This window comes from Gymnogyps californianus, chromosome 11 (genome assembly GCF_018139145.2).
Source record: "Gymnogyps californianus isolate 813 chromosome 11, ASM1813914v2, whole genome shotgun sequence".
Classification (NCBI taxonomy): Eukaryota; Metazoa; Chordata; class Aves; order Accipitriformes; family Cathartidae; genus Gymnogyps; species Gymnogyps californianus.
The window spans coordinates 20,085,365-20,157,453 of record NC_059481.1 but is presented as its reverse complement, the minus strand read 5'-3'; the positions used below and the strand labels follow the sequence as shown (position 1 = coordinate 20,157,453).

The 72,089-nt window shown below is 37.9% G+C and overlaps 1 protein-coding gene across 3 annotated transcripts; it reads right to left on the bottom strand.

Moving 5' to 3' along the window:
- Window positions 1-13,445: 13,445 nt before the first annotated feature.
- LRRC28 (leucine rich repeat containing 28) lies at window positions 13,446-65,074 on the bottom strand. Of its 3 annotated transcripts, XM_050903603.1 has the most exons (10): window positions 65,028-65,074; window positions 61,977-62,205; window positions 57,402-57,442; window positions 54,732-54,769; window positions 53,836-53,973; window positions 30,936-31,142; window positions 24,391-24,493; window positions 20,540-20,715; window positions 17,763-17,922; window positions 13,446-14,839 (listed from the first exon to the last, which is right to left on the bottom strand). In XM_050903603.1, exons 2-10 carry the CDS (start codon window positions 62,142-62,144, stop codon window positions 14,767-14,769), a joined length of 1,104 nt encoding a protein of 367 aa, XP_050759560.1. In that variant the 5' UTR covers window positions 62,145-62,205; window positions 65,028-65,074; the 3' UTR covers window positions 13,446-14,766. The 3 variants fall into 3 exon arrangements, with proteins under 3 accessions (XP_050759560.1, XP_050759558.1, XP_050759559.1); XM_050903601.1 differs by lacking the exons at window positions 17,763-17,922; window positions 65,028-65,074 and having other exon boundaries at window positions 61,977-62,181; XM_050903602.1 differs by lacking the exons at window positions 30,936-31,142; window positions 65,028-65,074 and having other exon boundaries at window positions 61,977-62,181.
- Between the last annotated feature and the right edge of the window lie 7,015 nt (window positions 65,075-72,089).

Genomic DNA, 72,089 nt, shown 5'->3' with positions numbered 1-72,089 from the left:
GCAATGACAGATAGACTGATGAAGTGTCTGCAAGCCTGGCGTCACTGAGTTGCCACTTCGCACACAGCTACGGTAATAGGAGCAGTAGCAGCAGATGGAGGAGGATTGTTCAAATGGCAGAGCTGGTCCTTCCTTCGGAGACATACGGCTCTAGCAACAGATGAAAACAACCAGTGAGGAGGTTTGAGGAGAGCAGTCCTGGAACACATGTGAGAAACAAATGCAACGCTGAGCAGTGGCTCTGTATCTTTTGTTGTTCCTGGCATGGCAGTATGTTGGATATACAGGTTCTTTTTCAAGTAGAACCAAGTTTAAACGAAACACCTGATGAGCAAATATTTCAAACTACATCCTCAAGCTAGAGGAGATAGCCAAAGACCTGGGTCCTACAGTCTCTAGCATGCTACAGGTCTCTGCCACAAAGTAAATGTCAAAAGGTGAAGATGCACCGAGTATGCACAAAGCTGCCAATCTAGATGTGCCCACACGTGCTGCTGTACTACAGAAAGATGCCAAGAGCAGAGCTTTTTGAGTTAGAAAGGCATGCAGGCAGGCAATGCAAGAACTTTAAATTTCTGCTAAGTTCCCTTAGCATATAAACTGTACATACTGTACATATATACACACACTATATACAAAATATAATTTATATAAATACATATATATATGTAAAAACATAGAAGAGTAAAGGCGCAAGGACCTGGACTCAGGAGCACTTGGCTCAGTTTATGTCCCTCCCATAGGCTTTCTGTAAAGGTTTAGAAAACCTAGCGCCCATCTCTTCCTTTGGATTGAGTTGTTATAGTTATAAAACAAAAATGGTAATTCTTCACCTGTTTCTGGTTAGAATCCACTTGCATCAGCATCTGTATCAATGGAGCAGTTCAGACCACTAATTTCTCTGTAAGCTAAATATTGCTACTAGCGCCGCTGGAGAAATGGCGAGGGGTTGCCATTCTACAATTAGTCTTTGATATCGTATTGGATTAGTGTGACTGGGGGAAAGAAGAGAAAATCATGCTGCAAATTCACAAGCTTAGGATACCATGCTCTGAAGCTGATCTGTGCAACTGGATGGATTGGAAAGCTTTGCTGTGGAGTTTGGAGATATGAGGCCAGAGTTTTCATTAGTCCCTCCTGCAGATGCTTTAACACAGCAGAAGATTGTTTCCAGTACCTCTGCCCACCAGCTTTTCCCAATTCAGCCCATTCCTTTTGGGAGATTTGTGCAAGAAGCCAATCTGCTATTCCAATGCAACTCAAAGCCAACTCCTTCAGCGGACAAAATACAGTCAGAGCAAATTTTGTATCTGCTTTCCCAAGGTCCCTTCTCTCAAACAAATAAACAAAAAAAAAAGTTTGTTTTTATAGAGCTTGGGTTAAAAAGCCAGTCTTGGAAATGTACTGAGTGGAGCAATCCTCCAGCACCACCCAAAACTAGCCAGCAAATGAAAGCTTGCCAAGGCTGTTAATTTGATGGCTGGGGGGGAAACGAAACCTATTGCTACCATCTGCACAAAGGAAACAGAGGCAAAGAAAAACCCTGCTGTGTGAGCAGAAAGAAAGGTTCAGCATAGAAGAGACAACACAAACCATATGAGACACTTGTTAAACCCCCTTCCTGCTTTTTTCTCTACCACTAAATGCTGCAGGACAATGATCAATCTATTCAATAGAAGCTTAAAACAAGACCCTCAGGACTGTCAGTGGTGCAGGTCTCTGTTTTCTTACAGATTCTGGCACATGAAGGCTCTGCTCCCTGGTAAATCTTTAAGACAACATGAATAGTTTGCATACTCTGAGCCCCACAGATGGTTTGGATCTAAAAGACCTTGTACAGACTGCAGTGGTCATGAAACCCATCCTCACAGCTAGAATTTGGGATGCATCACATTTTTACTGCTGTTTGTACTGCTCAGTTTGTGAACCAGAATAAACAAATGAGCTTTCAAAAAAGAAAGGCAGTTTGAAAAGAGCTTGATCTACTGTGAGCCCTTTATTCAGCTAATTTTACCCCAAAGGCAACCATCGCTATAGTGTGTGCTATTTCACAGGTGAAGAAAACATCTCTCAGTAATCCTCCTCCTATGGTGGGGGTTAATCTGCAATCAGCTTTATCTGCGGAGCTGGCCCCTACAGCTGCACCAACATCTCGGGCTGGAAAGCTGGCAAGAATACCTTGGTAGTGCACCAGGAGGCTCTGGGAATTTCATTACATTTTCCACTCGCCCAGCGTGTCTCCGGAAGGCCATCTACGGAAGAGAACAGAACTAGCATGTTGCCGCCCAACCCTCTGGAGTTTCTCCTTTCACACCCACTGCCAAAGCACAAACACCCTCACCCTAGGCCAGATTCTGATCTTCTTTATACCAGCAAAACCCAAAATCCAGTCATGTCAGCTACAGACTCTTGCTGCAACACCTACTGACCAGCAATCAGAGTGGGCAAGCCCTTCCTCCCACCTCCAGCAGTGCTGAGCACTGATTCTCCCTTGCCTCATTTTGAAGTTACAAGAAAAAAACCATCCCAGTGCTGTCCAGGGAGCAGCGTGGCTGGCATCCCCCCTCCCAGACTGGGCAGCAGCTCTGGTACATGTCTAGGCTTGTTGCAGCCTGTCTCTCAGCTGACACTTGCAATGGTGCTGTGGCAGTCCAGCACTTTTCACTTGAGCTTTGAAAGAAGTTGCAATTTGCAGAGCTGGCAGGGGCGAGGGATAAAGAATTTATCAGCTCTGCAGTTCATTTTAGAGAGGGCACACACAAAATGCAGCTCAGCTGGATTCACTCATCTCCTCATCTGAGCAGATGTGAGGATATCCGGTGACCTTGTTGAAAACAGATTCACCTGGAGAGATTCAGAGATTTGTCCCAAAACCAGAGTTCTTCCAAAGAGCAGTTTTCACTTGGTGATTGCAAAATTCTCCTTGCAAGCAAAAAATCCTTCTGCAAATAACAGACCACCAGTGGGGTCTCACACACAGAAAGACATCTCTGTGCTGAAAGAATACATAGGATTTCTGTAGGTGCCCAAAACAGGAAGAAAAGCTGTAAGACCCAGGAGTCCTGACTCCAATGCCTGATAAAAAACATTCCCTCATTACAGGAGGATATATGTCACCTTTTCAGTACGTTCACAAGACCTGTGGGAGCTGGGGGACAACCAGGCTGACATCCTGCCCCAGGCATCAAACCACCACTTTGCACACTAATGAGGGGATCAGAGTTTGGTGTAATACTGTACCCTACTTTAGACCTATTGTCCAGGAGAGAAGTGGCACTGAATCCCAGGGGTTGCCATTGCATGAGTAGTCACAGCAGTGTGCCCTGAGATGACAGACAGCTGTGGTGTAAGCAAACCTCTCTCGGCAGGACCGTCTAACTCCAACTTAAAATTGAGCTTCTGTTTCCAGTCAGATTTTCCCCTGATGTGCCTCATCCTGCTGCCCAGAGACAAAAATAGAGAAAGTGAGAAAACAGACCTTTATTACCAACTGCAATCCCCACTGCCCAGCAACCAGCTCTACACTCCATCTTAGCCTTGCATAAAGGGAAAATAATAAAACCCAACAACCCGCACTACCCACAAAATAAAATATAGACAGCATAAGCCTTTATGTAGCTCAGGCAGCAATCACCATTTGTCTCCAAACTGAGCAGAGGACAGCTGCAGTCCTTGTCCTAGACACTGTCTAACCTCTGCTCCTGCTCTGAATGTGCTTCAGCGGCGCTGATGCAGGAGGTGAGCACGCTGCGGTCTGAATCATGTCATTAGGTAAGCTGGGGCTGCAGGGTCAGGTCTCCTGTCTGTCCTGCTGAATAGGATGATCCCTTTCCAGGATTCCTCATTTCTCACCTATACATAGTAGACCATTTGTAATTTTTTTTTTTTTTCCTGCTGGAAAAGAAAACAAAAGGTAGTGGATACAGTGATGACTATAATGAAATGGTTACATCAGGATTAAATTGCCAGCCTGTGTGCAGTTGTGGTGGGGAACATGAGAAGGACTGCAGCCTACTGTTGGCATTGCCTACCATAATTAGCCCTAACCAAATCATGGTTACACCCTGTTCCGTACACCGCTTTGGATTTCCAGATTCAAACACATCTCAGACAGATACGGGGCCTGTTTCTGTCCCTCCTGATATCTGTAACGAGACTTCAAGGGTCCAAAGTCCACACAGGACTGCTTATGCAAACTTGGTATTTAACAAATGATTTGGATGAGCCAAGGTAAATAGGCAATGCAGACACCATGGAAAGCAAAGCAGCAGTTTTAACTGAAGGAGCACATTATGCCTTCACATTATTTTATGAGGAACACATTAGCCCTGAGGGAAAAGCGTGAGGAGAGAAATCTCGAGTCACTATAAAAAGGCCTGGTCTCTATTAAGAGATACACGAATACCTCCCCAGTCCACCAGAGATACCCACCTTCTCCCCCATCCACAGACTTCAATGAGGAAGGGCAAAAACATCTTTAACTGTCTCCCATCCCTTCTTATCTCCTATTTCTCTCTGCCCTGCAACAGCCCAGGGGGGCTGTTCCCCCTCCCAGGGCAGCACTACAGTCTCTGACCCTGCAGTTCCCTGGATGCAGCAGGGAAGCAAGTGAATAAACATGAGAGCAGCACTGCCCCCCTCACAGCAAGCCCCTTGGGACAGACCAGCACCCCACTGCTGGGCAGTCGCTGTGACACTGGAGCCCAAGAGTCTGGGCTCCGAGGAGCACGTTCAACCTCTGGCATATAACCCTGCAATACGATCTCCGTCATTTCCACGTGGGGCATCCCTTTCCGCCTCCGACGCTGCCTAGCAGGGGCACCAGCTTCACCCACCTGCTGTGAGCTGTTAGTTGGTCAAGTGTATTCCACTAACATGAAATTTATATGCCGTTTCTGGGATGCTAAGAGGCTGTCACAACCCAGCCTGCCTAGGGTAGGCAGGATTCGCGGGAAGAAAGCCTTCTGAAGCTGCTGCAATGACAGGCTGCAGTCTAGTCAAGCATTAACCCCCAGGACCACTCCCAAAAACGGCAGTAGCAATCCAGTTAGGAATTCGAAAGCCAGTGAGGATCTTCCCACAAACAGGCCAGCCCTTTGGCAGATGGGGGCAGGAGGGCCGGGGTGGCACACAAACACGAGCTCTCATAACGCCATAAAGAGCTTCTGTTTCCCGACACACTGCAACAGAGGGAAGGCGGAGGCAGAGAGAAAAGCAGCAGTCTCGGGCCACGTGGCAGGTCAAACCACCGCCCAGTTTGTTGGCATCCTCTAAAGTTTAAATATGCTTTGAGCCAGCAGTGAATCATCCCTGGCAGGTAAGAATGATGTTAATTTATGACATGCCAAATGCAAGCAGATCTTTTGGTGTCAGTCCAACGGTTTTAGTCTTATTAACACACGGTGATGGCTCAGGTTGCAGCTGTGCACATTAAACTCTGGCAAGTGGCATTTTAAACAATGACAAACTTTAGAACAATCACTCCACACATGGAGCCAGGCCAGGCAAAACTGAAGGGTGGCAGAATAAAGGTCAGGAGGGTAACCTGTTTGTCTGGGAGAGGAACAGGTGGCCCGCTTGGGTTGCTGCAGGGTCTTTAAACTGTCTGAAGGACACAGTCATGGATCATTTTAACCCATTAAGCTGCTTAAGCCTTCCCTTACGCTGGTTTGAACTTCAAGAGAGTATTAAATCTTAAAGAGCTTAGTAATACATCTTCAGGAAAGCTCTCCCCTGTGTTTATGCATTCACGGTGCACATGCTGCACTATGGAAGTGCACATCCTTCCTCTGACAGCAAGACCCCTCTGGCAGCTGAACCAGATCCATGCAGCTAAAAAGCAGTAAGCTTTAAACTACAGCATTGCACCAGAGCAGCAAGTCACATTGGAAAACAGACAACAAGGGGGAACGCATTACCGTCACCACCACGCTACTCAACAGGCCTGAGGACACTCTGCTTTTCAGAGCCAGAGGAGGAAGACAGGTCAGAGAGGAAAACACCCCCTCATCAGCTCCTCCCTTACCAACCTCACAAGGGACACAGAGCTAACAGCCGTTGCTGAGACCCCACGGCAGCCTTGGGTTGTGTCCAGGGAACTCAAACCACATCCAGCAAGGAGGGCTGCGTAAGAGAGTGACTTCTGAGTGCAGCTTCTTACCTTGACACCTGGGCAGAGCAAAGTCAGTCCAAACCATTCCTGCCAGTTGTGTTTTCATCAGAAAATGTGATGGTGGAGACATAAAAGACATTTTCACGGCAGAAAAGTTAAATATTCCAAGCCATATTTCAAAGCTGTATTTCTCAATTTGAAATATTATATCAAAATAAATTTTTTGAAGTGTCAAGACAGATGTTTCAGAATAAAACGGTAGAATAAGATCTGACACGTAACAATGTTTTCCAATGCAGTGCTTCCAAACCAATTGTTTTCAGATTTTTTATATTCCCCCGCAATCTTATCGTTCCAAGCGGAATTTTTATTTTCCAACCAGGTACTTCCCAAAAGAAAGAATTTTAAACAATAAATCAGGTCTTGTTAAATGAATACAAGGATTTAGCTACACGAGATCTGATCCAGAACAGAGCAGGGTGTAAATTCATAAAGAAATAGTTATCTCAGATTTAAATACCAGGTGTGTGGATGTACTTATTCCCAAATGAAATTACAGGAATTAAATTCTTTCATAACAAGGCACTTTTATTCTGGAATAGGGGCATCCACATATGAAATTAATCAAGAATAGTTAAAGCCACAGTAAGGTCTCAGGCTACTGACTGTAAATGAAAACAGTAAATTCATTCTCCCTCTTCCAGCTCCTTGCTACATAACACACTAGATCCCCCTGGATAAATGTTCCTGTAAGTAAAAGACTAGTCCCAGCATGTCTGTGAACGCCTCATGATAATACTTCAATGAGATGGACTCGAATCAATATTTTTCATCTTTGCAGCTTGGGGGCAGAGAGCAGCGAGTTGGGCAGGGATGTCAGACAGCGTGCCACCCGACACGGTAGGGAGGGGAACTGGCTCAGCACTGACCTGGAAAGAAACTTCTAGCTAGTAGGTATCAGTTCCCGCACCATCTGAGCTTCCTTGAGGGAGAAGGGAAAAAGGAGATAATTAAATAGAGGTCTTCAATTCAAACCTTCTCCCAAGTATCCTTATAGGAATCAGACATAACTTTGGCTACAGTTTAGATAGAGCTACTGGAGAAATTTGAGCCCCCATGTTTCATAATGGAGGCTTTAGAGCCAGGATTAGATACTGCTAGATGTAAAAATCTGATACGAAGTACTGATTTAATATAAATGAATCCATGAATTTAAGTTAGATATCCTCTATTCATCTGCAGCCAGAACAGAATGCATATTTGTGATCTAGATAATTTTACAGAAATGTGATTAGGTGCTTTTGCCCGATGAAGAACAAACCTGTGTCACTGCAGGTAACACGCTGCTTTAATATTAGTGAAAATGGACCACAGCAAGAGTTTGCGTACTGACTAGAGAATGGAGCATCATTTTCTAGTCAAGAGTGAGGACTGAGAGAGGAAAGAAGGGCTGTTATTTGCAACTATACAGGAAGAGAAACAAAAGAGGTATTACACTGTGAGAGTAATGAGTGTATCAGTAGAAGTATATAAAATAAATCTTAATTCTACAAAGATGTAAGATACAAACTAACTCCCTATCCTGGCAGTTACTCAGTTTTTAAAGAAGCAAAGCTATAGAACAGTAAGGTGTGAATATATAGAATAATTAATCCTGGTACTTTTAGACATGGGGTTCTCTACTGCCTCGACAACTCACTGTTTTTCATCCCACTTTAAAAGGAGCACTTACCTAGAATTCATATAGGAGACCTTGCCAGCCCTATTCCAAGCTAGGCTTTCTGAAGAAAGTTAAGGCTGTTTTTCTTGGTAATTCCTCTCTTCATGTATCATCTACATTGATTTGGCTTTTTGCAAAATGAAATTAGAGAGCCAACAGAGACATGGCAAAAGCAAAGGCAGCCAAATTCAAGGCCATGCTCAGACTGTTTTGAAACTTCAGTGCCAGCAAAGCAATCACAGTTATCACAAACCGACCCAAGAATATTCAGCTTGATTCTTCTAATTGCTTTAACAATAAAAATCAATGGTTAGAAATCCAAAGTATAAAGGAAATCTAATCAGATTGATATAATAGCTACAAGTGCAGAATTATAGGAGCCAGAAGGGGGATCAACAAAAGCAGAATGGGGCACATTTGATACCACCATTAGTTAATACTTGTCCCTAGAAGGAACATTGGTTATCTTTTTAAATATATTTTTTCATAAGATCTAGGCAATGTTGTCAGCATCTTCGGACTATATCTCTCCATTTTATCATGAATTATGTGCCCTAGCTGTTTCTCATTCTTCAACAAAATGTTAGCTTTCCAGTAGACCTTACCTGCACCAAAATGGAATTTAACAATGCATTTTTTTGCCTTCTTACTAGAATAGCTTGATTTGCTGTTATAATAGTGCACTTAGAGAACATTCATAGTACCAATCAATAAACAAACTCAGTAGTGCATTTTTCATTACAAGAAAGCTTTCTCAATTGATCTGAAGAAAAAAATTTAAACCTCGTAACTTCATGAGGTTCACAGAAAATGACAGCAGAACACCTTCAAGGCACTGGTCCTCATACTGCGGTCGTAGTCATATTTAGCAACAGAATAGGCATCCATGACTGAGCTTTCTTTGACAGAAAGAGCCAGTCAATATTTACATTCCTCATGAACATACAAAAGAGCATCAGGGTACTGGAGAAATTAGCTCTTGATTGCCACTTGGAAGGCATCATCAGAAAGTCAAATCACTTCAGCACCTCCAACAACAGAACTGCTTTCATTCTTGAGACTCAAGATCTCTCACAGATGCGTCAAGGTCTTTTGCCTGGGAGCGGGAGATGTCTGAAGGGCATAACTGGTGCTGAAAAAGCATGCTATGAGGGTTTTATTATTTAAAATGTCAAAAGATAAAACATTCAGTCAATTCTAGCTCTCTTTCTTGCTGAAGTAGCAGACAGAAACCTGATAGTTATAAATGGCCACTCCCAGGCTCCTGAGCCAGCGACAGGGAATACCAGCAGGATTCTTCAGTGCAGAATAGAGAGGGCTCTACTGTAATATTAAGTGATCGCTGAAGTTGGAAGTCGGAGATGCAGTGGTTCAATTCAGCTCTCAAGTTCCCAAAATGTCACCACATAGAACAGCCCTAAATCTTGGCTTAGAAGGCACAAAACATCCAGTGCCTTTCCAAGTGAGATCGCAGCTCCTCTCACTTCCTGCATACAATAGCATTATTCAGCCACTGAAGTTTCCACTTAGCTTGCATTTATGCCAAGTACTTTTAATTGCAAAGGAAAAGGATGTTAAGCTCTCCCATTTGTTTCTTTCTAATTCATAAGGGACACAGCAGTGGTTGGTAAAAGTTATAGGTTAAGGGTTGTTCTCCCCCCGCATCTCACTTAAGGGACTTGCATCCTCCTCCTGCTGCCTCGCAAACAGAGGTTACCTACATTGCAAGGGTAGGAAAATTTATGTTGTCATTTGTAAAATACTAAAAAGGCAAGTCATTGTAAACTTACTAGCGAACAAGCATCAGGGAAGTCTGAATGGTATCTAAACCCTTCAAGGCATCCATTATAACTGATGTTCAGAGTCACCTTGACCAACAGAGGTCTCATTTAAGAATGGATATGCTAGTATTCACCCAATACACGTACAATAATTCAGACAGCATCCAACTCCAAGAACTCATCAGAACAGATACAGAGTAGCAGCTTTGAAGGAAAATGCTGCACAGCCAGGAGTGAAATAACTGGAAAATCAGATGCTTAATTTCTACTTATTTTTGGCAACCTTGTTCCTATGATATGTTAGATGAGGGGAAAAAAGCTGCTGAATGCTGCTTAGTAAATAATACATGAACCACAGCCACATCTATGGACTATCAGGGTGGCACTTAATACAGCCCTATTGAAAGTTATTTTTCTTTTGATCAATCCATAGAAGGGTCTAAAGTAACGTTTCCATATGGGTTTTGGTCCTATTATGCAAGATCTGGTGAACTACATTGTCTGAGACAAAGGGATTAAGTGAATTGAAGTGGTGTTTTGGGCTTCGTAGTGTTTTAAGAAGTGTCTTCACCCCACGTCTTCAGCGTTGGGACAAGAGAATTATTAGCTAATTACTATGCAAATGAACTGAAATGTAAATTAAATGCTACATCCTAACATAGCTTAATAGCCCCAGGAGCAAGAATTTAGTTAACTTGAATGGACTGTAATTCTATCCAAAAATATAGTTTATTAACAAGCACATACAATAAATTGCACCACTAATTTTAAATAAAACATCTAGCAAGCTCACCTTCACACTAAGTGACATTTGGTTAATACAAAGCAAAAAAGCAATACACATATGCTTTCAACAGACATAGAAACAACTCAGTTGCAATCCAAGTTCAAGTTGTAGTCCAAAGAAGGGCACATAAAAGCAAAAGCAATGAAGACTTCACATGAACCTTGCCATTTCTTTCCACCAGACCTTTGGTCTCTTACAAAATAGGTCTGTAATACAAAAAGTAATAAAAACTCTGGATTCAATTTACTCAGCCTCTTCCATCACAAGTTAACTATAACATTTTGCAACAACGTGAGTAGTATTAAGAGGGAGGTAAGAGGCAAAGATAGTTACGTCTTGGAATTACATAAGTTCAGTTGCAGATAGAGAGGCTGCCTAGCAGCAGGCATGGACTTCAGTGTCATTGTCGCAGTTTTTGCAAGAAGTAAAAGATGGTAGAACACATTCTTCTCTCTCATCAATTAAAACTTGATCCATCCTCCACTGACATCAAGGCAAAAGTTTTTCTGTTATCAGTGGTACTCTGATGGGGCCGCAGTGGCCTTCAAAAAGAAGTCATCCTCTAGTGAAAGGTTTGTCACTCTCCAGTCTTCAACTTGGCTGTGGTGTCAGTAAAACCTGACACGCTGTTACCACACGGGCATTAGAACACTCTCATCCTCCCTTCATGCCAGAAAAAGGGATTCAGCAGAATTCGATATATAAGAATTGAAGCCAACTTGGCAATAAACAGCTCCGCTCTGCTCAGTGTAAGATCTTAACCTCACTGCAATGAAGTAAATTGAAGGTTTGTAATGAACTTCAATAAGAGCCCAAGAGAAGCATCAGGCCAAAACAGAAAAATATGCACTTCTTGATATTAGGCCTTGTTTTTCGCACAGGAAAGGACATTTGTATTTCTGATACGCCGGGGGAGTAACAGGAAGGTTCCCAAGAACAGTGCTCCAAATGTAACAGTGTCCACGGTAAAACTGCTCAAGTAGTATTTTTAAACAAAGCCAGAGATTCCTCTGTTTCCTTTGTGGCAGAACAAAAAGTTATCTCTATAAGCAGTAGTGTCCCAGTTTTAGTAACATGGTGCCTGTTATCACAACATAAACAAAAATTATGCCTGTGCTCCCTAATCACATTAGGAGTTAATCTTTACTCAGAAAATTTTTATAGCAATATCAATGGGTTAAAGACTTCCTCTCATTTCTCTCCTACATCTTTCTCTTTATAATACCTAGAAAAAAAAAAAACCAACCAAGAAACTTCTCCTGCTCCCACCCTAAACGAAGAGTTAAGATCTACTTTTATGACAAAAAACCCTTTAAAAATGGTCATTTTTTTCCACTGCTGGAACCAGACTTTTTGCAATACAAGGAAAAATTTATCTCAGTGTGTACTAACCTGACGAACAACAGCAAGCAATCAAAAATTACCTAGAAGTAAACGCATTAAAGAAAAGTCCAAGTATTGTGACACCTCGTATTGAAAAACAAGTGATGCACAGTTCAATCAGCAACAAGCTCCTTTTCCCCTCTGCAACTTGCATAGCTGGCTCTCATGTTAGCTAGTTATGAAATACTCTTACAGTAGAACAACTTTAGAAAAATTTGGACAAGTGAGAATGGAGTTATTTTAATCTAGAACAATATCACCCAAAGATACAGATGAATACAAACACTGTTCGTATCAAAAAACCATCAGAGAAACATGAATTTAAGCTTCATTTTCAGTCTATATATTGGCTTTCCTCTTCCTTGTTTTATAAAAATAGGGTATGACATTTCAGCTTCAATTGCGTGTTTAAGTCATTTATTCACTGAACATTCCATTCTTGAAATATCATCTATTAAAATGTTAGTTAAGATCCATCCTGCTTATAGAACAGACTAGAATTTCTTCTGAACTGCACTTGTAGACAATAATAAAGAGACTGACATGAACTCAATGAAAAATAATTAGATTATGGGAAGAAGAAAGAAAATAAATAATTAAAAAAAAAAAAAAAAAAAAGAGCTCCACTCTTACTATCTGACTCCTAATAAAACAAACGTCAATGCCTTTTAGCTGATCAAAAGATTTAACTCCAAAATAATATTTACAGACTGAATTCAGAAATAAACTGTGTTTTAAAGTCTATAAGTTGCTATAAAAAGAGGACAAATAAACTTCAAACAAAACTTCTCCTTCAAAGACAGGAAGCCACAGTAAAAATAATACTGAAAATTCCTGATCAGAGTATTGTATCAAAAATTAATATTTCTAACACTACCATGGTTCTCTTATAATCCATTTAAAAACACGGATTCTGTACTACACTTGCACATTTCTGATATAGGTATAATTGTACATGGGCAATTTACATCTCAACTGTGTAGTACTGAAGGAAAAGAAAAAAAAGATGAAGATTCATTTTGCTGTTTCAGCAGTAAACCCTGCTGGGTGGGAAGGCCTGTTGGGGATACCAACATTGAAACAAATCAGTGAAATGACAGAGTCAGAAATCCAATAGTACGAAGTCTGCTTGGACATGGCTCTTTCCCCTACTGCAAAGCAGATTTAATAAATGGGATTTATTTTAGAAAGTTTCACAATTCTTAAACAGTAGATGATACTTACATTCCTGGAGGATTAAGTTCTACATTTCTTAATGCTAATTCAACTCTCTATAACCAACCCAATAAAACCAGCAAAGCTTTTACAAGTAACAGGCACAACCTAAAAATTCCACCCTTGAAACTGCCTTTTTGGTACTCTTTTAAGCTCTTCAGATACTCTATTTATTGAAGAGATGCCAGGAAGCCTGCAGCGGGAACAAATGCTTCTTTGGCAAAAGGAAAACATTTTAATGTCTCCTCCCTTCAAAGTATGCACACCTCACCACAACATATGCTAATATACTACCAAATAAGTCTCTTTATCTTGCCATTTTTATAACAAACTGTTTCATTCATATCTATTTCAGCTTGTAACTACCTACTGCACAAAGTAGCACACTGTGCTAAATCAACAAGTAGTTTATACCTAAGAAATAGAAAGTAAAAAAGAACACATTATATTAAAAAAAATAATTCTATATTCCAAAACAAGTCAAGAGGGGCTAATTTTGTATAAACTGTTCCAGTATAAAATTAAAATTTTAAGTCATGCAGGCATTTTGGGCCTTTTTTCATCCTTTGTCCTTTATTTAAAATGAAAAAGATCTAACAAAAAAGGATTCCCACAAATATTACAGTGAGTGGAAATTTGCACTAAATCTGCCATTAATATACAAAAACAAATGTTACAGCCCTTCTGTGAAGATATCTATGTATGCATATATACCTATGCATGGAGATACACATACCTCCCCCCGGATTTCCAGCCTTCTCCGAGGCACACACTCCACTGACACACTTTCACAAATGAGCCAAATGCTGAATCTAGAAAAAGATGAAGACCAACTCTTTGCAGATCTACAGTCTGCAATTGTAAAAATATAATAAATATAGATAAATATTTACTATCATATTACTAGGTTTTTTTCAAGTGAAATTGATACTTAAAGTCATCTTCTTCCTGAAGAACTCAAAGAAGCAAAAGGGGAAGTGTTTTTAAAAATAAAAAACTTGAATGATGAAAATAAAGAAAACACACCTGCAAACAGGCTGGAGCAAGACCACTTAGTGTAGGCATCAGTACCAGCCTTCTTTACCGAAACAGGATCTTTAGTCTCTAGATATATCCTAGTTACTCCAATTAAATCAGTGTGGCTTCTAATGATATGAGAAAGAAAGTTCTGCTTTTAATATGTGGATTTAAATACCACAGTTAACTCTCAAAGACTTGGTATACAACTGGGATAACTCTGCAGGGGAAAATATTAAGATGAGGGGGAGAAAATAAAGCTAAATTCTAGGGGAAAGTCAATGGGATCCATCAAAGGTTTCTGTAGGCTTAGATCTACACACCTGAATTCAGCTGTAGGGGTGAAGGAGGGGGGGGAAGTAAGTGAAAACTTATTTGTCATAACTGAACCTTTTTTTTTTCCTGTTAGATGAATGAAAACTGCCTCAAATGATGCAATGGGTCAACCTGAAGACAGCCACATTTGAAAAATACTGGAAATCCTGAAGTCAGAGCTCGTGAATTTGTTTGGTTTGTATCTTGGAGGAGAGAGAAGTTAATACTTTTAAAAGCTTGGTATTTACACTTCCGGAAAGTTTCTGCAGTTCATCCAAATTTGATAGGGCAGGATTTAAGTGCCTCTTAGTGTTCCCGACTGGGCACTTCTGCTGCTTTGGCACATGCACACACACACAGTATTCCAGTACCAATGGGATACGACGTCTAATGCAGCTTTAAACTGGCAGCACTCCTGAGTAGTTTTAAATGTTTATCAACTCAGTAGGTCAAAAGTCTGCAGACACTGGGTGGAGCAGCAGTATGCCACAAAACTAACAGTTGTCCTCCTAGAAAAAAAAAGGGGGGGGGGGAACAGTTGTCAGTGAAGATTAAAGCTCCTGGCCCCATTCCACAGCAGACAATATGCTGGTTTGTAAAATACAGGATTAGCCGATCTCAAAACTTCAGAAAAAGAAGGTTCATTTGCTCTGTATAAGTGCCTGATACAAAGGCAGGGAAACACTGCAGGGGTTCTCAAAAACCTTCCTGGTTTCTTACGTATTCAGTTTGAAGAAGCAGCATGTGGTTTTCCTTTCTGTGGAGGGTGTGGCTGAGTATTATAGCCAGTAGGTTTAACAGCTAAAAGAAAAAATAGCTGGGTAATTCTTTGCTTCAGCTTTGCTCATGTGTTTCTTAAATTACTGCTTGTAGGCATGAAATAACTGAAGTCCAGTGTCGTCCTCTGGTTCAGCCGAGTGAACAAACTGGGCCCAGATCTTCAGAAAGGACGATCGACAGGCAGTGCTGTCACATTGTGCCAGCTACTACAGCAGGGGTGGCAACATGAATAGTGTGTGACTGTGACCCTCCTCCTGCCCCATCCTGGCAGGGACCTAGATACCTGCTTTAAAAATGTTAAGATCTGTTTTTCACTAACCCAGAAATCACAGTTTACCCAGTGCTCATGTTATCTGTGCTTTTTCAGATACAGAAATCCAGTTCAACACTTACCTATCCTTTCCTATAAGAGGATACAGAAAGTGATACGGAAATCCAGACAGAAGTTACTGGCATGGATGTGGCATGTGCTAATTAGTGCTGTTCAAATGTTCAGGATCCCTACCCTGTGTGTTTTCATGGTCACTGTAAGCTCTTTAGAACAGAAACACTGGCCTTCACATCTTTCTAAACCAGCTATCACACGTCTACAATTCCACCTAATCTTACCATGTCAAGTGCACAAGCTACAGAGATAAGGATGACAGGCTACCCTGTTTAGATCTCATTTTCTGTGGATTTGCATCAAATGTCAGCTACTTAAGACTGTATTCATTATGGCATTTTGCAGAACACTGTACATTCTTGTCTAAGGGAAGGAATGATAACCATTTTTTTAAACAAGTGAAAACCATGCAGAAATAAATATTTTCAATTAATGTATTTTAGAATGTAATTATAATGTTCTTCCAAAATAGCCTTAAAGTATGTTTTTGTTGAGTCGTAACTTTAATAATTCCTAAAGGTGTCTACTTATATGTCTATCATAACTTTAAGTTCTACAATGAGCAACGCTTTGCAATTAATTAGGAAGTAGAGCTCTCTAGTCCAAACTCTCCCACTGTTGGATTATTTCAGATAATATAAGGATTTAGTGACCAACAAGTAGTTTTCCATCACTTTCTCAGAAAATTATACCATTCTAATGGAGCTCAATGCTTGAAAGAAATACTTCATAGCATGATTATAACATCTTATGCCACCCTGAATATAATGACTGTAATGTGGAAGCAATTTATTTTACTCAACATGAAATCCATTGAATTTCAACATACGACTGAAGTGTAACAGAATGGCAAGTCGAAGTATGCAATCTCTACAAGCAGATCTTTCTAAGAAAGATGACTTTTCCAAAATAGCATTTATGCAGCCTTCTGGCTGCTGTGCAGATTTGGCATACCTAAGTTGTTTTCATTTCATAAAGTTGAATTGCTTACAAATCAGATACCTCTTATGCCACAAACTCACAGCAAAATAACCTGTGATACAGCTGTGGAAAATAGGTACCATTAACCTAAATCACCAATTAGCCTCTTCTTTTTTCTTAAAGATCTTCCTATTGAAAAGCAGTTTCTTATTTTTTATGGAAGATAACTATCAGTCAATGGATTTCAGCAGGACAAGAACTAAGTGGCATTCTTGTGCATTATATATACCAACAAGTAATTCCAGAAACATTCCTTTTTAAAGCACCTTTCTCTTCTGCTCCCCACCTTTAAGCAGATGCTTTGTAACTAATGGCTTGACATGAATTCTCTAAAAAGAACCTGAGCATCACATGTGCTTAACTCCAAGTGACTTATCTTTAAACCTTCTTTATTAGGTTTCAAATGGTACTGTAGTTTTGTCCATGTAGAACCAGCTGAAATTTCTCTGATGATACTTTTCCATCGCAGAAAGTGGATTTGTTGATATTATGGCTCATGGTGGGCTACAGTATGAGCTCGAACTAATAGGGGTTAGGGAAAGAATCACTGCAAAATTATTAACGCTCACCTTAAAGGTATTATAAATCTTTATCTACATGAGGGCATTATTCCCTGAACCATATCCCAGTTTTGAGTCCCTTCTATGACTGTGCTGTCCAGCAAGTCAGGAAGTCTATGTAGGCTTGTCTACTTGACTTGTGAATTCTGCAGACACACTCACAACTGCTACCACCATAAAAACCAAAATATTTTTAAAAAGATGTATTGCTATGAAATGTACATTACAATGCAGAATGTCTCCACAGCATATCTCAAGTTAATTAGCGTGGAAAGAAAAACAAGAGTATTTTACCGCAGAACATTTTAATTAAGCTCTGGCTTTAGAGCTATTTTCTGCCTCTAATGCCTTCGGCATTCTCCTGAAGTCGGGGTTGAGACCATCAGGGCAAGTATTGGTGTTAGGCAGTATTTCCTTCCCAAAGCACAGAAGTGCCATGCATGTGCTGCACTACCACAAACAAGTCAATCCTATCATATCAAAACCCTCCACTATCTTACAGCAGTCTGAAACAGGAAAATGTGATACCCCTTGTTAAGCAGTCTAACAGCAGTATGCTGGCTGTCTTGTAAATAGATTTGTCAATTTTTATATGCAATCGTAGGACAGGGGCTTTAGATCTGAAAGACCGCTAAGTTAAAAAAAAAAATCCTTAAGAATATGCTTTGTTCCATAAGGTGTTTTTCTTCCTAAATGAAACCCCAGTGTAATTTCCTGTATAATTACCCTTGATGCAATCCTGCCATTGGAGTTTCCCTCAAGGGAAAGAGCTTTGGGTAGACAATGGTAAACATAGGCTGGCTGCAGCGGTGGCAGTGTCCCAAGGGACAGTGCAGCAATTCCAAGAGGCTTTTGGGTAGTGAGATTGGAGTCAGAAAGTTCAAATCTATAGAAGAAAAAAAAAAAAAAAAGGCTTGTAACAAAACAATTGCATGATGAAGTCAAACACAACAAGCATGATCCATGAACAATTCAAAAAATCAGCTGTCTCACATTAAGACTTTGTCAAAAGAACAGCAAGGTAACACAAATTACCACAATTAGGGTGAAGCACATAGTGCTTTCCATGTATAAGCTCAAAAAGTTAAAATTAAATGTGTAAGTTTAGCATCTGTGGGCATAAGATTAACTGGGCCCAAATACCCAGGTGAAAATATTATAGCTCAAGCAAATAATAAAAACCAGTAATACATCATAAAGCATTTTTAGACACAAAGATGATCTAGACAGGTGTTTAGTAATCAATAACAACACAAAATTCTGAAAAGGACATCAGTAGTATTTTACTAAAATATTTCAGCAACCAATCCAGCAGGATAGCTAAGCTCACTAAAAAGCCCAAACTCCACCATCAGCAAAAAGGGATCTGAAATATATAGAATGACTTGAAATACAATCCAGCCCAGCATGATTCTCACAGGTCCAGCCGAAGAAACCACTCTAAAAAGATCAATACATTCATAATCTCTTAAGTGTGCCCCCACAGTTTACAAGATGCCATCATTTTCACCAAAAGGGACTCCAGGGTCATTTCATGGGAAAGAGCAATCATTTTCTCTGGCTTGGCCCAAGCCACCTAGTGTTTTATAAATTAAAACCGACATGCTAATCTCCATCTAGAAACTGAGACACAGCCAAGACAGGTGAATGAGTTTAGGTGTTGAGTAATCAAGACAAGATGCAGTACCTGATAAATCAGTTTTGCGATATCACACTAGTTTCAGCTTTCAAACACTGTAAGGTTTAACGCCATACACAATGTACCACAACAGCCTCAATTGAGATGACAAGCATGACGAATAGTACATTTGCGTCAGAAAGAAAAGGTCACATTCTGTACCCAAGCAAAGACTGAGGAAAAGTAGTCCAGTCACTTCTGTCATACTTACCTAGCAGCCGCCAAGCATTTAACAGCACCCTTGAAACTGCAAATTTAGGCAGTGATAGATCAAATCTGCTGCTTTAATCGTATGTGCCACCTGCTTCCCCAGCACACCATTATCTTATACCTGTCTGAACTATGCATTACTCCTGCCTCACTGAAATGTGGGTGTCACCAATGGTAATGCACATCATCTTTAATAAGGGGACTCAGAATAAGATATTTATGTGTGTATGTATATAAAAATATATAAAAAGACTACATAGTACAGTGTAGCAAACTAGAAGTAGGCAAGATAGTTTAAAAAAGTTTCACCATCTTTTTCAGGTTCTGCACCTTGGCTGCAACTAGATGTAATCCTCACAGCCTTGTATAAACCATCTACAAACCATTTCTTAAACTGATTTTACAATGCTATCTTGCTATTCCCAAACCAAACTTCACCAGCATCTTCAGGAACCACATTCACAAGGTCATATTCCAGAAATGATTGTGCAAGTCACAACTGGGTAAGAAAATTAGTTACTGATGATTTAAAAGATCTTGTACCTGATGTTCTTGAACTCCTTTTCAAAGACTAGAATTTTGCAAATCAAAATGAAACAGCATTCGTCATTGTGTAATTTTGGTGCAGCTGATATCTTGATACCAAACAACTAAAAACCTCCCCTCTCCCCACCATATGCAGAAATATAAAAATACACAACCACAAACTGGTCAATACGTTCTCTATGTCAGTAAATACATTCTCCACAAAGCAGTGCCATTTCCTATGAAGACAAGCTTGTACGGTTATCTCACCCCTCAACATGAAGCTTCTTCCCTACGGCATATTTGCTGTAGACCTCCTTGTACACATTTCCTGGCAAAGCAATCATTCAGCAGTTATGATTTACTCCAGTGGCCATGGTACAAGTGACCCCTTATCATAAACCCTCTAATCTTTCCATTGTAACTCTCTATCCTTCTGCTTTCTACTTTCACCTCTAAAGCTGATGAATTCCCAAGATGCCGTGAATAGGGGGGAGTCACAATACATCTAAATCTGACAAAATCTGAATCTGCAGGTTATCATCAGATATTGCTAACTCATGTGATTGCATGATGCATAACCAGATGAGCCAAGGGCCACTTTACAGCAAAGAGTCTGAATTGGGGCAGAACTAAAACAGCTCAGCTGTCACGCTGTACTGAAATGGCCAAGGGCTGCTAGCATTTCTTTTGCCTTATGTATAACAAGTTTGCCAGTTTAGCAGTGTGCTGCCTGGCAAGAAGTTGCATTGTTGGCTGATGCATCTAATCTTGCCTCGGGAACTGTATTTCTCATCTCCTATTTCCATTAAAGAGCTTCTCCTGCAAAAAGCGTCCTTCTTTATACAGTCCTCAAGAAAGAAACCATTTGTAAGCACCACTCAGCCTTAGAAATAGTCTTTGGATCTCTGTTTTTTTATATTGGGCATTTTTGTTCTAATACAGCATTTCAAGCGTAATTTGATTAAATAAATCTTTTAAAATATTAATTCTTGCCCAGCTCTTTGAAGAGCTATTTGAAATGTTCCTATCACTGCCAGAAAAGCACTTCCACTCTTTCTGTAATCTGAAGAATGCAGAAATTTCATACCTTTTAAAAACCTGTAGTAGGTGTTATAGAGGGTCCTCATGGCCAGTTCTTGCAAAGGCAGCACATGATCTGTTTCTGTCCCTATAGATTTCACCTCTGCTGGCAGGAACACAGTTAACTGGCCCGATGAAAAAGAGAGCAGTTTCACCTCTGAAACTTGAATTGGAGAACCACAACTAGAAGGACACAAGATATTTAGAAAGTGGTTAGAAAAAAAAATAATAAAAGTAACTTTATGGGGAAACCCAGATGACCAACCCAAAGTATGCCTGATACTGTTGTTCAGTGCAGCACCCTTCAAGGATTCCTTGCAGAGTGCAATACACGTTGGGGTTGGATTAGATGACCTTTAAAGGTCCCTTCCAACCCAAACTATTCTATGATTCTATGTCGACACACATTTTCTATAGATTCCCACCTTCTGTGACCTGCTAGTCATGGCACATCTGGAGGTCTTTACTTACCAAATAACATTCAAAAGCTGGAGAAACGAGAACACGATCCCAAGGAGGTGAATCAAGTGCACTACGTGTCCCTTACTTTGCCAACGCGCTAATCTCTTTTAGCCTCTGAATGCCATTATTACTAAATATTTTACATAGGGGAGCAGTTTCATACCTAACAGTTGGCTTCCTGTGTCTTGGATCAACCAGCTGAGAATGGTAATGGATTTCTCAACTATAATACCTGAGGCAAACTACAACCACCAAAACATATCATTTAAGTGCTACTGGGTGATTCTGTACTATAGCTTTCCCCATCTACAGAGTTCCTTTGGAGGGTGCAGGGGAGTGGGTGAAGGAAAAATAAAAAGAACAGCCTAAGCTGTAGTGGGAAGATACCCTAGTAAGTCTACTAGCCTTGTCCTTCCGAAATCATACAAGGAAAAGGAAGGTTATTTGGATCCAAGCAGAGAAACTTAGCTTGTAGTAAAAATAATAACTCTTTACATGATCCCTGTTGCAAGCTATCATACCAAAGAGACACGCATAGGAAAATTCGACTAAGAGGTTGGGGAAGTCAACAGGGGAATTGGAATTGTTTATGACAACTTAAATTTGAAGCCAAGAGCAACTTGTTAGGGCCAGTCCTAACAAATGGAACAGAAACACAAATTTGTCAGCCTTCCCAGATATTGGACCTAAAACTGAGGTAACTACACTCGATCTTATCAGCTCTGAAAGAAATCTCATAGTACTGCTCTGATAACAAAGAATCTCATCTCTTCTGATTAAAGGAAAAACAGCCCAGAGAAACAAGCAAAAAAGAGCAGCATCAAACAGCAAGTCAATAAGCCTCTTGTTAAATATTTAATACTTTCCCACAAACCATTAATGGAGTTAAAATATAATTGGGAATTCAGAGATCCAATATTCCAATAATCCATTCCCCAGCAATCCATACCCAATGAGTTAGCTATCACAACAAGTAAGTCTATAATGTTGTATTTTCAAGCTGATTAACCCCTTACCAACCTAGCTAGAAGACACACCTATAAACTCACAACAGTTTCTGCACTTCAGAGCTGAGCCATTTGGTCTACTTTATGTAAGGGGTGGGGCTATTAATGTTGGACCACAACACTGAAAAACAAAGTAAACAAGCAAAACAGACCATCAAGAAAAATAATGTAAGAGATACACACCCTTAAATCTGGATGGATTAGGGAATGAGTCTCAACCTACGAGTAATACTGGGTGCAAGAACAAAGAATAAAAAAAAAAACACCCACACAAAATCCATGGAGGTTGAAAAGTGGAATAGAGGATGGTCTAACTAGCTGGAAAAAAAGGAGCTGCAGAAGAACCCTGGTGGATAAATAACTGGGAAAAAAAGCTGTGACCACCTATTGGCTGCCTTCAACAAGACTGACAGATACCTAGGTTGGAGACTATCTGCAATCCAATCTGCAAAAAATAAGATCAAAATTTATTTTGAGTGCTGAGATCATCCCCTCTTACATAAAAGACTTTTTCAGTCAGTCTGACTGCAGGATTCCCAGACAGAGATTCATTACTTCCACAATGGAATTTATATTCTATTTTCAGAAATCTAGCTTTATGTTAGTAACAGCAGCATGTCAGATTTTATTCTCCAGTGGATGACCAGACAGAGCACTAAAGCCTGGATCTTCAACTCTCACCTGACCCATGAAAACCCTGCATTGGTTACTAATGGTTTCTTGGAAAGAACATGGAAATTCTTCACATGACCAGTATTACACAATTTTAATGTCACTCGGCACATTATCAAATAAAACCTGTAGTTTCTTAATAATATATATAAGTGCTCTTCCTATGTTGAAAATTTTCCTTAAAAATAATCTATGATGTTTCAAGGTCATTTCACAACATAAAGACAAATATCTGTTTGGTACACAAATACAAATATTATTTTGCTTACTAAAAATAATTTCTTTTTATTCTTTATTATTAAGGAAAGAAATTATCATTTTTTTATTCCACAGAAGCATTACAAGAATTAATTTCATTGCAACACTTGCAATTTTTGCTCTCTTCTATACTAGATTTATAATACTCTCCATCAGAGATACTAGCAGCTAGCCTCACCAGCAGTGTAAATGTAACGACAACAAAAAGAACTAGTAAATATCTTCACAAAAGGTCAGTGCAAAGATAAAATTATTTTGACTGAGTATAAAATAAGGACTTGAAACATTAAAAAACCCATAAAGACATGGTTGTTTAAAATCACCTGAAACAGGCAGGACAGTTGGACCAAACTTGTTGGAACATTTCCTGCATCGTCATTAGTGGTTTTGGTCACAATCAATACAGTTCTATTACCTTTAGGGTCAGTTTAATGTCTGTCTTACAATTTACAATCAGTTCTGAAAGAACAAAGGCTAGAAATTATTTTTCCTGAACCACAAAATTAGTAGAAGCTTGAGACTGCACACAGTTCAGCAGAATTACAATCCAACTGCAAGTATTTAAATATCACACAACCAGCTGACATGGGAATATTAGAAAAACCTTAAAATGCCAAGACTCAGCATCTCGCATATTGCAGTAGAGTGCAGGCTATAGAGAGGGAATTTATATTTAATGCAAGATTTGCTAAGAGTGAGCATACCAGAAATTTATAATTAGATGGTAATGGGGACAATCCTCTTCTGATCAGTTTTACACCAGTAAGGCTCCATTCATCAGTGATGCTGATCCTAATTTATGCTAGTGTTAGTGCAGAAAGAATTAAGCTAGTGTCCTAGACAGACCACTTTTTTCTCACATCCTAACCACAAACATGAGACAGCCTAGGATATTTTTAAAATCCACATGTAAAAATATACCTGTCAATTCCTAAAAAAAGTTACTTATTTTAGTTAGTAGGTACCAAGACCTACAAGAAGCTGATACTGGGATGTAAAATGAGTGAAGGAGCTGCACGTGACATTCCAAGATGTGGCCCATAACTTACAGAAATGTGAGAACTTATGAACTATATAGATGCTGCCACACATTAAAAAAATATTTTGTTCATTCTTTAGTTCTGGAAATTCTGTAAAGCCTACATTTTTGGCCAACCTTTAAATGCAGCTAGGATTCAGCTTTAGGCCTTACATTATCATTCATTACAAATTCCTTCAGAATAACTGCACTGTCTGTTACGGCTTAATACTAAAATATTGAAAGTCAGCAATTAACATAGGAGATTTATTACAAAAATAAAACAGAACTGGGAGCTGCAGTAATCCCCTCAAAGTAACATCAGTTCTGAATCAATCACACGCACACACAAAAATAATCAGTTTTATAATACAGGAAGATATTTATGAGAAATTTTACAAGGAACAGGTATGCAAGACATCTGAATTAATTCATACCTACCCACTGCAACCAATGACTTTATTATACAGATAAGATGGGAGGCCTTTCAGATGAATATTGTTATCCACGTAAACATATTGTAGCTCCCGAGAACGACCTAAATCTGGGTTTAGGAAACAAGAAAAGTCAGGGGGAAAAGGGATGACAGTGACAATTATAAGCAAAGCAATTCTCTTTAATTATAAATAAGCTAATCAGACTCAATGTAAGCAAACATAAATTAGTACTTCTCAGTTGTAAAATTTCAGCCAATGGTTTTATTATGGGTGAGCTGAAAAGCTGTTTAGAAAATAGCATTTAAAACTACTAAACCAAAACAAAACCCCTTTTCAATAGCTCTGAAAATCCCTTTATAAATAATTAAATTTTAACATTGACAAACTCCAAAGTCAGTTTGAAGAAGCAAAGGGACAATTGATTTCAAATCTACAGTGCATACTTCGAGTCCATAAGGTCAAACTTGCTTTCATTAACTGGCCTCATGTCACTGAAATCACAGCTTCACTATCTTTGGTAAAGTGGTAAAGACATAAACAAGAATGTGGTCTGTCCCACTCTTTCTTTTCTCCAAGAAGAGATACTTGGTTGATTACATTAGCCATAACCAAATACAACCAGTAATCATTCAGAAACAAGTCTGTGTGATGCAGTAAATTACAGAACACAAGAAAAATATACAAGCATTAAACTGCAGAATATAATACAACAAAAGTTGTGGCTACAAGTAAATGATCAATACATCTGAAGGTGTGCTTCCTACATTATTTCTGTTAAAATATTCCAGGCTGGCAGTCAAAAGAAGCAAGTACAGCATGTTTAAGCAATACCTCACAGACTAGAAATTAACATACCTCCAGATAGGAGCATATAGGTATGGAATGATTTTATTTTGTTTAGAAAATTAAAGTGGGAAAATGGAGCAAAATTAAAAGGGAAAATTTAGGTTTCTAGGAAGAATTCTGGGAAACAAAAATTTTGCTTATCAGCAAGATCTAGTCAGTGGTAAAACTGTCTGCTATCAAAGGAAGTGAAAAACATGCTAATGTGAGATATTTAAAAAGACAAACCAAACAGTGAACTAAAAAGAACAGTCTAAAAGAGTTTTGAACTGGCAAGAAAGCCGACACATAGGATCATCTAGGCAGCCCATTTCATCTGTAGCTCCTATGCCATTCGAGATACTGGGTTAGGAAAAGACATATGCGTTTAATACAAAGCACAAACCAACAGTGTTTGAAAGCCTCTCTGCCTGGGAGGGGATAGCTGCAACCCAGACAAATTGCATTATGAAAAAATGGAAAAAAAAAAATCTGTATGCCTCTCAACTTCTTAAACTTTTATGAGTATGTTATAGAAAGTAAGCAAGATAAACAAGCATTTGGCTGAATCAGCCACATTGCAAGACAATATTAATATCGACTAATTCTGACTTCCCATCTTTATCAACTGTCAATTACCTTGGTTAGCATAAAGATAAGGATAAGCAGAGAAATTTGCATAGCTTCTGTCCCTTTTGTAATCGTGACCAAGAACAGAATAAAAATTAAAACAATTTCCATGATATTTCTATTCAGAAATTCTATCTGGAATAATGATCTCTTATCATTCCCTGCTATGACAATAGGTAATACAATCCCTTCTTTATTATTGAATAATTTTATTGTACACAAGAGCTCTGGACACCACTTAGTGCAGATAAAGCAAACGATATTTTGAGTGATCCCCCCCAAATGTCTGGCCATCTTAATACATACTGAATGTCTTCAGCTGTCACCCACTTGAATGGCAGCTGTAAGCACCAGAAACCTTAAAAGCTCACGCTGAGGAGGAACTTCAGAGGGTGTCACATTATCAAATCTTTGATATAAAGAACAAGTGATGACACCAACAGAAAATGAATAGATTCCTTTTCTGAACTAAAAATGTTAACATAGAAAAACTGAGTTTTGTTTTTTTTTCCTTTTAGTACAGGCCCTTGCCCTGCAACAGTCTATGGCGGTTTCAGGGACCATAATCTGGACTTTGTTCAAACCAGAGTCATTGGACATCAGGGGACGCGTTCAGCCATCACATGCCTCTTTGACCCTGTCCCAAAGACATTCTAGTTCACAGAGCTATCTGCTGCATCCATCAACTGTCCTGCCCCAAGAAGCAAGTACAAATATCTCTGCTGACTGATGGGCACTGCTGTGAGATGCTGCTGTGCTGTTATGAGCTAACACCTCAAAAAGATGATTTATTTTGGCTCAGTATTGCAGGGCTGAAAATAGTTTAGTAAAGTTCTGGGATATTTTTAGATGAAACAAAAACATTGTTATCCTACAATGAATAAAAATATTGCAATACTGAGGCACTATAACACCATAAAATATTGTAAGGCTAGAAAAGAATCAGCCAATAAAATTTAAAGCAGATAGCATGTGCACGGCACACCTAACACTTAGAGAATATCGCCTCATGTTGCAGAAGCCAATTATACTAAGAGCAGCACAAAACTATGGGTTGCTGGGGTAGCTTGAATGTGCTACTGCTTAACTTATTAATTTAGAGAATGGAAGAAAATTTTTAAAAGAGGCTCATCTTGCTCATTTCTACGCAGATGTATGCAAATGGGCTGAAAATCAGGCAAGTCAAAAAAAGCCCTAAAGCTGTTCTTTTCATATGCATTGAGGGGGGAGTTAGGCTGCATCTCATCTCTTCCCTCTGTCTTTATCTTATGCTATGTTTAGATTCTAAGTTCTGAGTTGACTGCATTTCCTAGGTAATTAAAGCAAATTTTTGGATGTTAGACAAAATATCTCAGTAGGAAAAATTCGATTCCCAAAGCCAAATAGCCTGTAACTATAAATGTTCCTTTGATATAGTTTCTTTGCATTAAATAACCAAGCATCTTCTAGTCCCCAAAAGATTTTTTTTTCCAGTTTCAAACACTATCCATAAAGTTTAAATTTAAATAAATCATCACTTTAAAAAGCTCTTTGTATCCCATCCACATTAATTTTTATGTCTTATATCAGTCAACAAATATTGTTAAAAGTTCACTAAAAAACATGCTTCTGAAGAACTTTGTAAAATAAGGAAGCTGTCCATCTATGAAAAGGCTAAAGCTACAAAGAAGGTTTTCATGTGGCTTTTGCAAGCACTGTACTGTGTCTAAAACATTTCCACTTTCCTCCTTCCAGGCTCCCAGATCAAAGACCTTTCTCCCAGAAATGACCAAATGCCATGAGTCCTGAACAAACCCCAATTCTATTTTTTTTTCCCTTTTTCTCTCTTTTTCTTTTTTTTTTTTTTTTAACCTCGGGGCCCTGGCATATGCATTCCACATGGCTGAAGATGGAACAAAAGCTCTTGTGTGTCTGCACTGATGCTCTTTTAACCATACTGTGAGGGCAAGGACACAAAAGCTGCATATACTGAGGTAGAATAAGACCTTTGTTTACTGTGCACTGATAATTACTAGACCCATTTTCTAAACAAAAAGTGCACATAAGCCCTCAATAAAGTGATATAACACTGAATATTTGCTGTCATAACATCCCCTGTACTGCCAGTACACTTGAGAATTTATGGCCTATTTTAATAGTATTTGTACTTTATTACATAAATCATTTTTATTTTTGCAGTGTCATCAGATTCAAATTTCTGCTTGCAATGGAATTTGTTTTCAGGCACTGGAGCATTTGCTAACGGTAAAATTTTAAAGTTAAATTTCTGTCAAAGTATAATTTATATTGTAAGTAGACTGATACAAAATGATCAGTAGTTCCATCTGCCATTCAAGAATGGAATTCCTAAGACCTTTTATTAGGGCAGCAGGAAAGCTACCCTGACAATAACAGGACTGTCCAGGATGCAGTTTCCAGTTCAACTTACATACACAATCTGGTTTTTTTTGTTGTTGTTGTTGTTGGGTTTTTTTAAATAACTTTATTAGGAAGGCCCAAAGGCTCAGATCCACGCAGTCTTGTTTCGTTGACTATAAACGGGAATATTCAACAGCTGAAAAATAATAATTTTTTTAAAATACTGGCATATCAAAGAATTAAGTGTATTCTGCAGAACAAATGACTAATTCATTATTGTTTACCCATCTGCTTGTCTATGTACCAGTTCTGACAGTCAGAGAGTGGGATCAGGTGTTTTTATTGTATTGTATTTTGTAAAATTGATTAATAATGTTACACTTTCTTAAGATCCACGTGCCCACAAACTTAAAAGAATGTACAGGACAAAAAACTACATCGTACCTATCCAGCAGTACTGTGAAAGTACTGTGCTACTGCTGGAATAAATCTTACACCTGTCAATCTAGGAACAGGAAAATGCAGATTTCCATTACACTTAACAAGAGGCTCTGCTAGCAGCTACAAGGGACATACTTCGATGAGGAAGAATGGATTCTTTGGCATAGAAGATGTCAACCACTATATGAAATAAATAAAGTAAATCACACTTTAAAAAGCATTAAGCAATATGTTCCAAACATATTTCTTCTAACATGGACATGTCTAATAAAAAAGAGAAAAAAAAAATTCTGTCAGGAGATGAATAAATTGTCTGCTTTTCAACTCAACTCCCTAATTGAAAAAAATTGTTTGACAATTCCTGCTTGAATATCACTTGTAGATATTTCTACAGTAGCTTTCACTGTTATTTAACATCCTTACTCAGTCATTAACTAGTAAAGTGAAGTTGGATGTAAGAACATACACACACAAAAATTAGCCAACATGTGCAGCTAGCAGAAATAATACTACAATTATGCCTTAACTTCAATAATATTTCAGGAAAAATATTTTCCCATACAACAGAAGATAGATTTAATCTTTTTGCTTTTCAATGCATTAACTTTCTCTTCTATTTTATTTCATCACATCTTGACCACTCTGAAGCCTTCTGATTCTTCAGAGGAAGGATTAAACATTTACATTTATACTGTGCTGCTTTTCCTCTGAACTCTAGGATTTATGATTCAGTTTCATATCCAGAGATAGCAAATTATCTCCAAATGTTCACCAGTGAGTCACTATTAAGAACTACTGAACAAGGTCAATTGACAGTCTTTGATGTTTCCCGTTATTTTAAAAGTTCCTTTTGAATGTTTTGAATTTGAGTCTAAAAATAAAGAAAAAAGAAGGTGTGTCATTATATTAGAGATTTATATCCTCCTTTTGAACTTAAAACACTTCAGCAGATCTATGGCTCATCCAGGTCATAGCTCACTCACAGATAAGCTACTAACGCAAAAGTAGCAAAAACTTTTACCCTTTAATATTTCACATCTCATCTTACTGAACAGCATCTTATTTTTGCAAAATTAAAAAGATTCAACTTCCTGTCTCAAGAAATGAAGTTAGAAATATTTGCCAAAATAGGGGAAGTTACTTTGCTAGTTTTAGTTAGTACTGTGGAATCTGAATAATGCATCCTGGAACTCGTTTTCTCATTTATATAATGACATATGTTCGGACATAACTAAAACACTATGTCTGGAGACAATATTTGCACTTACTTTCCAGTAATATAAACTAAAGTGCTAAGAAAATCAGAAAGATCATAAACTTCTTTAAAGACTAAATTGCTAGTACTGAAACAATTAAGTTAAACCTATACAATGTAATTAATTCATAAATTATTATCTCATTTTTAGCCACCTCAATTTTCAGCTTCTTTTCAATGTGATTATCATAACTTCATCTGCACCTAATTAACACCAAACTATGACTGTATTCTAGAAAAACTATTAATGGCTATTCAAATGACATGACAGATCTGCATGTGTGTCTATATTTCAGCAGAGATTAACACGTGGCAGGGCTAAAAAGTAACAAACGCAGGGAAGAGGACTTGCTTTTCACAAACAGAATATACAGTCCACACTTACTGACAACACAACTACTTCCCACAACAAACCACCACACACTGACTGCACCTCCTATTCTTGAAGACCTGCTTCGACACTTCCAAACTTTGAAAAGGTTGAGAAAAAGGCAGATAAATTCTTTCCTGGGCTACTACCGTGGAAGTTTTGATGGATGCCTATACACAGCACAAACAAAATCTTCGCTAGATTATGCAGTACTGACATTCCTAATGATGAAAAATAATTTATGTGGAGTTACTGGGATTCCACAGCAAGTTTTAAACCCTAGCTGAAGAATCTTAGTTAAATCATCAGATCCAGCAAACAGAAACAGATCATTACCCAAAGTGGGGGAACTCAGATTACATAGTACTATATTTAAACACAACATCATTTAAACTTTTTTCTCCCTCAGTTAGCTAAAAATAAAGCAAATTTGATAGTTGACCTATTGCTTTAAAAACAGACATGAAATCTTAACCTGCATTTTTTTTTTTTAATTAACATATTTTTCCAACAATACGACCGCTGTGACAACTCCATAAACTGAGTTTATAGGGACCACCAAAGAAAATCACTTGTTGCCTTTTTTTTTTTCTTCTTCTTCTTTTTGGGACAGAAAGTTTGTTTTCCTGTCTCTTCTGACCCACCCCCCAGCCCAATGACAGTGGTGACTCACCAAGTGGCAAAAATGCAAGGCGGTTTCCAGCCATGGAGAGCTCATTGAGGCTTGGTAGTTGGCACAGGTGGCGGGGCACATACCACAGGTGGTTTCGGTCTGCAGTCAAGTACTGCAGCGAAAGGCACATATGCAGCCTTTCAGGTAATGTTATCAAACGATTGGTTGAAATGTCCAGCGTTTGCAGCTCCCTCAGGTCTCCAACCTCTACAATCCAAACAGGAGGCATTGAGAATTATTAACGTAGCTATTTTCACAAACAAGACCACAAAAAAATACCTCGCCTAAATCGAAAACAAAGGTCATCAGTTAGCTGTGCTGTTTGTCTCTTAAGATACTGTTCTATCAATCCGTGTTCAGAACTGATACTAATGATCTCCATCATCTTCATATTTCAAATGTTTTTGATGAGGAACAGTTATCAGTTAGGCAATATGTTTAAATATGAGGTCTCTCAAGATAAAGCATTCCTGAATTGTGACAATTACTACTGTCAAAAATATCAAGCAGTTTCCTGGTCCTAAATCAGAACTAGAAAAAACCCTCCCAAAACCCAAAACAAAACACATTACATAGCTTCCTGTTATTGAGGGTGTTTTGCATGACCCCAAACTCATGCAAATTAAAATTAATTTTTTTTTTAAAAACATTTGAGGATGCAATGCTTATATCCACCTTACTTAATATTCTCTTGCAATAAGACTTACAAATACATGCATAGCACTTCTTGCTTAGTGACAGGCTTTCACCAAGCGTGCTTAGGAACAACAGCCCTGTCTTCATAACACAATTCAAAAGACCTAGTTTAAATTAGAAAAGATATTTCTTAACCTGTGAGTTATATTGTTGTGTTATATTGTAGAAAGATATTACAGTAAGTTCTAACCTGTAGTTGCAATAATTACAGCTTCTAGAGATTTTCCTGTTTAACATTTTAAGAATTTTAAAAGTACATTTTGTCTTTTAAATAGTATTGTATAATTTTTTTAATGTAGGTAACAAATGAAGTTCTTAAAAGTCTGCAAGACATGATCACACAAGTAGCCTCACTTATGCAAGAGAGTGATTTTCCTTGTCTGGCCTGTGGGACCAGGATGCACTTCTCTAAGGACTGACCGACAAATATATTAAGCAGCTCTACAGGTTATCTCATAGGTTATTTAGTTATTCTTTTACAATTTCTCTAAAAATTGCATAATTCTATATTTTCCCCAAACATGGGGAAACTGTAAACAGTTTTGCTTTGTTTTTAAATACTTTACAGCAATGGAACCAACTCATGAAGTGCTTGGTGCCCCTAATTCTTACTGCAGTTCTCAGCATCTTGCAGAACCAAATGTACTTTGCTCTCGGCTGGATGAAACCAGCTCTTGCATCTGATAGCTGCTAAAACAAGATTCACTAGAATCTTCTACACTGAAAACACCAGACAATCTACACAATCCACAATCTGCACAATTTACAGCTCTATCACCCAGATTTTTTTTAAAAGATATAAATAGGGTAACACTGTTTAAGTTAAAGCTAAACAGAACCTGTTGTGCCCTTAAGCTCTCTCTGCAGCAGGAGCTAGAAAATTCGCTATTCCCTGAGCTCTGAGGTAGCACCTTGTATACTACACCCAAAGAAGAAAACAAAACACTAGGTTAATTTCAAGCTGTCTTCTACACAATGGGAAAAAATAAATGGCAAATCTGAAGCCGACCTTGGGAAAAACTGCTATAAATGTTACTTTCAAGACTGAAAACACGAAAAAGGAAAAAAAGGGAAGTTATAATTCAGTATTAGAGATTTTCACAAAAGTACTAATTAAACAAAGTGTGTGTGCACATTTAAAAGGAGTTTCTGCCCACTGCAATCCCAGCATTAACTACAATAAAGGATCAACAACACAGTACATGCATCCTTTTATAAAATATTACTGACAAAGCAGCTGCTATACACAGATGACCACATTCTTCAAACCTCTTAGTTTTGATATCAACAGGAATCCTAAGCTCTATTTAAAAAGGTTTTTTTTTTTTACTATAAGATCGAAAATGAATGGCAAAAGCAAAATAATCGCTACGAAATAGCAAAAGACTACTGTGCAAAAGAACTGCAGTAGAACTCATTTTTAAAGAGTTTTATATTCATCACAAACAAAGCCATATGCTTGAAAACAGTGACAGGAAAAGAGCCACCTACATTCAGCCAAACCACTGACCACATGCAGTCAATAACAGGCCTAGTTATTTTCATGCACTAACCTTTTTCTCTGCCACTAAAAACAGTTTTCTAATTCAGTTTAGGTCCAAAATCCCATAAATGTTACGGTTGGCAAAGCTGGCAGAGTTTCAAAGGCATTGCTAGAATGATATGTTTCAAATCTAAGAGGAAATAAAAGTATTCTCACTTTATCCTTCATCCAAAAAACACATACTTGCCCAAAACTTCATCCTCTCTACCTTAATCTTCCAATGCATACCAGATGTAAACATCCACTTTCAACATATAGTGCCATATGGTACAGAAACACCCACTGACCCATGACGTTAGAAGTAAACCAAACAACTTAAAGTGCCATCAGATTAAAGATATAACCCCCAGACTCCCCACCATAGTGTTGAAAGCTCATTTTGAAGTACATGCTCAGACATTTACTAATGACACTAAATTGGTTTCAATCTCATTAAAGCAAAGGAAAACAATAAAGAGGAATAACACAAAATATAAACAGTCCATTAATAAGTTTTTCAAGCTTTTAGTTACTAAATACTATTATCCATGCTTTAAAAATGTTGCAACATAAATACTGAAGGATGCCTTGGCTAACAAACACAGTGAAAGACTTACAAATCTCTCTCTTGCTATCACCTCATCAAGCACTAAGACACATATGAGAGGTGGACTTTGAAAATTTCAGGCAGACCCAGAAAAGAAGATAGCTATTCCCCCCCCCAAAAGAACTGATGAAGAATGGACTTTTATTCAGAGATTTTCCCTCCCCGCCCCAAGGATAAGAAAGAGACAAGCATTATACATCACCTTTAAACCACACTGAGGAGTTCAAATTATGTTTAAATGAAATTCATAAAAGTATAATTTAAAATTTGTATTAGCTCTAGGATTAACACTATCCAAATCAACATGGCAGAGCACTGAGCCCCATTTTGATATTAGAAGCCAGAAAAAAATCCTCAGTAGCTTTGCTAAACCCCCAACGCAGAACGACCCAAATTTGTGGAGGCACACAGAGTCCAAAAGTGAAGTTCCTGTGCTGGTTCTTGGACCCAAGTGTTTCAGCCATGTCCATCTGCACGGATTACTGCCTTCACATATAGCTGGGCAATTCTGTGGCTTGGCCATATGGTACAAATGTGTTCATGGCATAGTACACACAAAGTGGCTGACAGACTGTAAATCCACAGACTACCTTACCTCACAGAAACTTAAGTGCCGGCTTATACCCAGAGTCCTCCTACAGCCTTCTGAAGGTAGTTTCAGTGACACAGACATACACATAAATACTTCAGGCTGTATTCTAAAACTGCCAGCGCTTGAGTAATTAATTCTATCTTTTTCATCCTTTATAATATGAAGATTGAGAAGTGATTACTGTGGCTCCAAAAAGCAGCCTTTGCATTCATTGTAATAGCTTTCCCAACCACTTGGAGAAATGCACAAGTGAACTGTCATCTAATGCGTTTGCGTTTTCAAAAGAAAACTGTCAAATAGGTCTGTCTCTCAACACCAAGAGAAAAGAAACACCAGCATACCTTTTTTACAAAAAAAGTGAAACCTTGAAAGAATTTCAGGAAATTTCCAAAATTCTTGACCTTCTAACAAAAGTGACTGTATTTATATAAACATACATAGCATCAGGAAAAAAGAAAAAAAATCTATTTCTGATTCAGGTGGTTTAAATGCTGGTTTTTAAAATTAATTCCCATGATTTTATGTGAAGGAAAAAAAAACATCTGGAAGTAAGCAGCCTATACAACATATAATAATTGCCAAAGGCAATTCAAACTTCCTTAACCTTCTGGGGGTACAGGCCTCACCAGCTGCATGACTCAAAAATAACTAACAGTTTTCTTTACATTTCAAGAGCTATTCCACCTTTCCCTGATGGGCCATAACCTAAAATTTCATCCAAAGATATATGAAACACATACACAATTGGATTTGAGTGTATGGAAGGCATGGATTTACTTTAAATCAAACGCTATCTGAGTCTTTCCATCCAAGTAAAGGAAAAAAGGGGACAGGAAAGGGCTACAGACCTACCTGCATGAGAATGCACCTCAAAGCAGGATATTAAGAGAAAGCAGAGAACCTACAAGGAATGGAAAAAGGGACTGATCAGCAAAGAGAGCTGGCATTTAGAGGTCAGGCTGCAGAAGTTAAATGAAAACTGCCAGGAGGCCAGGAAAATGGGCACTCACAGACAAACAAAAGGTTTCTCAACAAGAAATAAAGAGCAAGAAATGAAGAACTGGTGTGAACAAGGGGTAGAAATTAGGAGGAGAGACCAAATATTAAATTAGCTTTTTGCATCATTTTTTCCTGTAAGAATAATGCTGTGTATGAGGACAGAGACAGAATACCTCATGGGAACAAGGACAAAGCACTGAAAATTACCACATCCATTACTAAAATGAAATGAGGCTGCTTAAAAAATTTCCATCCCAGAACACTGAAAAAATGGGTTATCTATCGAAATTGCAAGCTCAGGCACGAGGATTCTCAATGAGTAAGATATTTTCTGGGATAGCAGCCTAGGGTTGGAGAAGAAATGTAGAACCTGTGTTCAAAAAAGCCCTGTTAACGTGAACTCAGCACTCTTCAGAATCTTATAACAACTGTTCCAAGGGGAAAGAGCAATCAAGAGTAACCAATGACTGCAACATAAATAGAAAGCAGAATGAAAACACAACCTAGATCTTTCCAAATGTATATCGTGTTATACTGGCTTATCTTTGATGAAATTTCTTGGTTAATGGTAACACATGAGTATCACACCTCATGGCAAACTACTGGGATGGAGAAAACATTACTAGTGGCGGTGTTCCTCAAGGGTCTACTTTGTTTAGAATTTCCATTTTCTACCTTGGTAAAAAAAATTACTAGGTTCTGGTTTGCTGTCAACACAAGCATTTAAAGTACTGCTAATACTAGAAAGAACCAAATTATCATACAGGAAGAAGAGCAAGAACTTTTAGACATAAGTGATTGAAATGGAATGAAAAATAACAGAAAGTAAGGATGATAAGGTGCTGTGAGTCAGGCCTCTGCTTGAAACAACGAAGGAAGAGAAGGACTGGCTATACTGGTTCACCACCCAAGTATAACGAGCCACCAGTGAAAATAACTAATGCAACTTCTGTATGTAGCCAGCACTGTATTAAGAGCAAGAAAGTACGTTAATATACCTTTGTATTGTAGGCAATAATGATGATCTTGCTATTATCATACAAACATTTACATCTACCACCCTACTACCAAAGGGTTCTAACACTGAGGCAATCCTCTCTCTTGCCTGCCATCCACTCTGCAATGCCAGCAGCACGTCACTGTTCAAGGCTGCAGCACTCTGTACTAAAAATCTTTGCTCTATACCATGGATTAATGTTTTCCAGCTTGTGGTACCCAGAGGTACATATTCTTATGGAATCAAGCGCTGTGATGACTGGCTGCGATTGTGAAGCACTGGCACTGGACTGCATGCACCCAGTGATCCCTCTCTATCCTGGGGTCTAAAAAGAAAGTTGATTACTTCAGGAAAGGAAGAGAAGGTGCTAAAAGTGGCCACCATACTTCACCTTTGACATAATGTTTTAATCAACTTCCATGAACCTGAGCACAAGATGCATCTTCCTATTAGACCTGTAAAACCATGCAATGGTGAGTAAAAGGTGTTTGAAGTCTTTCATACTTACAAAGCTTATTACCTGTCCTATTAGAAAAAAAACGCAAGTCTCTATATGTGCCTGTGAATTTGAATTGTGATACTATTATCAGTTTAAAACTGTAATGGACAGGAAATATAAGTTTAAATCACTAAGAGCTTGATAGAAAAGATCTCCTTTAGATCTGCTCTGGGATGTCTCAGGAGGACTTAAATAGATTTTAAGATGGTTAAAACCAATTAAATAGCCTATTATATATTACATTACATTTACTGTCCTACCACACAGCTCACATTTCATAGCCTATAAAAATTAAATTTCCTAGCACAAATTGGCACTTATGATAGACCTGTGCCATCTTCAAACAAGGAAGTTTGACCATAACTGAAAATTGGCATCATTAGCTTTAAGGACAAAGAAAGGGGGAGGCAAATTGAATCACATTTACATTTTGACACTGCTGTATGCAGATCTGTTACTGTATTGTTAGTGAGAGAGCTTGAAAAATGTTCTGTTTCTCAAGCCGAACAGACCTGAAGATGATTTTTTCCTTGTATTTTTCCCATGTAGGCTAATATTTGCTCAATATTTTAAGGGGGGGAGGGGGGGGAGAAGAGGGACTGGAAGAGACGTTGCGATACTGCAGTAACTATTTTATGAATAACCTGTTTTTAAATAAGGTGCTGAATATGAGTCCAAACCCATAAAAATTCTATGAAAAAAAGCCTCTATCCCAGCTGATCAAACTTGAATCTATTACTTTTAACCATACTTACGATTGCATTTCACACACATATCCTGGCTGGAAAGAACAGGGAAAAAGATTTTCTGGGGCAGGATTGTCTTTGTGAATGAACATAGTCATATAAGTAACACCTCAGAGATGTTCCCAATTCTCAGTTTCACCTACTTCAGCCGTAAACTATATTGACTCTTCTCCAAAACATATAAGCAGGAGACAAAACCCAAAACCAAGTGAAAAATACATACTTCTACTGAACGTACTCAAATAGAATCTTTTTTTCCTCAACCTTGCTAAATGTCACATGCAAATTTAGTACCAAACCTTGTTTTGTACCATCATTCACAAGCAAAGGTGAGAAACGTGGCTTTCTAAAGTCCAGTCTTGCTAAACAGTAATTTTAGTTCAGCTAAAAGCGACTGAAAACAGACATCAGGCATGAGGGCCTCATTAAGTCAAACTCTTCTAAAGGTCAGTGGTTCCCCATCTTTTACCATAATTAACCTTAACAAAACTGGCAGCCTTCTGTATTTCATGGATCCAGCACTCTGTGCTTTCCTCAGCATCAGCACTGAAGCACGAGACAGAGAGCACAGATCCAGAGTGGTTATTAGGTTGTGCTCTGTATTTCCCCTCAATGCAGGTTTGGAATTCCATTTTCTTCCATAATTTGATGGTCTCAATGAGAACAGTTATAACAAGTCAGATGATAAAAATACCGGAAATTAACATACATGAGAAAGTGGAAAAGGTGGGTGAAAGGGCAAGAGGGATAGGGAGGGAAAGAACTGCTTATGCACAAAGGTAACTCAAGGCCATGAAACAATGAGGTTTGCTGGTTTTTTTGGTTTGGTTTTGGTTTTTTTGTTGTTGTTGTTTTGGGTTTTTTTTGTAGAAGACAACTATCCTTTCACTTTATTCTAGTGTACTCTGCCTAGTACTTTACTGCCCCACAGCAAGGTACTATTGCTATACAAATAAGTAATAGATGTGAAATTAATATTATTCTATGGTTTCATTAAATGATATACCAAATTTTGGACAGAGGAGCCAAAATGAAGTGTGAAGAGACAGAATGGTACTTTGTCAAGTATATTGCATGGCAAATTCTGCTAGCACCTTACAGAAAAGTCTCTTATTTAGGAAGTGATATATTTTTGCTGTTGTCTTTCCTTTGAGGAGCAGCTGTTCTCCTTTTTCTGGGTGTTCCTGGGTGGTACGAACATAAACAAATGTGAATGAATAAAGCATGAGACCTGTTATGTTTCTCTTGTTTTGTTTATGTCTTACCATCTTCACTGCCACACATCATCTACAATTCACTGTACACTAATATCACAACATGGAAAGGCTGGGGGGGAAAGCCTTCCAGAAAAGCTTTGTGCATAAAATAAAGAGCTAATAATTTGAACTCAAGATGCCAGCCAGCTAGAGATGGTTACTTAAGTACCCTGCTTTGATTAAGTACAACAAACCAGTAAAATTAAGCGAACAAAATGAGCATCCTAAGGAGAGATTAAGGATAGCTCAGGAAACCACAGAGTCAGAGCCAGTCCTGGCTATAAATTCTAGGACAGCTTTTTCCTTTCTTCTTCAAAGGAAAAACTTCAGATCAACACAATGGACACAATCTGACAAACATAGATTAGTAGCTCCTAACCCGTTACTACACTAGTGTCTAAATAATCCAAGCAAAGACCTATCTGTTGTGACTGTTGCTATCAACTGTTTCTAACCAACTGGAAAGAGACACATCTTTCTTCCTTTTCTTGAGGTTGGTGTTTGGGTTTTGTTTTTTTTTTCTTCCTCTCCAAGAAGTAACTAAATGCATAACAAAAGCAGTAAGTCCAGGTTAGATTTTCATCTTTCAGTGGAAAAGTATTATGCTACATCAAGCCAAGTTATGCTCACTTATCTATTGGGAGATACCAAAGAATCCTCTTCCCTGAAGGTAAACTCTGTCTCTGTAACAAAAAAACGCAACTACAGGTTTGAGTGGGGTGAGGGAAAGGAAAAGAATCAAAGGAAGATCTTTAGTTTGGAACCACGCTTACGGCAGTGAAGTCACCATATTTGTTTTTCAAAGGAATGCTAATGGATGGGGATTGTCTTAACTGAAGTCCTATGAAAACAAGAGTTCTTCCAGGCCAGTGGAAGTTACTACAAATTGCAACAGAAATTACAGGGGAGGGACTGGCTAAACACTCACAGGAAATATTCCCACTATAATAGAGGTGCATCTTTCTCAAATGTAAACTATGGATGCAGATGGCCTTTACTGGCAGCAGTAACAGGAGCTTCTCTTGCTCCTCCTCCCTTGCCCAGCTCATTTGTGCTGATCAGTGTCTGTGTGGCCACCCAGCAGACTGGCTAATTTACCAGTTGAGAAGGGCAGGCAGGAGCTACTATAATGATGTGGTTACTACTAAGAAAATGGCATGGACCAACTACTAACAGTTTCTAAGATTATCACCAAAAAAGAAGACATCTTACTTCAAACAACACTAGCAATGTCCTGATTTTCAAAACGCTGAGAGCAACTGCAAGCCTTATCTTAATCAGTGGAAGATACTGCTGTTTAGTGTTTCAAATTAGCACAAAGCAGAGAAGTAAGGCTCACAATTATACTCAAACCCCCCACTCAGTCATTCGGAATTGCATTCCTTTAGCAACGCAAGTAAGTAGTCTTAGTCCATAAAGCTCTCAAACATTACATAATTACCAACTGGAGTATACTTGCAGTTGCTCGGTATCAAAGCCTTCCATAAAGAATGACAATTTAATGCAGATTTGGACAATGCTAAGTTAAACATGGGTCTTTATTTTAAATACCACTGCAATAAAATTAAGGTAACTGAAATACAGTTATCAAACTCTGTGTGTGTGACATGAACCGCAGGAAAGTTAATCTCACATAATACCTCCGGTTCTACACATTCTCTTTACAGGCTTCTTCCATTTAGATTTAGTGTCAGTAAATGATGCATTTTAGTTTGCCTCAATTTATTTAATAGACTAGCTGAGTAAAAACAAGGATGTCGATAACAAGTAGTATTTTAACTTTCTCACAATGGTATGTATAAAAGAAAATTATATTTGGCCAGCAAGGTCAAAATGGAAATCGATACATTCTAAAATTCTTCTATTGCACAGCACTAACAATTTGTGTTTGTTCACTTTCAAAGTCTGAATGACTTTGTTCTCCAAGCTTCCCTGAGCACTCAAGTCCTACTAGTAAACTGCATTTGCTTAATGCACAAGTAAAATCAACTACCCGTTAATATAGCTAATCACTGTACATAAGTTACAGAGAGCTTAAGGAAAGAAAAACACAACAAGGGAACCAAAGGGACAAAAGTACATTCATAGTTAACTTTATAAATAAAGACTTAAGAGTTTAAGGGGAGTACAAGTTAACTTTTAACACCCAATCCTAAAAATTACAAAAACTAAGCTTCAAGAGCTAATATTTTCTTGTCACAAATGTTTATTTGGTGCAACAAAAAAGAATCTCAAAAATTTCAAATTAGTAAGAGGTTTTACATGAAAAATGAGTAGCAAGTTATTTTAGTTTAGTTAACAGGTAATTTTCTTCTAGAAACTGAATAGCTGAACAGGCTCTATGAACTAACAACTACTGAATTTCATGAACAAGTTTGCAGCCATGTGCTGTTGTAGGAGATACACACTGTTTAACTTTTACCAACCTCGTTATGGTGGTGAAGGATACAATGAACTGCAGTTTTCAGCATTTATTTATTTATTTTAAAACAATGTCGGTAAAGGCAGTAAGCATGGACATAATCCTCCTGAAAAGCTGCTTTTGCTTGTATGGCTTACTTCATCTTTGCTTAGGACCCTCCTGAAATAAGTCAGTGCAGCAAAACAAAGTTAGAGCCCTTTGGCAGTACAGCATACTGAAATCAGTAAGGCATTTCTAATGTAAACCTGGAACTTGCAAAGCAGTTACTGCTACCATTTCCTTTTTCACACATTTACAAACCGATGAAAAATTTCAGAGAAAAAAGACCCACAGTTTAATATCTGTTCAAAGCTGAGGTTCTTTGAAACCCTGACTAAATGCTATTGAACAGATTGTCTGTATTAAAGAAGTTTTCATACTACAGAAACACAAACACCATTTGTTTATGAAACACATCTTTCTCAGCATACATCCAACTCTCCACCTCAGAGGTTTAGTCTCAGCCTTGTCAATACACATCTGTCTTCACCCATGTGAACAGCTATTGGCAAATGTTTATGAGAGAGGCTCTGGGCATCTTAAAACTCCCTTTAAGTTCAGTTTTGCTTTTGGGTAACAGTTCTAAAAAGAAAGACTTTTACAAGTATTTAAAGAGCATCTGTTCTGAAGTTTCAGAATTGAACTTCATATATATCACATATGCCTTGAACCAGGCAATCAGTAAAGTCAGATCTTTACTATCAGAATCATCAGCAGAAGAATTCAGTGCTGACAGATGAGTTACAAACCAACTTTTTCTGAAATTCCTTTACTTAGGAAGCTAGTCTGCTATTAGGCACTATATGATCACCCAAGTTCAGTTTAATTTCTCAGAATATGTTAACTTTCAATACTAAGTGATGATTTTTATAAGAACAGACAGTCAAAGGGAAGAGACTTACTGGGAAGTCCCATATTCTTCCTCTCATAAAGGCAGGCTAATACCTGCATTGCGCAATAAGGAGAATCCACCTCATGACAGCCCCAAGCTATGTTACTCAGAACGTGACTGTTGCCAGCCATAACATGGAAAAACCCTTGTATCAAATTCCAAAGAAGAGACTTTGCTGTGCTCTCAGTAGAGGATTCAGCATGTTGAGGGAAGAAGTTCCAAAAGGAGGGGAATGACACCTTAAAAAAAAGTTACAGTAACTTCGGTAAATTTTATTTTAATGTAGGTTTTTTTCTTATGTAAGAATAAAGTCAAAAAAGAATCTTTAGGATTTTTTGGATTAGAGGTTTTTTTTTTTTAAAAAGCACAAAAGCAAACACCCCCCCCCGATATCTTAACATAGATCCAAGCATTCTATCGTAATAAATGCAACAGTGATTACATTCATTTTCAACAGTACTGACGACAGCTGTTCAGCGAATCAGCCAGACAAGCAATAAAGCATCATACCTTCTCAGTTATGAAGAGTATCAGAGATGCCACCAAGAATTTGGGAGGCAGGAGGCGATTTGCCAGAGCTATGAATGGAGTAATGATCTGTAGAGCTTTAAGGCCCACGCAGGTAATACATAAAATTAAAGCAACTAGGAATGTTAGTTTTTTATAGTCTTTATGGATTTTCAGATACATTTATATAACTAACACCTTCAAATGCTCAGAGCAAGACTACAACACGGAATTGCATACCTACAAAACTAAATTCCTGGTAGTCTGCTTTTCTACAACTTAGATTCAACTCCACAGGAATAAGACTGACCAAAAGCAACCAAAGACCCTCCACTTTTCCTTCTCCTTTGCTATGCAGTCAATAAACTCACATAAAACAAACACCACAAATGCAATAATTACTGTTGTCAAAAACTGTGGCCACTTCCAGAGTTATTTTTTTCTGTGGTATATAACTGTGTCACAATGAGTCCTCTCCATAAATCTCAAACCCAAGTTTTCAAACAATCAAAACATAAAAACCAAGTAATTCTATTTGACCTTCATTATTTAGGTCTGCATGCCAGGTCTAATCAGTTCTCACAAGCACATTCCACTTTTTAAAAACAGACTGTAGAAATACATTTTTCAAACTAAAAGGAACAGAATGCATTGTTTTGATGCTACAGCCTGAAGCCCTTTATCTGAGTTTTATCAAAGTATACTCTATCACTGATCAAAGCAGCAATGACAACTTAATGTTCTTTAAAGTTATATATTGCTGCATAAACTTCCCACTTTTGTCTTGTGGCCTCCGGCTCAGCATGTCATTGGGAGTATATTCAAAGGTCAAGAGACTTTCTTTCAGAAGCCCTCTGTTCCCAAGTGGCAGCTCTGATGATCGCAGGAGTGAAGAGTAGAGCGGGGTAGATTAATTCCATCAGGGCTCTGTTCTCATATACCCTAGAAAATTCAGGTTGTCATTTCTTCTGTCAGATGTTTGAAAGACTACTTTGTACGTTACCGTATGAACTATTTGTATGTGGTAGCAGCATTTCCACATTACCCTATTACTGATTTTATTATCATCTAAAGACCACTTCTCACTCTAGTCTTGAAAACAGTATTTCATTTTAAATTCCTTTCAATTTAATATTTTGCATGTGCCATGTGACTGGCTGACTTTTTAAAGCAAAGTTTGGAAGTTACTTGGACATGCAAGACTTTTTTTTTTTAAATCTGTATTTTAACAATTTACTGAGAAATCTCAAATTGAGTTTACTAGAAAAATATTATGCAATTTTATGTTTAATGAACTGTATTGAAATGAGTTGTACTTAAGACTCCTTATTTAATAAAAAGGCATAAGAACATGCAACATAACTACCATGCTTCTACAGCTATATTTAAGATCTCCAACATCTCCATAAAGTTCAAAGCTTCAGATGAATGCTTGTCACGATTACTTGGATCACTCTCAACATCTTCAAAATTCCTGTCCACCCCCCACAGACAAGAGGAAAACCCCTGGAAAAACAAGGCTTACAGTGACTTGAGAAATCAAGGACTGCCGAACAGGAACAGAAGAATGAGCCAGGATTCAAGAGGCAGTACCAAATCTCTTAACAATAGACAATCCAGTTAAATCTGCTCCCATACTCTCAGGAATGTGCGAATCGTCCAAGTACCTCACCATTAGAAGCAGCGCTCAAACTCCTTTATCTTGGCACAACTCTTTTATCTCCTATCTAAAAGCCCTTGAGGGGGACGGCTACCAGGGGGAAAGCCCATGGCCCAGAGCTTAGAAAACATATGTGTTCCTGCAAAGATTTTGATTTTCACAAGTGGAGTACTGCAAAGCCAGAAGCACAACAGGCTTGAGAGCACCACTGGTAATAATCAGGTTGGCTCTCCTCTGCTCCGTCCTGATTTCACCTACACCTCACCAGATTTCTTACTAACTCCTTTTCAGAGGCGGAAGGGAACGGGGCAGGGGGGGAAGTATGGGGCTGGTGGGGCCAGATTCTGCAAGTTTGATGCATGGTAACTTTCACAAGGATCTCACATGGAATAGTAGGGAACAAATGCCAACACTGGCCCCTTCTCAGAAACTAGTTTCAAAGCACTATAAACATAGGTATCTGGGATTTTGATGCTTCAGAGGAAATCAAAATTGAAAATAAAAAACTGGGCACAGCAGGTCACAGGCAGCCTTGCACTAAAATCATGTTCATTCTACAATATAAAAGTATTTTAGTAATTAGAACTCATGTGGTGTCATTCTGAGAAATGTCTCTTTCCAGACATGTGATGCCACCATAACTTTCACTAAAATTCTGTGGCCAGTAAGAATTATCACAAAAAAAGGGAACCTTTACAGGTCAGTCTCTGCCCAGACCATACAAAGAATTCAAATGAAATTAACATGGTCTGAAACGCTGATGTACAACACCCTACTCTCACACACTCTTGGATCTATTAATGACCTCAGTAACATGAGCACACTGTTCGTGTTTTAAATACAGTCAAAACTCAATCAGGCAGAGATTTTTCAAATTAAAGTATCACCAAAACCAAAGTAGGGACCTAAGAAAAACTGTGATTGATCCAAAATCATTAGCATCTTGCTAAAATACGTAAGAAAAGAAAAAAATTGAAATCAGTTATGTTACAATTTTGAGCGACTTTTAAATATTGTAAAACTAATATTAGAAAACTCAAACACTTGGTCATTAGGCTTTTGCTTCAATAGGATTTTAGCCTTCAATTTATCGACCTGAAACCTCAATGCCAGTTTCAGTTTGTCCCTGATCACTTTTACAGATACGTAATGACCACAGAAGTTTTAACATCTGTTTTATAAAACTGCAGGTAGTTGGAAATATGATGCACTGAGCCATATCACAATTTCTTTTTTTAACTAAAAACATGCTCATTAAAATAGCTTAATTTCCAAATACTTTTTCCAGTGATTGCGCTAATTTACAATAGCGAATTTTAAGATGGAATTGTCTAGTCCAATAAGCCTAGTACACAAAGCAATATTTGAATACGTAATTTAAATGTTACAATGAAAGACATTGATGGCTTCTTCCAACTGTTTCCTATTAGTTTTCAGATTAATGAATTACAACACATACATACTTAGCACATGCATTTTTGAGAACCTGCTGTGCAACACCATAATGAGGAATACCGCAGGCCATTGTTGAAAGAGATAGTTTTGTTGGGTTTTTTTGTTTCTTAACATCATTTCTGCTACAGTTACGGGAAATATTTCAGTTTCAGTACGCCCAATAGAAGCCTATCTGGAAGAAGTGTTGGAACAAAAGCATACATTAGAACAACATTTTAAGCTTAAAATGTAGCTCTAGAATTTGTCTGACTATATGTTTATACTACTATTTTTGCTACCAGCATCCAGTGACATTATGAACATTCCATGCTATACTGAAAAATGTTGTATGATACTAACAAAGAGGCTTTTAAAAGCCCCTCAATGGAGGGGGGAAGTGGAAAAAAAAAACTGTAAGAAGGAGCAAGCAGACAAATAGAGAATAGTGAGCAGCTCTGTATACACAGATGACTCATACTGACACACTATACAGGTGAGGGTATACAGGGAAAACTTCAGTTAAAGAAAATTTCCAGGAATTTAATGGAATTTTTTTATTCTCTGTCTTCACTTCCCTCCCCATAAATTTAAAGCACTCAGAAGTACTAGTAGTCCTCCTGAGAATTTAACCCAAACCAAATGTTTGAGCAAGGCAGACTCTGTTATAAAATCTCACACAACCAACATCCTTTAATTAAATAGGTACCACTGTGTTTGGACATGCATGAAAGCCAATCTGTAAGGAATACCACTTGTACAATATACTACCCTGTGCTTTGGTCACCTCTATTTAGGTCACAAAGTCCAATGACAGTCAGTAACCATCCACATTGCCATTTTGTTCCTAACTCTTCAGAGATGACTCTCTGCTATAATTTCCTAGGGGAAATTTTTCTTATAAAAAATTTCAGTCCTTGCAGGCTGTCAGGACAGGGCTGTATTAGAGTTTATACAAGATCAAAAAACGTAAAAATCTTTTCCTCCAAGAAATCCAAAGAATGTCTTAAAGATACTATCAGGTATTTTTATTGTGCTTCTACATTAATACAGCATAATTACTGAAGCCTTACTAATCCTGATGTGAAAAAAACAATACAGTAACAGGCAAGTGTGGGTAAGTTTTGCATCAGTTTAGGTAAAAAAAAAATTTATTGTTGTTGAACCTAAGAGCTACTGTAAACCTTAGTACACTGACTCTTGGTTTTATACAGTAAACTGAATCTAGAAATGAATTATTAAACGGAGCATATATTTTACAGATCTGTGCAAAGAAAAACTTATTTTTAATAATTAGACATCAACCTACTTCAAGGAAAACAACGTATTATGATAATAATTACGAGATTTTTATTTAGGAGTCCATGCTCCTTTAAATAGTCACATACTTATAGAGTGCAAAGCTCATGTAACCTAATCTATGTTTTCCTCAAATCCCCACAAGTCCATTTACTTAAAAACACCACACTCCTGGATGGGTGCCTGGCGTACCAAACCTGTCCCATCGTGCATATTTTTATACATGTTACTAAATTAGGAAAGCAGAGTGGACTAAGGTTATGCCAACTCTGAAAAAAGAACAGGGCCTGCATCAGTCTGTGCCTTTGCTTTTAAAGTCACAATCATTGTAAAAAAATTTTGAACTTTATTAAGTATCAAAGCGATCTACCCTAATCAGAGACAGTAATAAAAGCAGAAGGGAAATATGGGGGGGGGGAGATAAAAAAGCCAAATTTATTCCTCCCCATTTTGAAGGCTCTAAATCAAAATATGGAAAACAAGTTTAAAAAAATGAGTTAGGACTACATATTTTAATGCCAGGGTCTAGAATAAGAATAGAATTATTGGCATGCTGTACCCACAATCAGTGGAAAGCTACTGTGAAAAGGAGGTAGGGAAGAAGTTGTGTTTCTATGCCTTTAATGAAGATTTACTGAAATACCTTCTATTGAGCTCTATTCAGAATTACTAAGTTGGGTATTCAAGAAGTCTTTACCAGTGAAATACTGGTATGAATAGTAAATACAGATATTGTACTTTACAGCAACTTAAAGAAAGTGAGAGAAATGAATATGCAGTTTTCACGTCTCAAAGTTTCTCTTGCCCCCAATTAGCAAAGCAAATTCCTAAGCAAAACAGACTTAGCAATAATCAGTTAACATTCCGAGGGTTACTTTATAAATAGACAAAGCAGTAATCAACAATTATAGTTTGATTTATAATTTTAGTAACAATTGAACCCTTCTTGTCATTACCACTGAAATTACCTATGCAAGAGAAAATTATCTAGTATTTATCTATAAGTTGTATTTTTCAAAATTGTTCCTCATGAACTCTTCCAGCTTTCTGGAAGTGCAAGTTGTTTCAGTTACAAAAACTCACTGATCTTACCGCTATTATTTCCTATTAACTTAGAAGGTTATTAATTACGGAGAGATAATTGTTAATTTTCTAATAACGTGTGGAAAGACTCAATCCTCCCCAATATTTAATATGATCAACCTCAAAAAGGTGTGGTCTTAACAAATGGAATGGGAACACCCAAGTTCTATTTCTGGCTAACGCTGACTCTTGCTGTAGCCTGGAGCAAATCACTTCTGTTAAAAACACTTTTTTCCATTCTGTAAAATGAGGATAACACTCCCTTATCAGCTTCACAGGATCTTTCTCAAATGCTTTGAAGATGAAGTTTTATAAGCCTACAAATGTATTTTAATGAGGCTTAAACTGACTATATTTCTAAAACATTTTGCCTTAAAAAGGAAAAGGATTTGAACAGAAATGAAATTAAGAGTGTATGTGCTATTAACCTCCCCTAAATATTACTGCAGTTTGCACTTTAAAAACACCAAAGACAGATGAATAAGTTTTCCTTCAGATTCTACCTAAATGAAGCATAATGGCAACAAGTAGATGCAATATGCAGAAGTCTCAAGAGACAACACGGAAACGTCAATTTGAAGTGGAAGCCACGTGCTTCATATGGGGAAGAAAGGGCATTTGGTAAACCTGCCTTTGACTCTTGCAGAGATCTGTACCCCCCCTTCTGCAACAGCAACTGCTGGTGCTCCCCAGTCACCTGCACTTTCACTTTACATATTAAAGAAATAGCATCACACAGTTTACATGAAGTTTGGTATTATTTGACTGCATTTTATTTTTTTTGCCTGATCAATGCGCTCAACTCTTGGTTTTTAAAGTTTCCTGACAACAAACACAAAGGGAAACTTGGTCTACCCCACGTAAAGACAACTGCTGATAATTTTTTTTTTTTTTCCCCTTCTTAAAGGGAACTTTGCCAAAAGATGGGCTGGGATCATAAACCATACCCTATTCTTCGTTTAATTTCTTAGCTTTTGCTCTTGACTTGGCAAAACATTAAGCTTTTCATTTTAGTAAATCTATAATTAACTCCAACATGTGCTGAGTAAACATAACCTCATTTTTAATTAAATCTTAGAACAAGATGCTACAACTTGCCATTTCTAAGGAGAAGTATCTCTCAAGTAATGTGCAATAAAAAAATCTAATCCTTGTCAAATACGAAACTTAAGTCCAACTTTGAGTATAACCCACCCTCTTTTAAGTCATCTGTTTTCCAAACATGCATTCACTAACTACAAGACCAAAATGTAAACCTGAAGAGTCATCACTTCACATCAAAAGTTTCCAAGGCTAAAGCAAAATCAAATCTAAATGGTAACACAGCAAAACTGAGAGATAACCTTGGCTTTGGGACTCCTGAAGAATAATTTTTGCAGTACATCTCACTGGATTTTTTCTTTTTTTTTTGCAAATGATGAAATAATTCTTACACAAAGAGAAAATAAATATAATTTCTCAAGAATGAAAGGAGTTGAAATATCATATGCATTATAAACATCAGAAACAAAGGGGAAATTTAATTTGTCATTCATAAGTGAGAAGACTGAGAAAATTTACTTCTGACAGCACATTCATATAGGACTAACTCTACAATTCTAAACTGAGACATCAATTCTTTGAATAAAGAGAAATCTCTAAAAAAAATACAGTTAAGCTACTACAAAAATGTAATGTCAACTCTAAGTCAAGCTTATACATGAACTAATGTAGTAATGTAGTAATATGAAATAATAAAAAAATCTTTTGTTTATGCTGCAACTCTAAGATTTTTTTCTAATAAGATCTCTGGCATTACATGTTTCCAAATGGCCCTCAAGAATTTAGATTATTTAAGTGCTACAGCTAAATAGTAGAAAACTTCACAAAACTTTACTTCATGTTCAAGAATTGCATATACCAGAGCCAAATAAAAGAACAAAAAAATTTTTAAAGACAGAAGCTTTGTTAAAGACAGATTTAGTTTGCACGACAAAAAAAAATGCTGTGCATTTCAATGAAAAAAAGCGCTCAAGAGAACTTTATAATATTAAATCTCATCTTCTTATCTGCAACTCTTTTACTCAGCTCTCCTCTAAAAGACAGAGTCTCTCAGTTAGTGATTCTGATTACCACAGAATCCAGATACTGATGACTCTGCATTAGGCAGAAGCTGGTCCACTTATTAACCTTATCCAAAGTATATTCAAAACATGACTTCAAGAGAATTTCGCAAAGTATTTTCTTCCAGCCATTTTATATTATATTTTCCCTTTGCTTCTCATCAAGTTTAGCTTAGTCATCTTTCAACAATTCTGACAACAATTTAATGATGCGTGATGGAAGTCCCATTGTTTCAGTGGTAGTGCACAATTAAACAAAGTGCCTTGAGGCCGAAGTACATGATTTTATCCATGGGTGACACTGATTTGGTAGCATTTGCTAAGCACAAAGGTAGGATTATCATTTACACTACAAGAGTGCCACAGCATAGGAAGTGCTTTCTAATCTCCAAGGAACACAATTTCCATGCTTCATCTAATGCCCTTTTTCCCCTCATCAGTCCTGTATTGCCTGATTTCTTCAGGAAACTAAAGCTTATGTATTCATACTGTCTGCATGTATTTTCATCATTCTCTCCCACCTCCTCCCTTAAAGTAACTTTTTAAAACTAGTTGGACAATCATGACCAAACCTGAGAAAAGAAGAGAGGTCTTCATTATTAAATTCTCACAAGTTTTATGAAAACAGGTACGTAGAGACTAAAATCTTGCCCATCACATTGAAGATAAACCGCAGCACGGGCTCAACCTTTATTAGAGTCTGAAGAGTGTCTACAATCAGATTGAAGACATCTTTACAGGGCTTCATTATGCATACTATTTCAATTGTTTTAAAATTAGAGTTATGCTAGATTTCTGTAAGGCAAATCTTAAATGAACATTAAGAGCACAATTGTGGAACAAAAAACATTAAAAATGGATAACGAATCAACATATGGTATTAATTGCATTGTTTCTTTCAGTTCTTAATCACAATTAAGTAAGACACAACAGAGAATCATTCTTAAAATATAAAATGCAATAGAAAAGCATGGGTGTTCAGACACTTAATGGCAAACGTTTACCATCCAACTGTTCTGCAGTTGTAACAAAGAAATTTTTTAGCAATTGAGGAAGGATATTACTAAGTATCCTCCTAGATATCCATGTAGTTTCAACAAAAACTGAGGGTACTTTTAACACCAGACACTGGGAAGGGAGAGACAAGAGGAATGGCAGGGCAACAACTCTAAAGTAAGCTTTTTATGTGATGACGACATTATGCTGCAAGTTGGCCTGGTTACACAAGGTGAATACTGATCAGCCTTTCTTAACTGGATCCTCTGCTGTGATAAACAGTTCACTGCCATTTGTGTGATACATGCAGGACTAAGTCTGGAAGAAAATGATGGTCACGAGTTTTGAAAAGTTCCTTCCATAAATGACCATCACCTATACCTGAAAGCTATTTTTTAATGCAGATCTTTAAATTCTGCAAAAGCTGCACTAGTAGAAGCTAAATTATACCTTAAATGGTTATTTATTATAAATTAAGAGCAATTAAGAGCTGTCTTTCCCTAACAATGCCTTGCAATGCAGTATCTGTTGTAAAGAAAGCAGTTAACACACACTAAAATGATGTACTGCAGTGAAATCACATCTCATCCTAGTTCATTGTATTAACTTTGCTAGTTTTCCTGACAGAATGCTATTTAACACTATTACGAAGATTCATGCTACCAATGTAATTAAGGATAAAACAATTCATCAAAACTTACTATTTTGCTCTATTTTTTCAATTGTTGAACGTAAACGTTATTTTCAAACTCAAAGATTTTGTTACAAAGTCATCTTTGAAATCTTCGCAGTTTTACAAAGAAAAACTATGAAAATATGCTTGGAAGCCCTCTTCAGGAAGCGTTATGTTTAGGAAACACTCAGTACAGTAGATTAACTCTCCAGTGGGCAAACTCTCCAGTGTAAGTGAAAGACTAATCTTGCTTAGACTGGTAACACTCAAGCTGTATGACATCCAGTCATGTTGACAGTGACAGCATCTGAACAGACGGGATTAGTAATGATAGCAGTAATGGCATATGTATAAACTGATGGTACACTACCAGCAAAAACAGAAAGCCCAGACACCACTGGGTTCTCCGATTCAAAAGTAGGTAACAGTAGTATGATTTCTAAGCATGCAAAATTTTCATGCACACAAAACTAAACGCACTTAGGGACAATGCTCAGTACCAAATTTTGTAAACTTCAGGAGAAATTAAATGCAGCGTGCCTATGCAGCTGATACCAGTTCCTAATCAAATGTGGTAGACTGAAAATCAACTCTTCAGTAATGTAAATTATCCTTTTGAAAGTCTTTTTTGGAACCTTTTTAAGTTAATGTGTGAAGTTTTGCAGAAAATGTGTCACTTTTTCTTTGAACAAGTCTTTCTTTCATGGTACAGCACCATAAGGTAAATTATCTTTGAGGAACATAAAGCATGCTCAAGTCACTCCTTTCTTTTGAATGTAGGACATCTGAAAATTGATGGAAATTTTATTGGCCTTGGGTCATAATGTTTAACAGGTTTATCTAATTTCATTCCAGAGCATTTACATAGTCATATAAATTTTTTTCTTTCTAATCATAATCATCCTTTGACTTGTTCTTATTAAACTTATTATGCCTAGAAAAGTACAAGGAAAGGACAGCTAGATTTCTGCACCCAAAACTTGAAGGAGCAATTGCAATATATTTCTTGAGAATAAGCAATGTGAACTTACAAGCACATGAAGGTCACATTGAGAAGTTAGTTAAAATTAGAGCCAAAAGCTAATCCTGTTAGATTAAGTTAGACCAGTTTTTTGACATGCTGGCCTTAGATTTTTTTTTTTTTAATCAACTCTGCAGATCAGAATACACAAATATGCCAGAGAAAGATTAAAAAAATAAAATAATTTAAAAATATTTAAAAATCACCATCATCTTATCTGGAAAGATGTAAGGGCAATGGAAGAAGAATAATCAGTTGTGTCTGCTTATCAAAGTATTTAGAAGGCAAAAAAAAAATCATTCAAAATCTGCCTATGGCCAACTTTTTCTGACTTTGTGTCACATTTACTTTGAATAACTTTTGCTTTTTTATTATAAACTAGGAAGACAAACATTTGTTATTTACTGTCACAGTGAGGTAGAACTGCCATAGGCAAACCTACTAGACTTGTCTTTTTAGAAAATAAGAATGGGGCTGTTGGGCGAAAAGAAAGAAAGGAAGGACTGGAATCCTTTATATTCTGGATAATTGGAAGAAACATCATTTTATCATAATGATAGTTGTCACTGGCATTTTGTGTCTTCTCAAGGAAGTTCAATATTTTCTTGATACAATGGCAAAGACTGTTAAATAGATAAATTTTTCCCACTTCAGAAGCATTTTTCAGGACTTTACCTCAAGTACATACAGCATGGCTAACTACAGAGTATATTTAGTACAATACATACAATGGCAATCCCTGCCTAGTCTTTAAATGCAAGTTGTACCATGCTTCAACTGTAAGATACAAATAAACATATGTGCAAATTAAGTTCAAATGGAATTTGTCATTGCTGTAATCCCTCACACATTCGTACTTACCGGCAGGTAAATATTTCAGCTGGTTGTTAGCCAAGCGAAGATGACGTAAAGATCTCAGGCGGCCAATCTCTGGACACACAATTTCGAGGGCATTATCGCTTAGGTCCAGAAACTGCAGTTTAACGAGGGAGCCAATGGCTTGTGAGAGAACAGATTAAAACATGAATGTGACCCAACAGTAACGTTAAAATCTTAATAGGACTATGAGAGGATAAAAAGCCACAGTATGTAACACCTATGTCTGAGCAGATTTTGACGTATTAAAGCCAGTCTCACAACTGAATGACATAATTTGTGGAAATGCTTATCTATCTAACAATCAGTACTGCTGGCAGCGAGACAGGAAAGAAAAAAAAAGTGTGATGTACAGAATACTTCCATTTCTAGATTCTCCTCAGACGATTCTGCTCTGAAATCACTTTTTCCATTCCTTTGCTTTGAGTCTATCCCATTTATATATTCAGAAAAAGTTTAAAGTACTTTCCTGAAGTTGCGCACATAACTCTACATTTAAGACAAGGAAGAGAAACTAGTGCAAGTTCTTGATACTTTAGGTTTCAAATCTGTCATGATCTAAACCAGCAGAGTGCTCTGTGTGGTAACTGGCTGAAAGCAGAAGACACTCTGGATTTTTGTTTCTGTAGATGAGTGCCATTTAGTCTTTTCACTTTCTGCAATTAGAACTGAAGCAAACAGCATTTAGGTGCATTTGAGAATTCATTACAAGAATTTAACATAGCATAAACAAGGATATTATCGACTAAGAGCTACACTGGTATATTTTGTATGAAAATCTTTAATGTTTTATGGGAAAATAAAGGAAAAATAGGCCCCTTCAAAGAAAAATGAATATTTTATGATTCCTGCCACTTATTGTGAGCTGGTAGATTACTTACCTTCAGGTACAACAACTATGTTATTTGAATGAAGGTACCTGGGGGGAGGAGAAAAAAAAGCAGAGGACACCACCTGTTACCCTCAAGGACTTCTGCTACATAATCAGTTTGCAAAATATCCAATTTCAGACTGAAAGAGCACCCTCAAAGCCATTCCTCTCTATGACCACAAAAGCTGTGGAAACTGCATAAACTGGCAATGGATAGGTACTTAAGTTTCATTTAGACTATTAAATGATTAACATAAAAATAAAAGAGAGTGACATACAATTTTTTAAAACAAAACATTCACAGTTACAATAACAACAAGCTTTAGTTTTGAGAGTCATAAGAGGAAAACAAAAAGGAAAAAGAATAAAGCAGATAGAATAACCAGAATGAACCATATCTGATCACCAGGTTATTCCACACTAAATGCTGGGCAAGAAAAGAAAAAAGCCCAAACCCACACAAGTTATAGACATTTTCTCCTGCACATAAACTCTTACACCTTTACGGACTGAAGAAACAAGCACATGATCTACTCACTGCAAGTGGGTTTTTCAAACCTAGAGTACATTTTTCAAAAGAAAAACCCAATCTTACAGGCAGTCACTTAGGTAGTTACTGAGGGTGGCCAGATCTCTCACTAAGAATATTCAGCACCCTCTGCTGGAGCACTTCCAGTACTACTGGTAGTAGTTTTCAATCATTACTGCAAATGAACAAAAGGGTCTTGTAGAAAATAACAGTAACAAAATTTTCAAATATTGGTATCTAATTGTAAAGGAATACCGAGTACTCAATGTCCAATTGCTTAGGCACACATGGAAATTATTTGCACAGCATATTTTTTTCCCACTCTATTTAAACAGTGTTTCCTAAAGTAGGAGTCTGTCTTTTTGGGGAGATAGAGGCAGAACATGGAAAAAGACATATGAACATTTCAACTGCATGGAGCATCTCAGCCTTCTCTTTTTCTTTAAAAATTGCAGACATTTAAAGTTTACTAAAAATGTAACAAACATAAGGATAGCAGATATGTTCGTAGAAATCCTTATATATAATCTCAGGACAAGAATTCTCCTACTAATTTCAGCTGCAGCTCCTGAAAATACTTGTGCCTATTTCACTCAAGCTAAAAAAAATTTATATTATGAGGATCTACACCTAGTATCCCAGCATGAGGGACATGATACACAAAGAAACACAGACAATAGTGAAGTTTTTAAAAATATATAGTGAAATTGCTAAGGATGTAACTTTCAGGAAAACGAAAATCAATTAAGTCTGTCTTTCAAAATTTAAAGCTACTGTAATAAATTATTCTTTAAGTAAATCTTTATTTTCTGGTCTCTTCTCTGTCAACAAAAGATCTCTTATTTTCTGATCAAAAATTGACTTGTACTATTACAGCTGCACAAACCACGGGCCCACTGCAGTTCTCTCTAGACCACCAGAATGTGTGGGATAATGGTGGTAAAACTAAGCTTGCTGAACCCCAAATAATTAGGTTTGGCTCCTACAGTTCAGTGTTTGTAAGAGATTATTTTAAGCTGTAATTTATACAGGTTTTCCTAAAGGCAGCATCAGATAACATGGACGTTTCCTGATGCCCCATGGCAAATAATTAAATACTAGGTATATCAAATATAAAAATATTTATTTTACTGCTTCAGAGCATAAACATACTCTCAAGACTCAGGCATGATGAGACAAGACTGTCTCTTAAGCAAGTCGGAGACTGCAGTGACCTACAAAACAGTTCAATTATACTGTGGTCGCATGTACCAGAAAGGTGTGGTTTCAAGGGCCAAATTAAGATGACAAGATCAGACAGCTGAATGTATTAGACTACTGAGATATACACCTCCTGTTTGGAGCTTTCCATTAAACAAACAGAATCAATGGTCCATCAGTTACTCAACTGAAAGTGAACCAAATGACTTATAAGGGGAAAAGAGGATGTCCCTTTTAACGCCCCCACCATCAATCCTACCATACAAGGAAATCATAACCTTACAAGAAGAAAAGGGGAAGGAAGAAAACATTGACTCAGGGGCTTACAGCTTAAAATTAATTGCCAACATAACACAGTTCATGTGACATCCATTCTTCGGACAAGATTGGATAAACTACTCTGCCTACAGCAATCATCATTAAATAGTTACTACCCTACTTGCTCATTCCTGCTCCTATTTGACAATTTGTGACTTCGTTCCAAAAAAACCTTATTACTACAATCGGCAAGACTGAGATCATAGTAACTCTGGTAGCTGGGGTGGAAATGAGCAACTAGGGATGGGCTGGAGGCAGTAACCTGTTACTCTGGCTCTGTCACAACCGTCTGACCATTGCATTTGGAGGTTCCAGTGCTCTATCAAGGTGATGACAGTCTACACAGGAGTTGGGGGGTAAGTATTTTTTCCTTTAGCAGTGTAGACATTTGTATAACAGTTCTTGTTACACAATAAACAAGAAATTATAAAAATATTAACACAGGACTGAATACATCTGGATAGACCTCCTTTAAAAAAAAAAAAAAAAAAAAAAAAAGACCCTTTCTTGCCCTCCAAGAAAACCCTTCACACTTAAGAGGCAGGTTATGAGCAAGCAATACATTCGAGAATTATTTTAAGATAAGATGGATCAGCATAATAAAAATATATTAGAACTCCTACACAAACTCACAATTCCACGAGGTTTGGAAGCTTCTGTGCAAGGTTTTCTGGCTGAAAAAGAGTTAGAGATTTTTTAGGTTTCAAAACAAAAACGAGACACACACATATTGTGTACCCAACTCATTTTAATAACCATACTAAAACATGTCAGCAGCTAGTCACAGAAAAAATGGCAACAAGGAGCTTGTATACAATACCCTATTTCCACATCCCCGCACGTTCTCCATCAGTGCAATCTGGGATATATCAAGAGTGAGCAATTCACTACTGAAACAGAACTACAGCCTAGAAGTGACATTAACGTGTCCTCAACCAGAGGCTGAAAAGATGGGTTACCAAAACCTTACTTTTGAAAATATATTCAAATAATTGTTAGTTGAAGCCAAGAGACTGCTAAGAAGCTGCAGCCTTTACAGACTTAAAGCAGAACAAGAACTATACAAGATGTCTAACCATAATGTATTTTATTTTGTAATGCTGCTAAACTGGGAAATGACCTACAAACTTTGTGTAGCTTAATTACCACCAAGCCAGAAGTGCTGAATCCATCAAACTAGGTTTCCATATTTACATATTAACATGAATATAATTTTTTAACTGCTAACTGATCCCTAGCTGCAATTCTGTTTCTTGATGGCATTTATAACCATGAACATCTATCACAAAATCAGCTTCACAAGTTTCAGATGTCATGTTGGTAACCGTACTCAAAGTTATTCAAGGTTAAGACAGTTTTATTGCTTAAGAAATCTACTTTAAACATAGATATGTTTTATTGAAAAAAGTTTTTACAATACACATATATGCAGAAACAAATGAATTTTAAAAGCAGCTCAATCACACGGTCAATTTCCTGTTTAAAAAAACCCTAGCAATATTCACTGTCATGTAAATTTAAGGTATATTATTTTCTAAAATACTTAACTTTGCATTTATAAAATTTATTATGAAGGAATATGCTAATCTGAAAAAGTAATATCATAATATTCTTATGTAGCAAACATGCCACATCCTAGATCTGAATACAAACAATAGTTTGTTTTTAACTATGGAGCAGCAAATGATGGCTCAATACATGAATCCGTTGACGTCAAGACCCAAGAAACAGGCTATAACTAATCAGTTGTTGCCACCTACTGGAAAGTTTGCTACAGTACATTTATCTTCTCGGTGCAGAATTTTATTTGGTCAGAGAGAAAAGCTTAAGCTGGGAAAATATGCAAAGGCTGCAACACGCTGAAGCACAAAAAAAAAAATCAAGCTTTAATTTAAAAAATGAAGAGGGAATGTGAAAAAACAAATTCGCTGTCATCCTACACTCTTTATTAGAATAAGGATACTAACCTAAATCACAAACTATTTTCACAGTATACATAAAGGTTGTACTCTTATTCTTGCTTTTACTGCTTCATATTGTAAGAGAGCTAAACTCAGAAGAGAGAAAACTTTACAGTTTAGCAAGTCTGTAATAGAAATTCTGCTTATCTTCTTGAGTACCACAAAAACAATGGGTCTGAGTCAAAGTTGTTCAATACAACATCCTACAATGAAATTAAGATTAAAAAAATTATTCATGATCCATCAATTGAGAGGTAAAACTAACTCTGGTCTCTATTGGTGACATGACAACAAACAATGATGATAAATGAATCATCAATTCTGCCACCAGTTTACTGAAGCTTGCCTCGCCCTCACACCCACTGGACATCTTTCAAAAAGTGAACCGGTTGATTTGTCTGAACAGGACAGCACTGCATATTCTGAGTCAGTAAATTAAGAACAGTTGTTCTCTGATACGGCTAGATCACGCTTCTGACAGTGCCATCAAGGCAAACATGTATTTCCTTTTAATAGATGGGGAAATAGGATTACTGGAAGGCTAATGTTATCAGTCAAACATGAAATGAGGAGAAGCTGGAAGACTTGATGCTGCGATACAGATGTGCTACATAGCTTCTTGATCCATTCATTATGTCATAGCCCTCTATCATTTCCATCTTGCCAATGAAGACAAAAATGAAATTATTCTTAGGCAAGGTATATGTAAATTCTGTCAGTGTAACTATTCCAGACGTTTTCATAGGAGCCATCTGTCAAGGACTAGAGTCATTTTAGAAGAGCAAAGAACAAAACTGATTTAGTCAACATTTTTCAGAGCTCCGACGGAATGAACTGGTGGGACAAAAGTACCACCTAACTTTAAAGAAATACAGTGCAGATTTAGTTTTGATGATTTCTAATAATCCATATGCAATTTAAAATATTTATTGATGAGCTGATGCTCATCATCTTGCATAGAATCACAGGAGCACAAGGTTGAAAAAGACATCTTCCTTCAATAACCTGTTTGTTTTCAACTATTCTCAGGTGAGATCTCCCCCCCCCCCCCCGCAATGTAACTAACTTACTACTTCTTTACTGAAATTGAGAGTATTACTTGTCCCACCAGCAGTGGACATAAAAAAAAATTCATTATGAAATACTGCTTTGTAACAATACTGATGATTTCTGCTCTCCCCCATTCCTCCTCTTCCATTTTTTTCCTGTCTTCTCTTTTTGCAAGAGGAATTAACCTAAATCTCTCAACCTTCTCTCATGGGCATGTTCTCTAAAAATCCCTTGTTGCTGCTTTCTAGGTTCTTTCCAATTTACCTAGGTTGTTCGTAACTATGAAACTCCAGACGCGATCTTTGCTCCAGCTTATGCTTTAACAGCATCCAATAATTATTCCCTTCTGCTTTTAATGGAGATTGTGAAACTTTCTATGTTCCAAAAAGACATCTGCCTTTTTTGTAACATGCTGCTGACTTGATCTATTTTGGTCCACTACAACTTCCAGCATCTATTCTGCTGAACAGATGCTCAGTGAATTAGACCCAATTTTATTTGTCTAGGTCCTAGCTACAGTGCTATGCACTTGAATGAGATGCCACCAAGTCATATTATGAGCAAGTTATCCTGATCGTTTTGAATCCTAATGCTCTACTTCACGCTGTTTGCAAGTCATTTCGCCTAGGTATGATCTACATTTTAAGTATTGTTTCAGTTCCTTTATCCTGGGCCTCAATTACACCACCAAACCTCAATTATACCACCAAACAGTATTGGGTGAGAGCTGCCTCGCTGATTTGATAGATCTTCTGTTGACAGTAACCATGGGTAATTACTCTTATGCCATCTTACACCTCTATTGGCTGGTAGTATTAACAGATATTGAGAGGAAAATGGAACTAAACTGTTACTTGCAAGACTTTGTTTTGGTTTCTGTTTTATAATTGCTTTAAGAAAAAAAACAGGCTCTAACACATACATGCAGTAAAGTGACATGCAAAACTCTCCTTATTATTGTTTCATCTTTTGAGCAGTACAAACTTCATGAACCTTACACCACTAAATAATCACTGAATTTCACAAAGTGTCAAAGCAGAACTGTTCACAGTCTTCAGTTAATTTTTCAAGCAGCTTTAATTCGTAACCATGAATCCTACCCTCCCATTAAATTATTAAGCAAAGGACTTGCCCAAAACCAAGAAGTGCCAAAATAATTCTCCACAGTACATGCAAACTTAAGTGACTCATTCAAGATGAAGAAAAGGCCTAAAATCTTCAGAATCCTTTCAGCTTTTGGCCCATGAAGTGAAACCTTTATGGAGGATTTCCAATGTATCACTGTCAAAACTTTGAACACTATTCTTTAAACTGAAGTACTGGACTTTTTCTAGGAAGCACTGAAAAACATAAAATTTTGGTGAATTTTAAGTAGTCAGGCCCTCCAACTTCTATGCCCTAGCTATTATTTTACCTATCATACCATGGAAGAGCCCAAGAGAAAAAAACACAAAACCAAAACAACTGAACTACTTGGAGACTTGAGCCTATTGACAGTGGCAAGTTTTGACTCTCTACAGAGAGTTTTACCAGCTCAGAATGTCTCACACAGCAATTTAACTACTCCACGCTGAAGTCTGAGGTCACAACATTCATTCAGGGTGAGAATTAGTTCAGTTCAGGGAAAAACAACAAAACAAAAAAACCTACAACAGAAAATCCCACAACCCTGAAATTAACTGTTTGTTTTCCTATCAACAGCAGCCCATAGGCACAAGTTTTCACTGGCTCCTTAACAGCAAGCTTTGAATTAGACCCTAGGATTGATGTTGCCTTTAAAATAAGGCACACACCAAGGTAAAAGTTGTTTAGCCTAATGAAGGAACGTAGACTAGACTTGCATAGTATCACCTAAGAGCAGAAAGGCCTGACCACTGACGTGAGCAAAATTTATAGCAGTTAAAAAAAACCAAACAAAACCAAAACAAACCTCACAAGAAAACCCCCAGCAGATCTTCACAGAGCTTCAAAAGGGTAACCATGGAATGTCATAAACTTTCATTTATTATTCTCTACATTACCTATGCAAGTTCAAACATAATACAACCAAATACTCATATTTCACAATGGATGACATCATTCAGGATCAGATTTGCTATAAGATTTTTTTTTTTAAATTATCTTGTTTTTTCTGTTCCAAAAATCAGAATTCCTAAACATACAGACAGTAAACATTACAGTAAAGAGGTTGTCGTACCAATGTGGTCAGGGAATTTCTTTTCATATAAAGTCTCTCCAAGTACTGCAGCCCCTCATCTTTCAGTAACTCCAAAGGAAAGTGATGGAGATTTCGGTAATTTAAGAACAAGTTCTTGTGCCTTTCCAACTTTGCCTCAGAGATTGTTTTACATAGTTCTGATGCCATGACTAATCCTGTTCCAAGCACCACATCTAGTGCATTGCATCTTCTGAAAGCAGACCCATTTCTAGGAGACAAGAAGAGAAAAAAACCCACATTATCAAGGTGTATGCCATGCATTTTTTTTGCGGAAAGAGTTAGTTATTACATATTATCTGATAATTTATCTAAACACACTTGTTCCAGTTAATGCATAAATAAAGTACCCAGAACATCCACACCATAAGATATGTTAGAAGCAAGTCTTTGACTATTTTATAGATGAAATTTTAGCAAGTTATCGGACCGGCAATAACAAGATCTTAAGGTATACATAATGCTTTTTTTCATCCATTTTCAATGGACCTTTCAGATAATTTTGTCAAAGTTGCCACCATGGGGGGGGGGAAGAAAGAAACCTCTCTCTACTAACTATTATTGATGTCCTACATCTATTCTGTGAAGTGTGCTAAAAGAAGAATCCACAGATAAGGAAAATGCACAATTTATTAGAGGACTTCTTATTCTCAGATGACTAAACCGCCTTTACGTAGCTTTTAATCCAGAATGACAAAAGGCAATGAAAGTTTGTTAAGCTTTCCCATATAAAACTACCGGAAGAATTTATCAGTTAGAAGAGATATTGGGGATGGACAGCCAGTAAGGCCATTTTAAAATAATAAACTAATATATGAGAAATCTGAAACTTACAGCATGAAAATTTATAAAGAGCTAGATGTGACAGCAGATTTTCAGCTCTCTTTACTAAAAATAAACTCAGAAAGAACTAAATGTCAAGCTTTAACCGACAACTTAAAAATCAGAAAATAAAAGTATGAAGACAAATTAAAAATTAACTCGTATCTGAAACCAGTCTTTATTTAGCTTGTTTTTCATGTATAACCAAAATTCTAGTCATTATTATGTTATCTAGATTTAGATAACAACAGCAATGCTTCATCTTTTCAACTTTCTCAGAAGTCATGAGAACATAATAAATCCAGACCATTTACTAATTTAAAGTTACCAGTTTGCTACAGACTCATGTGTATAAATTAATTTCCATTAACGGAAGGCAAGGAATCGTAACTGCTTTCCACCAATAACATTTTCATTCTCTGAATGAACAATATTTTAGTTCATTCCATTACTGAAGGAGAGATTTCTAATCATAAAAGATATTGGATTGTGAAGGTACTGAGTTACGATCAAGAATCCTATCTGATCATACGGTAGTCGTCGTAAACAAAACTCCTTACCCAGCTGAAGACTGACAACTGGACCATAAATGTAAATCAAACTATCAGTTTCAGTAATTCCCTTGATTTGCAGATAAGCAGCTATTACCAGTGACCTATGTCCTTCTAGAAGAATACAGCATTTATTTTCTTAAGAGTCCCATAAGCATTACTATACAACTTCGGTGTAATATCCTGCACACCTTTTCTAGTCTTGAGTCATCCCCAATTCAAGACACGCTAAGATCAGTTCTGCAAGCAGATGATTACCCTGTTGAGAATCCTATGTAAGATTAGAATGTATCAGCCCAACTTTGGTTAAACAGTATTCGTATGAGAAGAATCATCAGTATAACAATTGCCTTCATTAGCTATCTTAAGGCGACAGGGTACACACACTGCTGGTCCTTGGCACTAGCAACATTAAAGCTCCCTTAGTTCAGCAGATAAAGGAAATAAGCCACTGCAATTCCAAACTCCACATCTGTGATCAGCATTAAAATAATTCAAGGAGAAGCATTAGAATTTTTAATGTGCATAGTCTGAGAGTATTTGAGCATTAACTGCTACAATATACGAAATTGTCAAAGAAAGCTCATCTTTCCCTGAAATATTTTTTTAATATGAAAAGCTGTGAAGTCACAAAACACATACATAAATATCTAATAGCCTGCCCATTTGTCCAGAGATGCTTTTTAGGTGTTCTGCATTTGCAGACTTCTCTTCAGAGTTGTGACTCCATATACCAACCGGACCACATTTAGCCATGGCACACATGAATACACAGACATACAAGCCCACAACTGCAAAGTCCAGTCATAACCTACTCTATTTTGGCTCTTACTTCAAAGGAAAACCCTCCTACTCCCTTCCACCACCAGCCAAACTTTTTCTCTCTAAATACTCTTTTTCCAGAGATGAGACACAGCACTACCAAAAAGGAACAGACACAATCACGGTCTTTAAGGAAAGGAAAAACGGAGGATGAGGACAGATAATAGTGATGATGGCCCTGTGAGGAGTCAGGTCATTCAGGGAAGAAAACCGCCGTTTCACAGAGGATGGAGAAGACAGAAATAAGCCCGCACTGACCACACGATAGGGAACGGAGGCTATGCGAAGGCGTGCGAAGCGGTGACACTGGGCGGCTCAGGAGACCCCCAACACCGGCGGGCCGCCTCCAGCCGAGCGGGACTGCTTGGGGCGAAAGAGGGCACACGGGCTGATGAAAACTTGGAGGAGCCGCAGGGCACAAGAGAACGAGGCCATGAGGTGGGGCTGCACGGAGCCGCTCTGCTCGGTGCTCCTTGGGCCTTAGGAACTGGGGGAGACCGGTCTGTCACGGGTGGGTGCGGGCGAACCAGCCTGTCCCGGCTGGGCGGTTGTGTGTGTGGGGGCCGCCACAGACGGCGGCCTGTGAGGGCTGAGGAGGCGGCGGGAGATCGTCCTCACGGCTGAAGAGGGGCCGGAGAGGGGCAAGGAGGAAAGGGCCTCGGCCTGGGGGGCCGGCGAAGGCTCACACCCCCTCACGGAGAAGGCGCCGTGCCCGCGCGATCCAGCGGGCAGACAGCAGGGGGCAGAGCAGCGGAGGCACCCACCCCACCCCCCGCCGAACCCGATCCGCGCTGTCGCTCTCCGCGCCCGCCCTCCCGCCGGGGGAAGAGTCACTCACCGGCACCGCCGGAGCGCGGAGGGGCGACCGCCTCTGCTCGGCGCCGCCGCCGGCCCAAGCACCCGGGGGCGGAGCGGGCCGCAGCCGCGCGAGACCGCTGCCGCCACACGACTCTCGCGAGACGCCAACCCGATCGCAGCACCACCCTCCCTCGCGTCCCGCCGCAACACCGCCTACCTCACCACCCACACCCGCCTCTCACCCAATCACAAGGCACTCCACCGCCCACCATCCAATCACAAGTTCCCGTCTCTCCTAGCCTTGTGCCCTCTCCTCTATCCGCCAATGGGAGGGCGCCCCACCTCAGCGCCTTGCCTGCCCTCTTGCTGTGGCCTAGGGACGGGTGTGAAGGTCTGGCTGGCGGTGGGGAGAGCGGGTCCCTTTCCCTCCCAGTAGGTCCCCTTCCCTCCCAGTGGGTCCCCTTGGGGCGACATGTAGGCTCAGCTTGCTTTCCCAGGTTTTTACACAGTTCCCGGTGTTAATTACAGTTATTGCTGCTTAACAGCTTTTGGAGAACATCATTTGCAGGTAAAAGTTGTGGTGCCCAGAGACCATCTTCCCAGCCAAATTTTGGTGCAACTAACACTACCTTTTATTTCTTTGTTAAGAGCAGACTGGAGACCCTTAGGCAATCCTGCCTACACCTGCAACCTGCCCATCATGACCATTTTTACCCATGATAGTTGGCCTGTTGAAACAGGTAAGGGAATTATGGAAGCTCAATTTACCGATGTGCGGTTCACCTGGTTTTATGTGTATTCACACATACTGAGATGACCCAATACATAAATCCTGTCCTACGGAAGGTCTTGTTTGTGTGATGTCAGTACTCTAATGACAGCAAATTCCCTCATACTCAGAATATTTAACATTACTGGGTATTAAAAGTTCTTCTTTGCTGAAGATTAGCCCTACCAGCTGCCTAAAGAAGGAATCGGAGCTGCAGAAATCCTCTTTCTAGTTCCCACAGACTAATTAACATAAACTTGTCTTAACAAGATTCACATAGCAGGTCTGCAGGGGAACCAAGAAGCTGAATGTAGAAGATTAATACCTTGCAGAAGGCATTTCTTCTCTCTTATATATTCACAGAACTTTCACTTGAAGCAAAGCAACATGCAGAAAAAGCTTAAGATTTTTTTCTTGCAGACTCATTTCTCTCTTTTTCAGTTCTAAATAAAGAATAGCAATCCTTAATTGCTCATTTGTCATTTTCCTACACTTGAAAGGCAGTAATTGATTTTGACAAGTGTACTTGCTCAGTCTTACTTGCCACTTGCAGTCTTTTTGGAGTTGTTTTTTCAGATAAATAGATTGGATTTTGTTGCAATAATTTGAGATGAAATAATTTACCCTTCAAAATTCAACATCCTCTGTATCTATCATATTATACTGCACACATTATTTCTTACTGTGGTTGATAGTACTTGTCTGTTTTTCTCAGCTGGATGTTAAATTCCAGGAAGTGGCCTGCTTGTATACCACCACGGTTTTAAAAACAGCAATTATATCACACTTCTTAATGTCGCTTCGGTCCCACGTTATAAATATCTGAGAAATTAGAAGTTAAGCATACTTCAGACCAAAGTAGAAGCTGAATATATGCATAGTTAGCAACACATTCCTCAGGGAATTCAGTGATGTGTCAAATCAAATGTTCTGCAGGATATTAAGTCATTGATCAGGACAGAAACTGTGTTCCTGCCTTCTTCCACTAAAGTACAGACAGGAAAGATGAAGTTTTTTCTTGGGAAACCTGCTCTTAACAGAGCCAGGATACTTAATGTGTTTCTTTACACATATGTTGTAATGTTTTTGGTTTTTTGGTTGGGGATTTTTTTGAGACAGTTACAAGGAGGGGATAAGATTACTGTACTCTGATATTTTTGAAAGCAAACTTTCATCTGTTTCTTCTTTTCTGCTCACACCAACAAAGGGACTACAGAGATCAGAGCAATGCTAAAATGTCTTTGGTTCTGCTCTGTCATGGAAACAAATTCAGCTCTCAGGGTGTGCCTTCAGTGGTTATAAAACACACTATACGCATGGATTCAACTGCAGGAGCAGTTTAGGATCACTGAAACTATTAAAGATGTTAATATATATAAAGTACTCGGGCTGTCAATATTTCAGTGGGGAGTTTTAAAACAGGATTTGAAAGAGTATTTTTAAAATGTCTTTTGTTTTCTGAGTGAGAGGGTTCCTACTAGCAGTATTTAAAATATCTTCTCCCTATTGATAATAGAGTAATGTATATTACTCACTCCAGACTACTTTTCAATTGGCAGAAGAGTCCGTAGAATGAGGTGAGCTGTTCTTTGCCAATACAAACATCCTCACCCACCTCAACTATATTACATTTTTCTTGCTTGTTCCAGAGCTCTATCAGGTTCATATCAGCTCTATAGAGGTAAGTGCCAGTTACCTCATAGCTTTATGATATCCACAAGAGTTTCTAATGTGATTTGAGTGTTCACACATCACTTCATCTTGTGTCTTTCTTCCTGAAGCAGTCAGTCAGGATTCTCTCTTTATTGTCTTGCGTAGCCTGCAGTCGTCACACTCATTCATTCTCAATCTGATTTTTTTTCCCCCCTTGACCAATGCCATCACAGTCTCCCAGGCTTGTGTCATCAAATTCTGTGCACTGCTTCTAAAAAGCGCTGCTCTCTCAGATCTGAAAGCTGATCTCTGAAGCTCTGATCCTGCACAGCACAGGTGTACAGTCTTGCCTGTGTAGTCACAAGGCTAAAAATGATGAGCAGAGCAGGGGGCATTGGAATCTGATCTTCCGTTAAGGAGAGTGCTTGCATCATGGTTGCCAAGTCATTCCCATCTAACAAGTGAGACTAGTGGGATATCCTTTGCTAAGTAGATTTTTACCATTTCTTTACCCTAGTTTAATACTTAATTTTGTGCTTGTGAGAGCAAGGAACAGAGGGGCTTGAAATTTACATCTTGTTCAGAAGGATGACTGATCTTATCTGTGCCTACATAAAGAAACCAATTAAACTTGTTTTGAAGTGCAACTTTGAAGAAGTAGGTCTATTTAAGTACTTTGCAGTTGCCAGTGTCTTGAAGACCCAGCTTCCTCGGTTGGTTTACTGGAACAAATCCAGTTACTGGAGCAAATGGGCACAGCTTCACCGGTGATCCCTTGTTTGTGCCAAACTTACACAAGCCAGATGAATGTAGTGTGAATAAAAAGAGATGATGATATGTTATCAGATTTATTACACAAGGTAACTATTTGAGACTAATAACTTTGGGAAGATGCAATTGGAAATACTTTGTATAGTAAAGCTTTATGCAACCAGTTTCTTTTGTTTTGCCAAGGGAAGCATGAAGAAATTATTTTGATTGAGGTTTTTGTGACAGGATTCTTAGCTCTCAGTTTCACAGAACTAGGAGATCCAAAATGTCTTACTGAGCTTTTGAATTTGAGTTCTGAACACTCTGAGGTTCAGCCTCCCTAATAATCCTGGGTGAGTCTTTTCCACCCAGTACTGTGGATACCACTCATATTGAATCATGTGCATTAAATTAGACTGTAAGTTTGGATTATGATCAAAATATTCACTGAGCAATTAAAGGTCAGTTTTTAGCAGCAGGAAACTTTAGTGTGACTGATGCGTGACAGGAAAAGAGTGTTTCTCCTTTAAGGGCGGATAATTAGCAAATACTTTTAACCTTCCCTCTTTAGTGTGTTAATTAGCAGTACAAGATGGGCTTTCTTGGACATCACTGTATTCTGAGAATTATAGTGAAGCAAAAATCCATCACTAAACGCTAAGCTCATGCAGTTATACCTGGTACAGAGAGGTCCTGTGGGTTGGAGGAATCTTCTAGGCACAAGGAATCAACAGAACAATCCAGTGATCAACAGATGCAGTTTTCAGCTTTCTTTAGGTTCTGCTTGCTGAAGGGTTGGTGTGTACTAGAGTGTTAGCATATGACATGCACAAACGTGGAAAGCAGTAGTAATCCAGTGGACTGTCTGGTATATCTGCCAGGTCTCACAGCCAGTGAACTTCTTTTCTGTGATCAGACAGGAGAAGAATCTGCTTAACATATGCCTGGGATGCTTGAAATGGTCTAGGAAAATGGCAGAGCTGCCCCTTACATGGCAGGATTCCAATATGGGGGCTCAATGGTTTGTGCTGTCCTTTTATCTTCTGCTTATCCCTAGAAAATGTACATTGCATAGAATTTTGAAAGTTCTTATGCAGTTGAGTACACAATTTCATTTTTCTGCTCTTGCAGACAATGAGAGTGGCTTTTCCTCTCATCTATGAGGACTACTGACTTACATTTTTCTTCTAACAAGAGTTGAGGGCCTTGTGTCATCACCAGATTCCCCAAACTGAGACTTTAAGAAGCACACTTTCTTACTTTACTGGAGAGACAATAAATGCTATGGTGCGATTGTCACTACTAAGAATTTTTTCAGTTTGCATTCTTTCTTCTAGAATTTCAAATCTATTAGTTCTACTTACCCTTGTTTTCACTTTACAATGTCTTACATAATGCTTTTTCAGTATATACAGCTTTCATGTAGACAATGATACAAGATCTCAATTGGTATAAATTTCAAGAATTTAGGATCTGTTCTTTCCATAGGAGAGTTTTTTGCACTACACATACATTCATTGATTTGTCTCTCATATCAGGAAGAAATAAGCTCACAAAATGTTCTGGTTTTACTAATGGAGAAAGAATCCATTCTCCAGAAAGTCCTGGCTCTTCTTAGGAGGTCTTTCCTAACTTCCAGTTAGTAATTTTGGTGTAGTGACAAAGCTGTCTTATTTGAGTGGAATATAGTTACAGTGACTCATCACAGCAGTGCTAACTTTGATTCCACAAACCTTTTACTTAAAACTCTGGCTTCTGCAGCAGTACCAAAAAGTGGAAGGCAGATGGAGCTCCTGCATGCCGAGTACCAACATGCCAGTATTTAATGTTTAAACATCATCCACTTTTGGCTTAAGTCTTTTTATTTTCAGTTTGTTTGTTACTGTATTTGTTAAACTTTAACTGACTCCTTTTCCAATGGCACAGTAATGCTAATGAGAAGGCTAATTTGAAAGAAAGTTACTTGTACTGCCTGGTATGGTTCAAATCAGCATTGCTCAAAATAGAAGCTTTTAAAACAGTCTGTTGCTAATTTGGGCTGAACTCATTTTTTTGAGGGAAATTTCCTGGTAGTCACTGGTAGTGGATTATATTCTGGAATAGATTTCCTAAGAAGTAATGGGAAGTACTAGTAATTTGGACAAACTGCAATTTGAATGGAACAACCCTAACACAAAATAGTGATCTACAGAGCAGTGGATTTTGGCCCTGATCATGCAGTCTTTGCTCATTCTAAATTCCCAGTGATCTAATAAATCTCAACTGGAAAAAGATCAATGCCTCACTGACTGCCCCAGAAACCAAATTCCTCTGTTAATGCGCTAAGCAAATATAATAATAGGCAGAATCAACATTTCTGCCTCTGCTCCATTGGGAAATCTCAATATGGGATCACCACAGAGGTAACAAATCAGCCAGCTCTCCATGGCTTATTCAGTTGTTAGTCCTTCTTTAATGACTGCTAAAGGTGCGTGTAGCTGATACGGAGAAACTTTGTGTTACCTCTTTTTGACAAGATAATCAAGGCTTTCAAATTAATTTCAATTAACCAAGTATTATTTTTCAACTTATCGACGTTGCTGTATGTCACAAATGCATTAATGAATAAAATTTTGTTTATCTTTTGGAATTCACTTTATGAAACTCCTTAAACCTGACTGATTTGGTTCAATTAAAGCCACTGAGAATATTATCTCCAGTTTTGCTTCACTTTAAACCAGGAAAGTAGTAAAAGTTAAATAGCAAATTTAGGCAGCACATGGATGTTTATTAGTTTCAGGCAGCAAATTCCATGAAATGTTCTGTGGTCTATTTTTATATGACCTCAATAATATTATTTTTTATTACCGCCCTCTGCTGTCATTGAGGCTGTATGGTGGTTATTTCTCCGTCTTTCTGCCTGGCCCGAGATTTGCTTTCTTTTCATCTTCACTGCACTTCCCTTCAGTTCAACCCACAGATTTGCTGAGTTTGCAATAATTGTCAAAAGATTCCTGAGTATTTCTAATGATTCATTAGATCTAATCAGACCAAAAGTTGTTATTTATTCACCTGAAAACAGTGGTGTTAAGCTTATTCTGAAGCTGTTCCTACATCCAGATACCAAACTTATTGCAATTCTTTAATCTGATATGACTATTGCTGCCTAATGTAATTTTCTTTTTCCTCTCTTAGCCATTTATTTTTCTGAGGGAAAAGTCCCATGCTCTTCTGTGTGTCGGAACAAAGTCATATTTTGTAGACAGACTCCATATGGTCAGTAAAGCTCCATTGTTCCTATCAATTTACTTAAAAACTTCGATAAAATATTAAATCCTTATACTCTTGTCCACACAGTTCCGTAATTTTAGTACATGTAAGCTTGAAATGCAAGTGTGTTGCATTTGTTTTTTAGTGACAATACACATACTTGAAATAACGTATTTTCATATATATATTAGATGTTTGTATTTCTTATGGAAAAGTTCCAAGTGAGGTGCCAAATATCTTGGTTGTGCAAGAGTGACCGTTTTTGTAATTTTATTCTGCCATTCATATCAGAAGGGTGTTAACTCTGTGGCCTGTTACATTATGATAGAAATGAGGCAGGTGGTGAGCTATTTTTCATTCCAAGTGAATATAAATAGTGAGGGGGGAAGCGTGGTGTATACACAGCTCTTTGATTTATGCAAGCATATTGTCGAACCTGTTATAGTGAAGTCAGATATAGAAATCTTCTGTTCCTGAGACCAGTGGGAGATTTGCTTTTAGAGAGCTTGCAGGGTTTCTCCTTTCCACATAAACCATCCATCTGGTTACAGCTGGGGTCTGACCTTTCTTTTTATTGAACACACTAGGAATAGCTTAAATATATGCCTGGATGTTCCATGCGTTGGGGAGACACTCAATAGACTGCTTCCTGTTAAATGCAGGATTCTTAATTTTCGAGAG

Coding starts and splice junctions, on each gene's coding strand:
- LRRC28 (XM_050903603.1), bottom strand. CDS start 62,144: ATGGCATCAGAACTATGTAAAACAATCTCTGAGGCAAAGTTGGAAAGG. Junction 31,143..53,835: donor GCTGAAATATTTACCTGCCG/GTAAGTACGAAT, acceptor TTTGGATTGTAG/AGGTTGGAGACCTGAGGGAG. Junction 17,923..20,539: donor CTACTACAGGTTTTTAAAAG/GTATGAAATTTC, acceptor TTTCTTCTATAG/ATTTGAACTTTCTGACTCCA.